The sequence below is a fragment of the Punica granatum genome, chromosome 7, assembly GCF_007655135.1.
Source record: "Punica granatum isolate Tunisia-2019 chromosome 7, ASM765513v2, whole genome shotgun sequence".
Taxonomy (NCBI): domain Eukaryota; kingdom Viridiplantae; phylum Streptophyta; class Magnoliopsida; order Myrtales; family Lythraceae; genus Punica; species Punica granatum.
The window spans coordinates 23,288,028-23,357,740 of record NC_045133.1 but is presented as its reverse complement, the minus strand read 5'-3'; the positions used below and the strand labels follow the sequence as shown (position 1 = coordinate 23,357,740).

At 37.5% G+C, this 69,713-nt stretch overlaps 7 protein-coding genes across 8 annotated transcripts; 6 read left to right on the top strand and 1 right to left on the bottom strand.

The window, feature by feature from the left end:
* The first annotated feature begins 3,719 nt into the window (after window positions 1-3,719).
* On the top strand, window positions 3,720-6,180 carry LOC116215748 (cytochrome P450 81Q32-like). Its single transcript, XM_031551588.1, has 2 exons — window positions 3,720-4,764; window positions 5,450-6,180. Exons 1-2 carry the CDS (start codon window positions 3,814-3,816, stop codon window positions 6,071-6,073), a joined length of 1,575 nt encoding a protein of 524 aa, XP_031407448.1. The 5' UTR covers window positions 3,720-3,813; the 3' UTR covers window positions 6,074-6,180.
* A 4,504-nt stretch (window positions 6,181-10,684) lies between these two features.
* LOC116214516 (cytochrome P450 81Q32-like) lies at window positions 10,685-12,055 on the top strand. The gene is made up of 2 exons (XM_031549914.1): window positions 10,685-11,734; window positions 11,789-12,055. The coding sequence occupies exons 1-2, from the start codon at window positions 10,772-10,774 to the stop codon at window positions 12,053-12,055; spliced, it is 1,230 nt and encodes a 409-aa protein (XP_031405774.1). The 5' UTR covers window positions 10,685-10,771.
* Window positions 12,056-16,249: 4,194 nt separating this feature from the next.
* Window positions 16,250-19,163, top strand: LOC116213194 (cytochrome P450 81Q32-like). Its single transcript, XM_031548042.1, has 2 exons — window positions 16,250-17,230; window positions 18,478-19,163. The coding sequence occupies exons 1-2, from the start codon at window positions 16,319-16,321 to the stop codon at window positions 19,099-19,101; spliced, it is 1,536 nt and encodes a 511-aa protein (XP_031403902.1). The 5' UTR covers window positions 16,250-16,318; the 3' UTR covers window positions 19,102-19,163.
* A 6,174-nt stretch (window positions 19,164-25,337) lies between these two features.
* On the top strand, window positions 25,338-28,079 carry LOC116214515 (putative pentatricopeptide repeat-containing protein At5g52630). Its single transcript, XM_031549912.1, has one exon. The coding sequence runs from the start codon at window positions 25,338-25,340 to the stop codon at window positions 28,077-28,079; it is 2,742 nt and encodes a 913-aa protein (XP_031405772.1).
* A 5,783-nt stretch (window positions 28,080-33,862) lies between these two features.
* Window positions 33,863-34,858, top strand: LOC116215573 (F-box protein GID2). The gene has a single exon (XM_031551332.1). It carries the CDS (start codon window positions 34,015-34,017, stop codon window positions 34,588-34,590), a length of 576 nt encoding a protein of 191 aa, XP_031407192.1. The 5' UTR covers window positions 33,863-34,014; the 3' UTR covers window positions 34,591-34,858.
* An 18,157-nt stretch (window positions 34,859-53,015) lies between these two features.
* On the top strand, window positions 53,016-56,415 carry LOC116213563 (protein MRG1-like). Of its 2 annotated transcripts, none has more exons than XM_031548571.1 (10): window positions 53,016-53,304; window positions 54,070-54,123; window positions 54,287-54,300; window positions 54,487-54,632; window positions 55,025-55,065; window positions 55,181-55,279; window positions 55,376-55,455; window positions 55,551-55,717; window positions 55,866-55,950; window positions 56,098-56,415. In XM_031548571.1, the coding sequence occupies exons 1-10, from the start codon at window positions 53,119-53,121 to the stop codon at window positions 56,186-56,188; spliced, it is 963 nt and encodes a 320-aa protein (XP_031404431.1). In that variant the 5' UTR covers window positions 53,016-53,118; the 3' UTR covers window positions 56,189-56,415. The 2 variants fall into 2 exon arrangements, with proteins under 2 accessions (XP_031404431.1, XP_031404430.1); XM_031548570.1 differs by having other exon boundaries at window positions 53,017-53,304; window positions 55,175-55,279.
* Window positions 56,416-57,393: 978 nt separating this feature from the next.
* On the bottom strand, window positions 57,394-58,974 carry LOC116213564 (transcription factor MYB44-like). Its single transcript, XM_031548572.1, has one exon. The coding sequence runs from the start codon at window positions 58,834-58,836 to the stop codon at window positions 57,877-57,879; it is 960 nt and encodes a 319-aa protein (XP_031404432.1). The 5' UTR covers window positions 58,837-58,974; the 3' UTR covers window positions 57,394-57,876.
* Between the last annotated feature and the right edge of the window lie 10,739 nt (window positions 58,975-69,713).

The window sequence follows — 69,713 nt, the reverse complement described above, 5'->3', positions numbered from 1 at the left end:
ACCCTTATTAGCTATGTTTGTTAAGCGGAATATCAAGAATTTTAAGTTAAAATTGCCATATTGTTTCTTTTATATTGACGTATTAGCAAAAGAATTTAAGAGCAGGTAAACTGCGAATATTCGTCATCCCAAACTTCTTTAAACAGGTATTGTTACTGCCTGCCCATGAGTGGTGTATGAGTTTTTTTCCCCCCAATTACAAATGAGATGCATAAGTCCATTACAATAAAATATAAATTCAAATAGCTGATAGAGGGGTACGAAACTTCTTAATTACCAGATAAAAGTGTGTCACTGAACCACTTCTCTTTAATGTGTATGAATGTTGTTTACCACCGCCATTTCAAGACGGGCGCAAATAAATAAAAAATCAATGCGAGTATTATAGATGATTGAATTATTTTACATAAATTTGAATTTCTATAAATTTTTTTTACATCCATTCAAACTTACTTTGGTGAAAGTTTAGCTTTGTTCTCTTTGTCCTCCTTTGAAAGTTCAAATTCAAACGAGGTGCAAAATTTGAGGAAAAATAAATGGGGTGCAAAATTTTCTCCTCTTCCCTCTCCCGCGTTCTTCCCTCAATCCAAACAGACTACAAGTAAGAGCAACGAGCTAACTTCCTACCATGTATATATCCTAATGCCATATCTCTAGAAGCTCTCCCAAACACAAGATAATTTGAAAACGCCAATCCATCAGATTAATATTTCTGTCTAATCCTGCACTCTGATTCCTTTCTATGTTGGCGAACAAACATAACCTAATTAAATAATGTTCGTATATACAAACATTCAGAGTGCGTTTGGATTGAGAGTAAAGTTGAGTTGAATTTTAGTTTTAATTAGTTTGTAATGATTGTATTGTTGAATTATGAGAAAAAGTGTGAAAAAGTAATAAATAATTGAGAGAAAATAATGATTAAGTAATGATTGTGTTGTTAAATTGTGAAAAAGTAATAAATAGTTGAGAGAATTTAATATTAAAAATTAAATTGAATGGTTAAAAATATTTAAAAAATAAAAAAAATAATGATTGTGATGTTAAATTGAAGATAAGTGGAGTTGAGTTGAGTTGAACATTGTTTATAAAACAAACACACCTTTTAAGGAAAGCCCATCGTTCAAGTCCTTGCACGGATGAATCCAGAAGAATAAGTAATCTGATTTGGAATTAACTAATTAAGCTGTGTGGCTGAATCCAAATTAAAGTCCCCCGTGGAAGCACGTCCTGGAGTCGATATATATGTTCCTGTCGACTTTTGTCTTTGCGTGCATAATTAACCGACTCTGAAGTATTTTGTGGCAAACATAAGTCATCGATTGTCTTTAGTTATAACAAATTATAAGCTGAGAATATTTCATTTTTTCACTTAAAAAACATAGTAGCGCCTTCATTATAAATTTTTTTACACTTTTTCAACCATTTTACAGCAACTTCCTAATAATTTTTTGAATTCAACGCGCACTCTGTATGAGCATATATATATATATCTGTCTGGACTATATAGTCCCACCATCCATATCCGCAGCCATAAGTTCGCTGCTCCATTAAACTATGCGGTCACGGATCAGGAAAGGAACATATACATTATATTATAATTATTAGACATTTCCAAAGATTTAAAAAGCTTATTGGATGGATGATTCCGCGCGTGCTTTGCCTCGAAGACCCCAGTGGGGCCGCTTTTGTGCTCGAGGCACCAGAGATCTTCTGGATTGTACTTAATAGCCTTTCGAAAACGCCGGGCACGTATACACAACTATTATTTTTCTTTTTTGGTGTGTGACTTCTATCTGGAGGTTACGATTAATTCAATTCAAATTAGTCGGCCACTAAAAAATAAAAGTAAAGCTCTCTTTAAGTATTATTTCTCCATTTACAAAATTTAAAGTCGAGACTTTGCTTAAAAAACTAAACGTCAAATCACTGAAATTAATTTCACATCAGTTAAATAATTAAATATAACCATTATTTTAAGAGAACTTAATGAAATGGGAGCTGAGAAGGGAAGTTGGGCCTTCGACGAGAGTAAATATTGAATGAGTATTACTAATTCACTTATATGTGTAATAGTCAATGAAAATGTTTAAAAGTAAGGCTCGACATTGAATCTCCATTAAGTTGATAGGAATAAAATGCTTAATTTATTTTTTCGACTTTTTAGTTGACTAATTTCCAATGGTAATGTGAAACCCAACTTTTTTTTTCGTTTTTTTCTTTTCACACCAAGTGGTGTCCGAAGGTTAATGAGCCTTGATTAATTCAGGTTCGTACAAGGTTGGCCTATTAAAGTGTACTCTACCAATCATGAATTTTGTTCATCTATAAAATTCGAACTGAGATCTCAATTAAGAAAAATAAGCGCCAAAACATTTCAATCAATCCAGTTTGATATATCAAACGACTTTCTTGCTTAGCATGTTTAAAGATATCGGTAAACATATTCAAACACCTATCTTTTCTCATTCAATTAATAAAGTCAGTCTGCCTACAAATATATATATATATATATATATATATATATAGCATTAATTGGATTACTGGGAGCTTAACGGGCAAGATAACAGATGGATTGATTAGGTGTAACATAGAAATTCATGCCGAAGAGAATCAAATTGAGAATCTATCTATTAATATGGATTTGTGGGAATAGTTTGACACTTGTTTTTCTTAAGCAAGTTATTATATTCTAGTCTTGTGATTGTAATTGGAGAAAATGCATAATTGAAAGTGTTTTATTAAGGTAGAATTGGATTAGTAAGGGATCAATGGGATTTCGTATCATGGTGCACATCGAAAAATTCAAGATTATTTTTTTCGGTTATAAAGAAGGCCATTAGCCTGGTACAATATAATAGAAATCATAATAGTTAATAAATTAGCACGAGTAGTCCCACTGAGTATCAAACTTGTAACTTCTTAGTTGCTAGCCGAGTGGGTATGTCATTGGACTACATCCTCTTTTGATAATTCAAGATTATTTTTAAAAAATAATTAACTACATAATTATGTTGAACAACCCTATACTTTTTTGGTTACATCTTGCACTTTTTTTCTGTTATAAATGAGATTCATGAATTTAGTACAATAAATAGTTATTTTATAGCTAATAAATGAGTGCAAGTAATTTCACAATAAATATCAAATCTAAAACATCTTAGTTATTAGACTAAAATATACGATGTTGTGCTGCACTTTCTTTTTTAGTACATCGTGCACTTTACTTCTAATGGAATTCACCAAAAAAGGAGAAAAAGAAAATATCCATACGCATTGTTACAACTATCGGGTTGGTGTAAGTGAATCACATTCCAATAGCAGGAAATAAGATTAGTATTTTTATGCGAAAACATTAAGAAAAGAGAAAAAAAGCCGATGTAATATAGCGCTACATATTATTGTCAGAAAATTTAGAGATATCAAGTTCAATTCTCATCAAATAGAATTGTTGTGCCCTTTAATTAGCTTTCTTTTAAATTTTTTATACTAAATTCAGGGGTTTTTGGTAATCGAGAAAAAAAATCAGAAAAGAGAGTCTAATAATTCAAAAAAAAAGGCTTTTAATATGCTAAGAGTTTGACCATTGATTACCAAAACGAGTTTGACCATTGATACTTGTGCCGCCCATACCATATCCAGACAGACAGCCACACGTTATGGAATAAGGACTATCGCCCGCCACCCACTTCGTTGTCAAATATCTTTCATATGAGCCTGAGGAAGTGGACGCCGATTCGATTATCAAAACTATACTACGAACAGAAAGGCAAATGTCTACCTTATTTTTATATAATAAAGACCCATCAATATATGAGCCTGTCTTCAATACGATTGACAAAATCAAAGCCCTCCATGGAAGAAAGCTTCCTCTACCTCTCCGCCCTATGCTTCATCCTCCTCCTCTTCCTACCGAAGTTCTTGAAATCAAGCCGTAAGCTGGCCAAGAACCCGGCCCCTGGGCCGCCTTCTTTGCCATTCTTCGGCCACCTTCACCTCATCAAGGAACCGGTACACCGATCCCTTGAGAGGATCTCCCGCCGCTACGGCCCCATAATCTCCCTCGCCTTTGGGTCTGTCCCCGTGGTGGTCGTCTCCTCGCCATCAGCAGTCGAGGAATGCTTTGGGAAGAACGACATCGTATTCGCGGACCGGCCCCGTCTTGAGGGCTGGAGGGAACTGAGCTACAACTTTACAACCATGGGGTCTGCCCCATACGGGCCCCACTGGCGTAACCTCCGCCGCATATCCACCCTCGAGATCTTCTCTGCTAGTCGACTGAACTCATTCCTTGGGATCCGACTGGAGGAGGTGAGGTTCCTGGTGAGGAACCTGCATCGGACGGTTACGGAACGTGGCGGTGTGGCGAGGGTGGAAATGAGGTCGAGGCTGGAGGAGCTGGCGTTCAACGTCATCATGAGGATGGTGTCGGGGAAGCGGTATTTTGGGGCCGACATCGACAACATGGATGAGGCGAAGAAGTTCAGGGAGATCATAAGGGATGTGTTCGAGCTGAGCGGAGCCTCGGACCCAGGGGATTTAGTGCCGATGCTGCGGTGGGTGGGCCTAGCGGGGCAGCAGAAGAGGAAGGTCGAGACGAAGAAGAGGGCAGACGTGTTCTTGCAGGGATTGATCGATGAGCATAGGAACAGGACGGGGGAAATTAAAAGGAACCATACGAAGACGATTATTGATTTGATGCTGGACTTGCAGTCTTCAGAGCCCGAAAATTACTCGGACGATATCATCAAGGGCATGATTCTGGTGCGCTTCTAATCTCGGTTTAACTGACGTGTACTGTTGATGAGTAAAATGGAATAAATTTCACATCGGAAAAGAAAAGAAAAATTCATGGGTTAATATATAGCTTGGGTACCACCACTTATCAGCTTGAGTTTTTAAGTGGATATGGGCATGAGTTCGTATAAGCCCAATGGAAATTTAATATGGTATCAAAGCGGGTTATGTTTCCGCATGCCTACGCGCGTATGCGCATGGACTCACATCACGCCAGGTCCAGTATGTCCGAGTGCGTCTCGTGTTAGTGTCCCTCCTCGCCCAAGCACGAAAGATGAGTCCGACTCGAGGTCAATTGTTGAGGGCGGGTATTTAAGGGCACGTGATAACGTGTAGGCAGAAATAGATCACACATTGCACATGAGGGCGGGTGTTGAGGAGTAAAATGGAATAAATCCTACATCGGAAAAGAAAAGGAAAATTCATGGGTTAATATATGACTTGGGTACCACCACTTATCAGCTTGAGCTTTTAAGTGGATATGGGCCCGAGCCCGTATAAGCCCAATAAAAATTTAATATGTATTTTTTTTATGTTGGGGGGTGTGGGTTTAGATAACTAACGCGTACTTTTACATTATACTTTACGGTAAAAGAATATTGCTGGCTGAATATATGTTAGATTTAATTCAAACATTTACATATTGTTGCAGACATTGCTAGCTGCGGGAACTGACACGTCTTCGGTGACTATAGAATGGGCCATGTCTCTGCTACTCAACAACCCCACCGCCCTCGAGAAGGCCAGGGCCGAATTGGATAACTGTGTTGGCCAAGAACGGTTGATTGACGAGCACGACATCCACCGCTTGCCCTACCTCCATAACGTCATCAACGAGACATTCCGGCTGTGCCCGCCCGCACCTCTCCTAGTGCCACACTACTCATCCAGTGACGCCAAGGTCCAAGGTTTCGATGTACCCCGGGGCACGATGTTGTTTGTCAATGCATGGGCCCTGCACAGGGATCCGACGGTGTGGGATGATCCCACGAGTTTTAGGCCCGAGAGGTTCGAGGGGCTAGACCAAGCTAGCTATGCGCATAAACTGTTGCCGTTTGGGCTCGGGCGGAGGGGTTGCCCTGGATCTGGGCTGGCTCACAAAGTGGTTGGCTTGGGCTTGGGAGCCTTAATTCAGTGTTTCGAGTGGGAAAGAGTTGAGGAAGAATTAGTTGACTTGAGTGAAGGGACTGGGCTTACTATGCCCAAAGCTCAACCCTTAGAAGCCCTTTGTAGAAGTAGAAACTCCAAGATGACTGACGTCATATCTCACCTCTAATTTTTTGCTTATAATTATATGTTTCATACTTCTTTAAAAATTGTCTGCATGTTGTTGTTTTTGCTTTATACTCAAATGAAAGAAAATTCCTCGTATTGTAACTGCAAGCTTTCCCAAGAATTAACTTTTTAATTTTCGGTGGAACCCTAGAATTAACTTTATAATACTATTTTGATTTTGGTATTGAATTGGACAAAGTTTGTAACTATATCAGTATTTGTTAAAAATTATCATGATATGATCAATTAGTTACTTCCAGCAAATCTCGATGCATAAAAATAATATGTATATGTATATCTATATCTATTTATCTCTATATATATATATATATATATAAAGCTGGACATCAATTCTCACGCCGTCGTATCATTAAAAATAAAAAACTGAACTCTCTCGTTTTACTGCGTCATCATTTATGTATTAAGAAATTTTTTTATTATTAATTATACAATAGAATATATATATATATATATATATATATATATATATATTAGAATTCAGGAGGGTGAAATATGGGAATGTATTTTCAATAGGGGCATATTAGCGGAATATAACTTGAGTTTTTTATCATTAATTATGCAGTAGAATATATATATATATATATATATATATATTAAAATTCATGAAAGTGAAATATGCGAATATATTTCAATAGGGGCATATTAGTGGAATATAACTAAATATATAGATTATATATAACCGAATATAAGGTATTGTAATTTGCATGTCATTTACGATATGTTATATCAATAGCGATTTCCAAATTCCATGAAATCTTGATATATATAACAATAAGATAATATTTCTTTTATGAATATATATGTATATATAGAGGAAGCAAAATGAATAGCGGGATCAAACACATATGTATCTCTATATATAATTCTAAACCTCCTTTTCTCCTTCTTCAAGTTTTTATTTTTCTTGGTTGAATTTTAATTTGTTGAATGAATTTTTTAAGGCAAATTTTAGGCTGATTATTTTGATAAGATCTTTGTTCCAGTTCAACTATGGACATCGCTTTAGTAATTGTAAGACTTTTTTTATTTATATACCTTAAATGTTTCTTTTTTTCCCCTTCTTCTCCAAGTTTTTTTTCTTGGTTGAATTTTGAATTTTTAGTGCCAGTTCAAAATTGATTGTTTTAATATTAATTATTTTGGCAGAATCTCTATTCTAGTTTCATTATGAGCGTCGCTTTAGTAGTTGTAAGACCTTTCCGATTTATATACTTTGAATTTTTCCTTTTTTATTTTTATTTCATGATTTAAAAGAAATATTTTCTCCGTGAACTTCAAGCTCAATAACTTTATTTATTTATTCTTATTCTTTGATTGAATTTTGATTTGTAAAATAAACTTTTTAATGCAAATTTCAAATTAATTGTTTCGATATTGATTGTTTTAATTCATGAAACCTTTATTTCAGTTTTACTATGGTATTGTTTTAGTAATTGAAGATCCTTCAATATTTTTTTTATTTTATAATAATTCAATTGAGATCTTTCATTCATCAATTTTAAGCTCGATATTATTATTTATTTATTTTTATTAAATTTAATTTGAGTAGTCATAACAATGATAACGTTAGTATTGATTTTTACAATCAATAATCAACTTCATTTATAAGTATATATTTTGAGTTTCACCTCCCTTTATTCAATACATGATCCAATAATTATCTTAGATTGCATAATATTGAGAAAAGATATTTAGTATATTTCTACTTTATATATTTTTGTATATGTATATTAGTAAAAGTGATAATTGTCTCATATTTTATACAGGCATTCTTACTTTATAAGGATTATAAATGAATGTTTTTTTATTTTTCTTATCATAAATCGTTTTTCATGCACATTCTACATATTATAATGAGGAAATACTAAATTAATTTCTATAATTTGATGTTCTTTTTTTTTATGAATTCCTAATTTTATATAAAATTCAATCATACATATATAATTTATATATATATTCATATAAAGATCAAATTTTACATTATTTAATAATACAAATAAATTTTGATATTTCAAGATTTCTATCTTCATCTCACGCAACACGTGGGTCTTCAACTAGTTTTAGATGAAATGGGCTTCGGCTCTCAATACACGTTGCCAGTCCTCTGATTGATCTCTCTCTCCCTCTATTGCTCGTGAAATTGTCGAAAACTAATCATACTAAATGCATGTTCTGTTCTGTATTATACTGATTGGTGAAGGGAGGAATATAAAATTGTATGTATTATAATATGGATCTACTTGGTTTACAATGTGAACCTGATGAGTTTCGGAAGTTAGGGAGGAGTCAGGGCTCGATATTCTGGGGGCCTATGTATATACGGAGCAAATAGCTCCGCTAGAAGATCGTTGCAGTGTATATATTCACAGCAGAATGCATACTTGGAGTAGCTTCTCGCGCATCTTTCCAATTCCATTATTGCATATGCTACCATCACACTTATGCTCGACTGAACAGCTTCAAGCCCACCGCCATGAGCGAGGAACCTGGTCTTTTGAAGGACTGAGCAGCTGTCCATGTACCCCGAGAATCGCCACTTGAGGGATCCGAATACGTGTGCATTCTCAATAACAAGATTTAATAAATATGCGAAACGTTTATCAACGAAACCATGACCCACTATCATCTCAATACACACGAAGGGATTGCAAAGTGGCTTGGGTCAGAATGAAAGGAAGCAATCCAGCTTGCTGATCAGCAATGGCAAGCGAAGTGTAGACAAGAAATGGTTTGAGTTTTCTGAACTATAAACTTGACCAACTAAGGATCTCGCGCATCACTAATTATTTAATCGCACTAATTCGCAACTATATGACCAAGAACTTACATAGATTCACTCGAATACTCGACTTCATGACCGAACAACATGCCATCAGCCACTTTTATTGGCAGAAAGCATGATTACATTGATGTACTGACAACCTGAACTTTTACGAGCTTCCATGGCAGGAGCTTGAAGCACTTTATTTATGTAGAAGAAAAGGAGAAACAACTGATCTCATTTTTCATGCATACGTGATAAGTTGTTGTATATTAACCATTGCGGATATGCAATCCTCAGGCTTCATAATGAGCTGGGAAGAAGCAAAGCACTTGGATTCACAGAAGCAAATGACCCGATCTCAGGATCCTCTTGCAAAAGTGCCATCTCCTCCTCACCCAAAGTATCCCGTGCCTCTATTCCATCAACGGACACCGTATCCAGCAAAAAAATAAAGTTTTTGAAATTGGCATGGAAGACCCGATGTTAGTAACCCACAAGGGCTTTCCCCACCCGAAGTTGACATCAGAATGCCAAGGCTGCACCAACTTGAACACCCAAAACAGTCCACTTCAAAGCAGCTACTTATCAAGTTCTTGTCATCGAAAAGACGAAAAACTACGTAATATATATACCATACCACACTGCTTTTTGACATCCCAATTTTATATACCCGGGTACCTTAGAAAAATTCATTTCATGTATAAAACCAATTATGACATTTCCTGCCAAAAATTAAGAAAGAAAAAAAAATCCTATAATGAACCGCAATAATTCTAATATATGCTTTGTTTTGCTTTCTTTTTCGGCAGAATATGCTTGGTTTATTAGGAGGGAACGATGTGGACGTAGGAAAAAACGATGTGGACATAGGAATTAATGGTCGTGCTGCCGTACCAGGATCATGCCCTTGATGATATCGTCGGAGAAACTCTTGGGCTCCGATGACTGCAACTCCAACATCAATAATTGCAATTGAATAATTTAAAAAGTGATTATACAAAAAAGTGATTGCATCATAGAGTTTGTCATAAAAATACATCTCCATTGACCCATATATATATATATATATATATATGAAATATATCACCATTCACCCATATATATATTTATTGCCAGCAATTCGGCATACAATCAATGCCGTGAGTGAGAAAACTATCACTTTTAAAAAAAATGGAAAAGGAAACAGTTTTTAAATGAGAAATAAATTTTAATTTTTTATCATTTTTGAATATGTTATATAAATTTGAAATCTATGCGGCAGTCGTGTATTTTATTTTATTTTATTAAAGAGTGAGGAAAGAGGCAGTGAACTTAGGTGATTTGGGAACCGGGCTAACCATGACTGTATACTAATAATTATTGAGAGTCTGAGACGCGAAACTCGTTGTCGGCCCCGCCTTGGTTATAATAACTTAATTTCTTTCGCATAGAGAAGCAACTTTTTTTCTTTTTTTTTGTGTTCGCTTTGATATTTGGAAATTAATGGATCTCGATTAATTCAGTTCGAACTGGATTAATCCACTAAGAAGTAAAATTCTTTTGATCGTGAATTTTTAACATTTACAAAGCTCGAATTCACAACCTTACAGGGAATAAGCGGTGAACCGAACTTGAAATAGGGAAGCAATTATGAGGGAAGAGAAGCTTCCCATTCCTCCAAACGGTCAGATAGTGGCAGGGTCATAAATATATGAAATATCAATGGCAACCAATGCAGGAAAATTTGCAGGAAGGAAGGATACTTCCTTAAAAATATTATCATCAGCATTGGATAAATTTGGCTCATCAATGTCATATTTTTAAATTTTTATCAAATCTTTCTTTTTTTCTTGAATTAGAGGTTCATCAGTAGTAAAATATCGTATATAAGAGTAATGTGTGCCATACAATACCACATCTCAGATCAAAATCTCCATGGAAGAAACCTTTCTCTATTACCTCTCTGCCCTAATCTTCATCACCCTCTTCTTATTATCGAAGTCGAAGCTCTTGAAATCAAGCCATAAGCGGGCCAGGAACCTGCCCCCACGCCCACCTTCTTTGCCGTTTGTCGGCCACCTCCACCTCATCAAGGAACCAGTACACCGCTCCCTCGAGAGGATCTCCCGCCGCTACGGCCCGGTAATCTCCCTCTCCTTTGGGTCTCTCCCTGTGGTGGTCTTCTCCTCTCAGTCAGCAGTTGAGGAATGCTTCGGGAAGAACGACGTCATTTTCACGAACAGGCCCCGCATTGAGGGCTGGAGGGAACTGAGCTACAACTTCACAACCATGGCGTCTGCCTCGTATGGGCCCCTCTGGCGAAACCTTCGCCGCATCTCCTTCCTTGAGATCTTCTCAGCCAGCCGACTGAACTCGTTTCTCGGGATCCGACTGAAGGAGGTGAGGTTCCTGGTGAAGAACCTGCATCAGACTGTTATGGAATGCGATGGTGTCGCAAGGGTGGACATGAGGCCCAGGCTAGAGGAGCTGACGTTCAACATCATTATGAGGATGGTGTTGGGGAAGCGGTACTTTGGGGCCGAGGTCGATGACATGGACGAGGCCGAGAAGTTCAGGGGCATCATAAGGGATGTGTTCGAGCTGAGCGTGACATCGGACCTCGGGGATCTTGTGCCGATGCTGCGGTGGTTGGGTCTCGGTCGGGGACAGGAGAAGAGGAAGATGGCGACGAAGAAAAGGGCCGACGTGTTCTTGCAGGGATTGATAGATGAGCATAGGAAGAGAACAGGGGAAGGAAGTGGTCATTCTAAGACAATTGTTGATCTGATGCTGGACTTTCAGTGGTCGGAGCCTGGTAATTACTCCGACGATGTCATCAAGGCCATGATCCTGGTAGGTCGGCACGATCAGTCCTTATATGTTCACATTGTTTCCTACTAATAAGCCAAGCATCTTATATTACGGCAGTTCATTGTCTATTAAATAATGGAGATCCTAACGAGTTTTAAGCCGGAGAGGTTCGAGGGAATGGACAAATTTGGATATACGCATAAATTGTTGCCATTTGGGCTGGGGAGGAGGGCCTGCCCTGGTTCTGGGCTGGCCCACAGGATGCTGGGCTTGGGCCTAGGAGCCCTAATTCAATGCTTTGAGTGGGATAGAGTCAGTGAAGAGTTAGTGGACTTGAGTGAAGTAACTGGACTGAGCATGCCTAAGGATCAGCCCTTAAAGGCTCTCGGCAGAAGTGGAAACTTCTAACTGCCCGTTTGGATTCCAATAAATTTGATTTTAACTTTAACTTTAACTTTAACTCAACACACTACACAACAAAAATACACATTTCCCAAGTTAAATTTATAATTACATCTCATTTTTCCTTTTTTACAATCAAAATCAAAGTAACTGACATACTCCTTCAGCTATAATTTGTTTATTTTTATTTATTTCATCTAAGAAATTGGTCATGTATTTATTGTTAGGATTGACAATACGTGTCGTGCCATATTTAAACAGATCGTGTCTAAACGGGTTCGTGTCAAAAACTACCCGAACACGACAAGTTTAATAAACATGTCGAGATTTTTAAATACGAACACGACACGTTTATTTACGGGTTGACACGGATACAACACGTCTCACCCGTTTAACTAAGCGTGTCTAAATGTGCATATATACTTACCTGCACAATATAACACTATTACCTGTAGGTACATATTATGCCTACATGATATGACACTATTAACTTTAATTACACGTTACTACACGATTGACATGATAAAAGCACCATAAATTTGTAATTTATATAAACAAATTTAGATTATTTTAGTATACTTTCTTCTATAAATTGATACAATATGTGAAACAAATTTATTAACACGATAACACATAATATAAACTGGTCCGTATCAAAACAAGTTACAAAGGTTGAATTCGTTTAAACATATTTATATATTGTGTCTAAAAGGGTTCTATTTAGACACGAAACACATTTAGCCTTAATCTAAATCCGCTTAACTCCGTGTCGTATTCATATCGTGTTATGGTATCATATCAAATAATGTCAGCCCTATTTATTGGAATGTTAAAAGACATTTCATTGTCCTATGCAGTCATAAATGGTTTCATTGCGATTCTAAACATATTATTAAGCATTGTTTAGTTTCACAAATCGATTTTAACGTTAGTTTTAATTCTACTCCACTTATCTTCAATTCAACAACACAATAATTACTTTCTCTCAACTATTCATTATTTTTTTCTCATAATTCAACAATACAATCATCACAATCTAATTAAAATTAAAACTTAACTTTACTTAACTCTAACACAAAATGTACCAGAATCTCTATCCCATGCTTCTGGTCAAACTAGTGTAAGATAAACGAATAGAGCTAGCTAACCGAAAAATACACATGATATATATATATATATATACACGCGCACCTAACTGAACTGGACCGGCCGGTTCGATCGGTTCGATTGGATATGAACATCCTCATCGGTCCGGTTCTCAATAAAACCGAATATGCAGAATTAAACCGTTAAACTCAAGAAATCGACTGACTTTTAAGCAAAATCCCTTTGAACCGACCGGTGACTTTTAAGCAAAATCCCTTTGAACCGACCGGTTTAATGGGTTCTGTGACTTTACTTTTTGCGTTTGAAAATGTTCAAAGGATGTTTGGGGCAGGAGTCGAACTCTTGACCTCCTACTACCCACCGTTAATGCACCACTCACTAACCACACAAGCCATGCTTCTTGTTTGGTCTACGTACTTGACCTTAAAAGCTTTATAGTCATTGAATAATTATGTTAAATATCAATTTTTTAATGATATAAATAAAATTTTAATTTTAATTAAACTTATGGTCCGACCCATCAAACTCCCAATTGAATCCGTAAACTCATAAACCTATACTCCTTGCGGTTCAACGTCCGGTCCGGTTCTGATAACCCTGGTTGAAAGCAATCGTTTTTGTGTTTATATAGAGAAATTTTTATTATTTGCATGTATTATTATATATATGAAAGCGAGTTTCTTGGTTTGATTCCTGTTTCAATTAATGAAAGTTAGGCCACTTATCCATATGTTTCTCCATAAAATTATTAAAACGTATATATACGGAAATGATAAGATATTTATGGACCTGCTAAAGCATAGATACTAATATATGCGTATATTACTATGGTCATAATAGTAGTACTGATTTAAGTTTATCTCCAACGATCGGTTGTTGTAATTTCTTAAATATTGTACATATTTATTTATGGCGTGAAGTGATATGACACTCGTTTAAAAAAAAAAGATGTTGAATCAGATCAAAATGAATAATCTTAAATACTGACTATGCACTTACACGAGAATCATAATATGCTTTCATCGAAAGTATGTTGACGATGAAATTGATGTGCAAGTGTACCCATTAATTAATTCGTTGGTTCTCCTTTTTCTAAATAAAGAGGAAAAAGGTTTGCAAGATAAAAAGCTTGACAAACAAAAGAAAAACGTATCCCGTGGGCTACGCACATCATTATTTTTGAATTAGATAATTAATATAATAATCTAATAATCGATTTAGTTTCTGATTGGGAACACGTACTGCCAAAAAAATGGGAAGATATACTTTTTCTCCTTTTCATTTTAATTTTCTTTTAAACATTGGAATTTTATTAGGTGACAGAAATTACTGAAAAATATATTAAAGAAATTCGTTCACATGTTGGCGTTTTTCTTAGATTTGTTCTAGGATATGGGTCGAAATCCAATTATGAAGAAGTTAATAGCAATGCAGAAGTCTTTTAACAACGTGAAGTCCAATTCATTTGGAATACCGAATATTGGGACACTATATAATGGACTCATAAGAGAAGGAGAAAAAAAACTCTGGTCGCTAGCAAATCTAAACACGAGTTTCCATCTATCACACTATAGGTATTTGACGAAAGCATGCTAGTCTCTCTGTACCTTAAAACCCTAAAAAACCTTAAGTATATAATAACATCAAGCTTCAATTCCGACAACTCTACCGCGAATCACCTCGGAGTCAACCTCGAGAACTCTATAGCTAACGTAAAAGCAGTTAACTCGGACTTTTGAGAAAATTGATGAGAACGAAATAATTGTAAAATAAAAATAAAAAGAGAGTATAGTGTAGGGGTGCATACTCTCGCTTATTGACCTAGAGGTCATAAGTTCGATATTTAATGGGACTACCCGCGTCCCTTTCTTAGTTATTTTGAATTTATTTTTCATTGTATTAAGTTTTGGGCTTTCTTTATAATCGAGAAATAATTGTAAAAAAGAGAGTAGAAAAATGGAAATTACCTAAAATGGAGAAACTGAGAAATGATCGAAATTCAAATATTACTCGTTTGTTTTCACATACATATTTTAACTTAAATTTTGATTTTGAAAACAGATAAAGTAAATGCGAGGTCACTCTTTTGACTTTTGAGAGTTGAAAGAATAGTGTAGAGAATTAATTATAATGAAATTGTATGTATGTTTATATATGGAGTCCACTCTTTTGACTTTTGAGAATTAATTTTTGTTGTGAGGTAAGTAGAGTTAAAGTTAGAGTTAAAATTGTAAAATTAGATCCGAAATCAAATGAGGTGTTACTCGAAAAGTTACGAAAGAGGAGTGCTATAACAAAAAGGAGCCTCTGAATCCTCCGAGTTGTCAAACAGCGTGACAGAATCATAAATATATGAGACGTCAATATGCAACCAATGTAGGAAAATGATTCGCATTAAAAATATACAAAGTGATTGCACAGCAAAATTGATTTGCCTTTTGACGAAGGATGGTTAATAAATTATTTGTTTATTCATCAATAATTGCAATTAAATAGTTAAAAAAGTGATTATAAAAAAAAGTGACATAATAGAGTTTCTCGTAAAAATATATCACCGGTCACCCGTATATATATATATATATATATATCGCCAGCAATTCGGCATGCCAAAAAATTTACTAAAACTAGATATTGTTCGTCTACCAAAAAGAAAAGGTCTATCGAAAAATAAAAGGAAAAGAAATCGTCTCATTAATATCCTATATCATATTTCTTCCTTTTCTTTTCTTTTTTCTTTCTTTCTTATTACAAGTAAATCTCGTGAATTTAATACAATAAAATATAAATTATAATAACTAATAAATGAGCACGAATAATTCTACTGAATATCAAACCTAAAATTTATAGGTCAGTAAGTAATGACACGCGTCACTGCATTATATCCTTTTTAATTTTTTTAAGAAGAATTCACGAATTTAGTATAATAAAATAAAAAATTTTATAATTAATAAAAGGCATGGTAGTCACAACTACGAGTATTGTTCTCATCGACATCTTATATCATATTTCTTCCCGCCTTTTTTTTAGGAAGAAATATTGCTTCTCTCTCTTTAAAAAGAGGTTTCATGAGTAGTATAAAATTGTTTATATATATATGAGTAATGTGTTTCATAACTTTCATACCACACCACACCACATCTCAAATTAAAACCTGCAGCCTCCATGGAAGAAACCTTCCTCTACTGCCTCTCTGCCCTATCCTTCATCGCCCTCTTCTTCTTATCGAAGCTCTTGATATCAAAACGTGGGAAGGCCAAGAAGTTGCCCCCGTGCCCTCCTTCTTTACCGATCCTCGGCCACCTCCACCTCATCGGGGCACCAGTACACCGAACCCTTGAGAGGATCTCCCAACGCTACGGCCCCGTATTCTCCCTCTCCTTTGGGTCTCTCCCGGTGGTAGTCATATCCTCTCCATCAGCAGTCGAGGAATGTTTCGGGAAGAATGATATCATTTTCGCGAACAGGCCCCGCATTGAGGGCTGGAGGGAACTGAGCTACAACTTCACGACCGTGGGGACATCCTCCTACGGGCCCCTCTGGCGTAACCTCCGTCGCATCTCCGTCTTAGAGATCTTCTCCAGCACCCGACTCAACTCTTTCCTTGGGATCCGACTCGAGGAGCTGAGGTTCCTAGTGAAGAACTTGCACAAGACCGTTACCGAACATGGAGGTGTATCGAGGGTGGAGATGAGGCCGAGGCTGCAGGAGCTGACTTTCAACGTCATCATGAGGATGCTGTCGGGGAAGCGGTACTTCGGGGACGAGGTCGACAACTCGGACGAGGCCAAGAATTTCAGGGAGATCACAAGCACATTCTTCGAGGTGAGCGGCATCTCCGACCTCGGAGATTTCATACCGATGCTGCGATGGTTGGGTCTTGGCCGGGGAAAGCAGAAGAAGATTGTTGAGACAAAGAGGAAGGCAGACATGTTCTTGCAGGGACTAATAGAGGAGCACCGGAACAGGACAGGCGAAAGAACTAATCGCACTAAGACAATCATCGACGTGATGCTGGAGTTGCAGTCGTCGGAGGCTGAGAGTTTCTCCGATGATGTCATCAAGGGCATGATCCTGGTACGGCCGGCACAACCATTAATTCCTATGTCCACATCGTTTTTTCCTATGTCCATATCATTCCCTCCTAATAAACCAAGCATATTCTGCCGAAAAAGAAAGCAAAACAAAGCATATATTATAATTATGGCGGTTCATTTTATGTCTTTTCCCCCCCTTAATTTTTGGCAGGAAATGTCATAATTGGTTTATGTATGAAATGAATTTTTCTAAGGTACCTGGGTATATAAAATTGGGATGTCAAAAAGCAGTGTGGCATGGCATATATAGTATATAGTTTTTTGTTTTTTCGATTACAATGGAACGGAACTAGTACAATGAAATATAAATCTCAATAGCTAATAAAGGGACATGGTTAGTGCCACTAATTATCGGACATATAATCTCTTACTTGTCAGGTAAGGGTGTGCGCCATTGCGTTACATTCTTTTTATTATTATTTTTTTATTGAGAAACAACAAAAGTAAGTAGTTTTGTATGTTTACAGAAATAGGGCTCTGCCTTTTAAATGGTTCGGCAACCGCCTTGAATGGGGTGGGTCTGGTAGTAATGTGACGCCAACGACCAGTGCAACATTATTGAATTCGTGGGCGTGTGCGACAGATAAAGGATGCATTAAATTGACCTGTCCATCTTTTAGGCTATGGTTTCAGGATAATTGGCAACTTCTGTTGGTGTACCATGTACAAAGATTTCAAAAACATACACTTATCGAAAGAAGGTGTGGCGCACGCTCTCGCTTGTGGACCTAAATGTCGCATGTTTGATACTTAGTAGGACTATCCGTGCACCTATATTAGTTATTTAGGGTGTGTTTGTTTTTTGAAAATTTTTTAACTCAACTCAACTCAACTCTACTTATCTTCAATTCAATATCACAATAATTACTTTTTTTTTTCATTTTTTAAATTTTTTTTACCATTCAATTTAATTTTTAATATTAAATTATCTCAACTATTCATTATTTTTTCACAATTCAACAATACAATCATTACTTAATCATTACTTTCTCTCAATTATTTATTATTTTTTCACACTTTTTCTCATAATTCAACAATACAATCATTACAAATCAATTAAAACCAAAACTCAACTCTAAATCCAAACGCACTCTTAAAATTTCTCTTTCATTATAATAGATCTTGAGTATCCTTTATAACCGAAGAAAAAAAAAACTCTAACATACGCTCTAACGAATATTACTTACTGAAATTACACTTAATTCAATTGTTTACATATCGCTACAGTTATTGCTATCCGCTGGAACCGACACATCCACCGTGACTATGGAGTGGGCTATGTCTCTCATGCTCAACAACCCCGCCTCCCTGGACAAGGCGAGGGTTGAACTGGACAACTATGTGGGCCAGGATCGCTTGATCGATGAGCAGGACCTCCCTCACCTGCCTTACCTCCAGAGCGTTATCAACGAGACCCTTCGACTGTTCCCACCCGGACCACTCTTGGTGCCCCACTACTCATCGAGTGATGCCACGATCCAAGGTTTCGATGTGCCCCAGGGAACGATGCTCTTTGTGAATGCATGGGCCCTCCATCGGGACCCAACGGTGTGGGACGACCCGACAAGTTTTAGGCCGGAGAGGTTCGAGGGATTGGACCAAGCTAGTTACACGCATACACTGTTGCCGTTTGGGCTGGGAAGGAGGGCTTGCCCTGGTGCTGGACTAGCCCACAGAATGTTGGGCCTGGGCCTGGGGGCCCTAATTCAATGCTTTGATTGGGAGAGAGTAGGCGAAGAGTTAGTGGATTTGAGTGAAGGAACTGGGCTGACTATGCCCAAGGCTCAGCCTCTAAAGGGTCTCTGCAGAAGTAGAAACTCCATCATCACTAATGTCCTCTCTCAACTCTAATCTATTTATATTATGTACTCAATTACTTAGAAATCGGTTACGTACCGGATTGTCCGTCGGATTGCCTACTATTCTATGCAGAAACATATTATTAATCTTATGGACAAATATACTACTGAATTTTACTATCCACGTGAAAAACATAATACCTAGAAGTTCCACTAATTACTGTTGACATTCTATAAAAGTGAAAACTAGTATGAATTAGTGTTAGAAATAGCATTGAAATACTTAATCTTTTTAAAGGCTATATTTATGCATTGGTAAAGAAAATGCTTCTCTTTTGGTTAGGAAACAAACATTATTTTTAGTCCTTGTATACTCATCAAATATTTCTATTTAAAACTATGAGCCAATGAATAAGTTAATTCGAAGATAAAAATTTAATAAAGCTACAAAAATTAGTAATATATAATTAAAGAGAAATTTCAAAAAATAATTAGTAATATACATATTTGAAGTAGAAATTGTAAGAATGGGCTAATATGTTGATCATTTGTATTAGGCTGTTACCCTTTTTTAGTGTCTTGACAATATCGCGGAAGTCCTGTCCCAGCACTAATATGTTCTTATATATTTAATTTGGTTTAACCATTATTGCTCGCATATTATAATTTCTAACATCCTCACTGCTTCAAATCAGAAGCAGGATGGGTATCATTGCAGTTCCAAAAGCTAGAGTAATTCTCAGACGATCATAATCGACCAGTGAAGCAGAGCGTCAGCTAGCCAATCAAGAACTGAGACTTTACCGTTAAGTAAACATTTTTTCACCATCGTGTACGTACGTAGGTCCAATTATACGGGTGGGCTTGCATACATATAGTGCATCTAATATATAAATATGTATTCATGGGGTTTTATTTCCAACTTATGCGGGTTAATCATCTTCCTCGCGAGGCATGAGGGGGTTGACTATGAGGACTGCAACATCAAAGCTTAAGCCATATGCTGTCACTGCTGATTTCATCAAACTAATGTGTTGTGAGTATCGTACCTTCATTCACATGCTTTGCTTCCAGAAAATTAGGGGAAGTAATTTTCTATCTTGTTGAACTAAAAGCTCCATCAAAGTTCTACAAAAGAGAATCAAAGAGGGTTAATTTAACGCAATGGCACACGTTTTCGCTTGATAATCAATAAATTTCATATTCGGTACTCGTTGTGTGACTACTCGTGCCCCTTTATTAGCTATTAGGATTTTTAAATCATTGTACTAAGTGCATATGCCTACTTTATAATCAAAAAAAGAAGTTGTACAAAAAGAAAATCTATCAAATATTTATTTTTCTTTTTCTATTCCAAACTCTTTCAGATAATAGTCTTTTTTTGGGTGAATTTAATAGCCTGAAATTTTGATAGTTGCATCAAAAAGAAGTGTTCAATATATGAAGTTTTTTTATATAATTTTCGGTGAGAATACGAGTCACAATTCACGGGGATAAAAAATTATTTCTTCAATAATTCGTTTGAATTTTGAAAAGAATTGAAATGTGGACCGTTTTGCACAACCAAATAAACTTGTTTTATTTTGGAGTAGTCATTTAACAAATGAAGCGAATCGTACATAAAACCTAAGAAGCTATTTTCTTGACGGTATTTTCATTGTAAACAAATACTTTGAAGTTTGAACTATACCTTTCATCACTTTTAATTACTCCATGTATTTTACCTTTTTGAACAATATTAATTGAAAATCACGAGAATGTGGATTAAAAGTGAATCAAACTCTCAATAGGCTAACTTTTTCTACTTTTTTAGGATAAGATGTGTTCGGAATTCACCCTATTAATGTCCATAATTCATGTGACCACTCTCTAGCCATCGGGATATGTCATTATTTCCGGTTATACAGGTCTTATAGGTCGCCTGACAGGCATATTCTCTTGCATGGTAGTGGATGGACTATACTTTCAATGTTGGAATTCGAAACCTATTCGAAACACCCCTTGACCAAATGCCAAACTGGCAACTGTATATTAGTTTCAACTAATAAATTAAAATTATCCATGACCTCACTCAAAAAGAAAATTGATTGAAATAAGTTCAATTTCTTATGAATGGTTTCTAATACCGTAATCTTCTGAATAGAAGCTGCATAATAGTTAGGAAGCTAGCTAGTCTATTTTCTCGCCCGTATTTTATGCTGGGACGAAATTCTCTCTGTGTCACGAGGACAAAAGTGCAGGCTGCCATCCCAAATTGTAAGGTTATTAAACCATTATTATACGAGGAAATATCTCCTAGGTTGTCCTTTTCTGCGTTCAACACCTCCCACAATTTGTGGGTCGGTAGAAGATTTCCTTATAACAATTTTGTCCTTCCGACTACGAGAGATGGCATGGTTGATTACTCTACTCCATATTAGGGTTCAAAATTTATTAGAAGCACCTTATTGTGAGGATTACATCGAAAACGTAAAAAATGATTATTCTTTTTGGTGCTAGAAGATAGAATGAATTTATTAAAAGGTTGAGGTAATCTCGCGGTTTCGTTAAAAAAAAAAAATTGGCGGTGCTCTTCACGAACCTGATTAATACTGTTTGGTCAGGTGAGAAAAATTAGGAAATCATGATTATTAAATTAAGAAGGCTTCACCTAATCAAGGCAAATATGTAATAGGAAGATTTTCTGGAGAAATGAAGGCATCCGATTTCGAATGTTATCACGAGTTGCTGTATCACATAGCTGGAATTCTCTCGCTCACAACATGCAAAATTTTATATTGTGGGATAACTTCCCCAATATGATGATATTATGCAAGCATTATCGATCCTAGAAAAACGAAACATTTCTTCTTAAGATATAGCATTAGCATTTATACGCAAAAATTATTTGAGGTGAATTAGTACATAAGTGATCTATGGAAAAAAAACGGAAGAAATGAAATAGAGAAATGGAAACTCCAAAGAGTTTGGCCTAATGGTAAAGAGGAGTTTGCTCGATCTCGGATTGGAAACCCCTTGGAGCCATCGGAGCTCCTTTGGCGTGATTACCCATTCCGTGCGCTGTCGAGGGTTCACGAAACCTCGAGGATTAGTCAAGCGAAACCCGGACACCTCGAGTTAGCAAAAAAAAAAAAGAAAAATGGGTTGAATACAATAGCACAAGGCTATTGCATGAAGTTAAAAGATTTTATGTCGATTTTCAAACATTTTATACCCTCCATTATCTATTCTTCTATCTCTCTACTGGGCTCATGCGCCGTGTAACTGGGGAAAAAAAATCATGGCGCCCAATAAGAGTCAAAAGTACATGGATATTCCATTTACTGAAAAAAAAAGTATATGTATATTCCTCCTAAGGATATCATATCCAAGTATAGCTAAATCTCTAGAAGAAATGTTTAAGGATACCATTTTTGGTCAAACTCTGCAATTTTTGTCCGTTTCCGATGTTTGTCTCTCTCTTCTCTATAAATACCAAGACAGCAACATTCTCAAGCTGAAGAAGCTGCAAGCAATCAAAAGATCAAACAATGAGGAATAGCACTCTCAGTTACAGCTTTGTCTTCTTCATCATCATCTCCTTTCTCATCCTTTCTTATTGCTCTCATGGAGTCGAATGCAGCTCGAGGCCATTCGTTGGTGATCGAGTCCTTTATGCTTCATCGATCAAGAGCATGCTCAAGACGGCTCAAGCTTATTCAGGACCCAGCAACCGAGGAACAGGCCACTGATCGAGAGTGTTGAGTGTTTCTTTTCAGATTTTATGGATAAACAATTTTTGAAGCTTTTTTCTTGGATGAATACAATTTTTGAAGCTTGGATAAAGCATCTCTTGTCGCCGCTTCTGAATCATTAAATTTTGTCCAAAACTCCTATTGTTTGTGGTTTTGAGCTCTTTAGTTTTATGATGCAAGTTACAAGTGCATAGTTGTAATCAAAGTCAAAACCCTCCAATAACGCGATGGATACACATCGGAGGCTAAGAGAAAGGAAAAGCTGATGGTGATGGTGAGCCTGAGGGTACCTTCTTTCTGCCGATTCAATTGGCTTTCATGCGAATTAAATTATTTATGTGTGGTAATTAGATCTAAATTTTCATTCTCATTTTTTTGGGTGACATACCGAGCTATAACCGCAAATATCATCAAAGAAAAGTTATATATATGATACAAAATTAGACATGGGAAGTACATTATAGGGTGGGGAAGTGAAGGGAGGCTAACTATTGAGGCAGAAGGGTGAAGGGGATGGCGGAGTTGAGTTCGTCGTCGTCTTTGGAAGGGCGAGGTTGGAGGGGGCTAGCGAGATAGAGGCCGGGGGAGGGGGGCAGATTTGCGAAGATGAAAAGTATCAAGAGGGAAATTTCTAATGATAAAAATATACCAAGGGCTTTCTGAAAATATATTAATCGCACAACTATACGAAAGTCATGAATTTTGTGACCTAAAACTAAAACCACTTATTTTTGGGTCAAAATTCAAAGTTATAAGACAAAACAGAAAATTTCGAAAAATAGGCGTTTAGGGGTGTAAACAAGATGAGCAACTCGTGAGTTCCTCCGTCTCGTCTCAGTAAATACTCGAAAAAGATCTTAATTAGTACTACGCGACTCGATACATTCGTGAGCTTACTTAAAATTGCAAATATACCATTCCTAATTAAGAAAATTATATTTTTTACTAGTATTTTTCCCGTACATTGCCCTAATTTATTTTCATCTATTTCTTTTCAATGCTAGCTAATAGTCATAGATGCAATTGTAGACGTTAATACGAGTATGATAATAAAAAAAGAAAAAAAAATCAAACCTGATAGAATTGGCTTGTTGTTTGTAGGGCTGTTCAAAAAAATCAGAAGACCCGAAAAACCGATCTGCCCCAAGCTGAACCAATCTGAACCTTCGGGTTTTTTAGAACCCGGGTCAGTTTATTTTTATTTTTTTTGTAGTTGGGGTTCAAATACGGTTTCGGGTTTCATAATTGAAAACCCGTTTGTTTCTAACCGACCCGAATTTATGTTGTTTGTATGATTTTGTATTTTATGGTACTTTGACCCCTACGATCCCTTTTGTTTTATCTAAGTGACAGCGATGTTATTGTGATATATTGAGTTATAATTTTCTCAATGAAGCATTGTCGTTAAAGTTTTGTGTGATGAATTGAAATTATATCTGATTTGTATTTTTTATTGAGTTTTCTTTTAAACCTTTGTTGCATTTGAGTTACCTGAGAATCGATCCGAAAAAACCTAATCCGTGGATGATCAGTCCTTTTCTTGATTTTGGATTCGGTTCTTAGGGATGATTTTTAGAAGAGAAAACTCGACCAACTCGGATCCTCGAAAATTTTCCCCATATCTGGACCGAATCGCCCCACGCACGGCCCTAGTTGATTGAGAGGCTTGACTTCCTTATGTGTTGTTTCGTGGGCTTGAAAAATAATCAAATATATACAGGTCTCAACTGAAAAAAGAAAAAAGAAAAAAGCATTATCTTGGAGTGAGACATTAATTTACAACCCTAAAGTTTATTTCAAATGATAAAGAAAAAGTTTGACTTCCTATATGTTTTGTTTCACGCCGAATTTTAAACTCCTCATATAATTTTTGCAAATGTCCATTTGTGTTTTAATTACTTTGCTTAATTGCCTTTTCTCTTATAGTTTTCACCTTTTACTGGGAATTTGAGTTAATAAATAGTAGTAAATTTTATTTGTTGAAATTGTAGCCTATTTATGCCATATCTTCAATGACATTTAATTAATTTGTCTGTTGGGGAACGCCACATGAAATTGGAATTGAAGTCACGTATTCTCTTTATCTTCCTCCTAATGATTGTCAAATAATTTATTTTCATGAATCTCGTTGCTTCCATATTCTCATTTATTTATTTTGAAGATAGTGGGGACGTAGCCCAAACCGTATTCTCAAATTTTCAGTTCTAACTTTTTTTAATACCTTGTAATTGAGATTGTAAGCTGAATATCCATGCTATATTTAGTATTCGAGTAAACTTGTGAGTAAACTCGAACTCGATCCTCTTAAAGGTGAACCGAAATTGAGATTCTCAGTATTCGACTCGACTCGACTGGTATACAACTCGGCAAGTGTTGTTTTAGGTAAAACCTATCTTTGTCCTTTCCCATCGATCCAACAGACGAAAGGTGTCGAGTGAAAAAATGAAAAAAGAAAATATTATTAAATCTAAGAATTGGAAGGAGACCGTCAAAAGACAGTTTATCCTCTTCCTTTGCACAACAGACAACCAAGAAGAATCGGGTCTTCTTGTTCATGGCACTTGTGCTGCCCATTGCTGCCTCAGCCTCTCCGGCCACTCTTCGCCTGCCCAGAGAGCCCTCTCAGCCTTCATTCTTCAACACCATCTCCTCTAATTGTGAACGGAAGAGCCGGAGCTCGAAGATTTTGGCCCCAGGGCTCCGCCGTGGTGGATCGAATGCTACCGTCCAATTGTTCGATGAATTGCCTGATAAATACGACTGGTCTTCTTCCTCCGGTGTTTCTTCTTCCCCTCACAGTGGCGGCTTCGACAGAGCTCTCATTTCATTTCAGAGGATGCTTATTGAAGGATCGAGGCCGGATGGACACTTGCTGCGGACCTTGCTCGAGGAAAGTAAAGCGATGGAGGACATCGGGCTCGGAAAGCAGCTCCATAGTTTTGCTATACGAGGTGGTTTTGGGGTTGATATTGGAGTAAGGGTAGCTCTGATAAATATGTATGCCGATCTTGGGATGTTGGGTGACTCTAGGAGGATTTTTTATGAGATCTCGAGGACTTCTCTTAACGACAGGCAATTATGGCACGCCATAATATCTGCATACATCTCGCATAATTACTTACTTGGAGCTTTTTCGTTATATCACGAAATGCTCTCTCTCGGATTCGACAGGCCAACAGCGTCCACCCATGTCAGCATTGTCAAGGCTTGCGGGTCATCAGGAGAAGAGAGATTCGGTATGATGATTCATGGGAGGATCATTAAAGATGAGGAGTTAGTCAAAGAGACAAACTTGCAGAACTGTCTTGTCACATTCTACGCAAAGGGCGGGAGGTTAGGATATGCAAATCGGTTGTTTCAAGGTATCCATAGGAAAGATATTGTTTCATGGAATGCGATTATTTCAGCGAATGAACTGAACAGGAGGGATGATGAGGCAATACATCTGTTTTATCTAATGATTAGAGATGATCCTTTTGTTGTTCAACCGAACCGTGTAACGTTTCTTAGCATTCTTGCTTCTGTCTCTAGACTGGGAGCTCTCAGGCTTGGTAAGGAAATCCATGGCTACATCATTAGATCAGGAACTGCAATCGATACGACAGTAGTTAATGCTCTCATCACTATGTACTCGAGGTGCAAGGAAATCGGGAAAGCAGAAGTGACTTTTGAGAGGACGCTATGTAAGGACATAATAACGTGGAATTCGATGCTTGCTGCTTATGAAAAGTACAAGCTGCAAGAGAAATGTTTCAACTTGTTCAACAGGATGCAAGCTTCAGGCCAGAAGCCCGATTATCACAGCTTTACCATTTTATGCAGTGCTGCTGCTTTAGAGTCGCCTGCTAAAAGATTGCCTACTATGAGAGCTCGGGAGATACATGGGCATATACTGAGGAGATGTTCGTTGGAGGTAGCGGAAAGTGCTCCTGTTTGTAACTCTGTACTTAAAATGTATTCCAAGTGCGGTTGCATCGAATATTCCAAGAAGGTTTTTGATGGTATGAGGCATAGGGATTCATATTCCTGGAATGCAATTATTGATGGGTATTCCCACAATAAACAATTCGAGGATGCTTTCCTCATCTATATAAGGATGCTTGAACTGGATTTGGAAATAGATCATTTTACCTACTCGATTCTTCTTACCTCCTGTGGTTCATCAGTCTCTCTTCACTTAGGGAAGCAACTTCACTCGATCATACTAAAGACTGCCGGAGGGCAAGAAACTGACTCTGTAAATGAGAATGCTCTGTTGTCGATTACAAATTCTCTAATATCTATGTACTCGAAATGTGGAAGCATCGAAGATGCCTCTAAAATATTCTTGAAGATGGAGAGAAGGGATTTGATTTCTTGGACAGCCATGATTACGGGCTACGGAGAGCATGGGATGGTGCTTGAGTCCTTCCAGCTGTTTGAGAGAATGAAGGAAAGTGGAGTCGATCCTAATGAAGTAACATTCCTTGGGCTTCTCATGGCTTGTTCTCATGGTGGTCTAGTCGAGATGGGAACCCATTATTTCCGTTCAATGACTGAGGATTATGGGCTATGCCCGAGCCTCGAACACTACGCTTCCATGGTAGACTTATATGGCCGAGCTGGTGAGCTAAATCGGGCGAGAGAATTTCTCGAATCAGCCATTTCCAATACCAGACCCGACACTGATGACGAGGTTAAGCTATGGAAGGCTTTGCTTAGCTCATGCCACTCACATAAGGAGTTGGATCTCGGAGTTAAAGCTGCAATAAGAGTTCTCGAGCTTGCCCCAGAGGAAGAATCAACTCGCGTTCAGCTCTCGAATCTTTATGCAATATCAGGTTTGTGGGAAGATGCAATAAAAGTTAGGAGGATCACGCAGGAGAAAGAATTAAAGAAGGAAGTGGGCTGTAGCTGGATAGACGTTAAGAACACAAGGCACACCTTTGTGGCGGGTGATATGCATCACGAAGAGAGGAGAGAGATTTACGAGAAGCTCGGTGAATTGGAGATGAAAGTTCGGGAGCTGGGATATTGTCCAATAACAGACTTCGTGGTTCATGATGTGGAGGAGATTGAGAAGGAAGCAATCGTGCAGAGTCACAGCGAGAGACTGGCTGTGGCATTCGGACTTCTGAAGAGAAGGACGGGGATTACGGGTGCAGTTCAGGTGATCAAGAACTTGAGAGTTTGCAGAGACTGCCACAACTGGATGAAGTTCACATCTCTGGTGGAGAAGGCGGAGATCGTGCTGAGAGATTCTCGGAGATTCCATTGCTTCAGGGACGGGAAGTGCACTTGTGGCGATTTCTGGTGAGCTATAGTTCGAACATCTTGCCACAACGATATAGCTAGCAGTACAACATGCAAATTATGAAGTTCGAGATCGCCAATCATTCATGAAGGTCCTGTACAGCTTCGACGATAGACAAACACATGAAATTTATTATTCACATGGAGAGAAGGGAGTTAGGGGGAGAGATTAGATACTCATTGTTTTCTCCTGATTCTATACATAATAGCCAGAGTCCTCTGCTGTGAATATTATCAGGTATTGCTCAAGAGCTAGCTGTTGGCATGAAACTCGGGTATTGTAATTCACCTATGTATCGACTAGGGCCGAAAGATTGTCAGAACACACGTTTCTAAAAGTTGAAGGCTAGAACCTCCGGTTAAACTCGAAACTATACTAGGTACGAAACAGTCGAGATTTTAACTTTCGCTGTTTGTTGAGTCGAGTCGAGTGACACCCTAAATCGACGGGGTTTGTCCAATACAATGGACTTAAAGTTAACCCCAATCAGCTGAAATTTCATGTTGGTTTATCCGTTGGATTTGGAGGCCCATTGTCCAAGAAATCCCAATGCCTCTTTTCATGGAAAGAGAGTTGGGTAGGAAAAGGATCCGACAAGGTGGGTGAAAGCGGGTCGGATAATGCCAAGCACGTCATTGTCGGCTCCGATCCTCAAATATATACGGCTTGGAATCTTCCTAACAAAAGTATTACATTTTGGATAATTATCAAGGCATATAAACCTCAACATGGATTATTCCCTAACCCCTCGATTTTTCTTTTCGTGGATTCTCTTTTTCAAAAGGTTTTCTCCCCTTGTCCTCACATTAGGGCAATGATCTCATATCGGTGCCCAAACCATTGTTCATATCGATTTTGTAAAAATTTCACGATAAATCTAAGTGTGCGTAGCAATTTTGCTCCTGTTGAGACTCTTGAGAATTCAATGAGGTCTGCAGTGGAAATCTTCGAAAGAATTCTCTCATTACGGCAGCGGAACTTCATGGAGTTATTATTCAAAACATAATGCAGATACAATAATAAACCACTATATAAATGATCGGCGCTACGCAAGATACTTTTTGACGGAACTGATAATACGCCAAAGTGTTAAGCGTGCGACTAACGCCAGAAAACTTATCTCAAAATTAGCAAGGACAATGTTCATGACCATGTGAGAGAGAGATTATTAGGTTGAGATTATGACCAACTTCTAGTTTTAAGCTTTAACTACCGGTCTTGAACTACTTGATCTTAAAAGAGTTATCATTCCAAAAGTAATTGATTGCAAAGTGGAAAGGCCATTGCAGAATAGTTTATATTATTAATTACAAATTTACAATAACACTCCAGATGAGATAGAGGTCTTTGTGTCCAAATATTATGTTTTGGTTGGTAGTAATGGGAACTCCATTTCGAAATCTCTTTTTGACGATAATTATATATATATATATATATATATATATATCTTTAGTTTGGCCGCATGTTTAAGCATTTGAATGACGTACATGTGATCCTCCATTACGATTTTTTACTCAAGATGAGGTTATAGAGGAAGTTACTACCCGGCGAATACCCGAGCTTATATGAAAGCTTCACCGTTATTGATCAACAACTCAAATGTGGAATAGTTTTACTGATTCTAGCAGCTGGATAACAATAAACGAACCGTCAACCAAATTTACTGAACCGAGTATCTGTGACATAGTAAATTTCCATTAAAATAACTGATTATTTTGAATAAAAACCATAATAAAATTTTACAGACGCAGTGCACTTATTTTTATTTTTTTTACTGAAAAACGGTATTGCATTAATTAATCTTGTCGGCACATCATATAAGTTAGCCAAAATTCCAAATCGTGGACAATGAAGAAAAGCCAAAATTAGCAGGTCCGTCCGACCCCTTGGGATGATGTTTTGTTTTTCCAAGAGGAGATAATACATCTCACATTAATTAATTAATTAATTCGAAGCACTTAAATAAAATCATAAAAGAAAAAAAGTAAAAAGAAGACCAACTCCGCAAGGTCTTTAGCGTGAAATAATTATTACAAAAAAAAGAGAGAGAGAAGAAAAAAGGCAAGATGCAAACACTGCATAAGCCAGTACTTCTGACTTTTATTCCAAAAACAAATAAGAGGAAAATTATCCAGTCCTCGACACGTGATTCGTTCACGGAGAGTTAAATGAATATAGTTAACTGAAAATTTTATGGCCTGTTTGGATTTCTAAATAATTAATTTTAACTTTAACTTTAACTCAACACACTATATAACAAAAACACACATTTTTCAATTCAAAAATTTTAACTTTTAACTTTAATTTAACACACTACACAACAAAAACACACGTTTCCCGAGTCAAATTTATATTCACATTTCATTTGTCCTTTTTCACAATCAAAATTAAAATTAAAATTAAAGTTACTTTAACTCTGAATCCAAACGCACCATAATATAGTCGACTAGATCTAAGGTGCACTTGACTATGTTGCACTTTCCAGTAGGCTGGACCGGTCCGATCGGCTAGACCCATGCAGGACCGAATAAGCTCCCCAAACGGCACCGTAATGGCAAATAATTAAGCGACTATCATAAATAGATAAATAATGCAAAGAATGTCTACCAGAAAAAGATAAATAAAGCAAAAAGTAACACAACTTTGGCAGTTTCAAGGGTTTCCAACATATGAAAAGGTAATGCACCAACGTGGCATGCACAGTGATTTCGATTCATGTCTCACCCGTGGATTTCCCCTGTCCTTTAGTCATCTTTTTATTTAGGGTTGATTTTAGAAAACAATTATATTTTACTTTTTTTTTTCTAAATATGGACAAAAATGACAATCTTAGAAATTAAAGCACGTATACAAAATTATTTTGTTTATAATCCTCTCAATTTTCGTAAATATTTCCATTAGGAAAATTATTTTTTTAAGAATCACACAATTGAGAAAATTGAAAATAAAAAATAAACAATATTGGGGACGCTCGAAGAAAAATCCGGGATACTGGTGGGCCCTCATTTGTCACCACCACATTAGGATTTAGTAATTTGTTCTAAGAGATAGATATATTGATAATAAAATTTCAGTCGTCGATCCCAAAATCGGCCACCACCGTCTAAGTAAAATTGTGACGTTCTCAATATTGTACCCCACTTACCTCTACTTGCCGCTTTCGTGGTAGGGGTGTAAGGGAAAAATCTTAAACCCGAGAAACCGAAAAATAAGAAAAGGACCTTACCTAACCCTAGAAACCCGAAATTTTTCACCTCTAAATGAATTTTGGGCTGTTTTTCATTTCCAATAAACTGAGCCGAAAAATTCGGTCCCCACCAGAAAGAACCTGACAGTCCCTGACCAAACCGAAATAAGTCATTTTATATTTTATTTATTATATAAAAAATTTATTTACGACAACGTTTGAAAAGGGAAAAGTAAAATCCTAATTTTATAGTTTTAAGTTTGACGTTGCTTTCTTTTATATTTATGGACTTAAAATGATTTTAGACATTGTTTTTTCCCATGATCGTTATATTTGTTACTGGATGGTAATTGCCATGAATTTTATTATTTTATTTTATGTTTTATAATTTATCTTTTTTTAATTCGGGACCAAAAAATCCAAAACCATTAGTGGTTGGTTTTTCTTCATTCCAAATGGTTTATGGGTGGTTCTTTAGATTTAAAAAAACCACCCAAAAAATTCGAATCTAAAAAATTTAACTAATAACCTACCCACCCACCAATTTTCACCACAACTTGGTTGTCATGTATGTTTTCCTTTTTTATGATCTTATTTTTCTAATATTATTTAATTTTTTAAGGAAATCAATGAAAATTTATTATACTAGACTAATGAGCCTCCTTTATAACGGAAAAAAAAATCAATGAAAACCTAATGGAAAAATATATAGAAAACATAAAATTTAATAAAAAACGAAAAAATTAACCGTAAATACACAATAAGCGAAAGTAAAATAATTTTGAAACTATGTACTTTAATGCCATTTTGGACTGTATTTAAGAAATAGAGAAAAATATAGACGTTTCTTTTTTTTATTTCTTTGAAAATTAACCATTTTTATTTACTTAGCTCTACATAACTTTCTCATAATTGGAAAAAAAAAAGTGTTCCTAGAAAAAGAGAAATAAAAGTGAATCCTTCAATGGAGAAATTTCATGAATCAAGCATAATTTTTTTTTAATATAAGAGCTCATTCATAATTAATACCAAAATAAATCAAAAAGGATTTATTGCACCAGGTCAATCACCAGTTCACCATGTTGGGGTAGAGATTCTGAAGCGTTATGAAAATCCTCTTTAGTGCATTCAGGCTCTACCCCATTTAGTATCTCGATAATAGGGGTGTGCACGGATACCGGGTATGCCCGAAACCGATCAGAACCTACCCGTTGGGTATGATTTGGGTATTAAAATAATGAATCGATTTTCACCGGTTCCGGTTCCTGTACATAGAGTATTCAGAACCAAAATCGAAATCAGTCTCCGAACCTGATAATAATTTCCCTTAATTATATTCATATATACTTCTTCATTTTACTTTACCATCTTCCTCTCTTTCTCTCTCTCTCCCTCACTCTTGGTAGAAGTTTCGCATTCCTTATTGTCAGCAGTTTTAGTTCGACGACCTCGGTGTGTCCTTGGTAAAGCTTGGTCGTATCACTTTTGTGGATGGATTGATGAGACATTTGTTGTAGATGTATTGTAAATTAATCTAAATCTATGTCTGTTTTGCGTGATTATTAATTATCGATGAGACATTTTCGTTTTTATTTAGCGAGACAAAAAAAAAATTACGGGTTTTAATCCGATATCCAGAACCTGTGGTATAATACAAGTTCTATGTAGGTTCTAGTTCCATGACTCAACATGGTAGGATCCGGTTCTAAAATCTTGAAATTTATTCCTTATAAGGTAAGGTTCGAGTATCATGAAAAAAAATATTATATTCGAACCCGAATACCCCTACTCGATAAGGTCCTCTTTGTTTTTATAAGTAAATTGAAAAATAGGATGTCATCACAATAAATTTTCCTTTTTCTTTGTTTTTTTGGGGGAAAAACAATTTGTCTCCTAATCTTTATGGTAAATTAGGTTGCCCCTTGATCTTTAAAAATTTGCAGGTTGCCTCCCAGCTTATATGAAAAATAGGCACGTTGCCCCATCCGATCAAAATTCCAACCAAAATCATTTTACACGTTAAAAAATATTAATATATAATAATATATAAGAAAGAAAAAGAAAATCAACATACTGATTGGAGAAGGGGTGGAGAGCCACCTCATTGTTTTTTTTTTTTTTATAAGTGTCGAGAAACGATCGACATAGCAATTTCACGGGGCGTAATCATGTTAACTAGAATCCTACCGCGGAATGTCCGATTAGAGTCATAATTACCCCAAGATCCGGGAGCTTGGGCTCGTCATCGCGACCTCAATGAGGTACTCGAGGAACGTCTCTCCATAAGTCTATAGTCGGAATATTATTATCGCAAGCGGGTTCGACAACAAATAGGAGGACATTCCCCCTTATTTACTCCAAAATCTCCTGAGTCCCCCAACTTAGTGCTTGGAACACTAACGCATTATCAACTAAACTACACCAGGTGTTAATTAATCGGATCGTCTAAGCTGCTCAGTCGTAACAAAAGTGTAAAATATGGGTAAAATAAATAATTTAAAAAACAAAAAGGGCAGAAAACATTATTAGAAATTAAGGCCGACGAAGCAGGACAAAATCGTCAATTAGAGAAAGAATCGAAGCGCATTCATTTCAGCTCTTGTCGTGTTCGAAGCCTTTCCTTCCTCTCCATCAAATCATGTGCTTCATCTTCGTCTTCCCCTATTCCTCCTTTTCTTCCTTAATCCTTCCCTAATTCCCCCCCAGTCCCTTCTTCACATCAGAAACCTCCTCCACAGAACCTGACTCGAGATGAAGCGCCCGATCGAAGTGGAAGAAGACTCCAAGAGGAAGAAGACAGGGGAAGACTTGAAGATGAAGAAGAAGATAAGGATCGACGAGGAAGAAGAAGAGGAAGGGGTAGGAGGAGGAGGAGGAGGAGAAGGAGCTGGGGTGATGCAGAACCTGGACGAAAACCTGCTGTTCGAGGTGCTGAAGCACGTGGATGCCCGGACGCTCGCGGCGGCGTCCTGCGTGAGCAAGCTCTGGCACCGGACCGCCCAGGACGAGCGGCTCTGGGAGCTGATCTGCACCCGCCACTGGGCCAACATCGGCTGCGGCAATCAGCAGCTGAGATCTGTAGTCCTCGCCCTCGGCGGCTTCCGCCGCCTCCACTCCCTGTATCTCTTGCCCCTCACCAAGCCCCAGTCCGTCTCCGCCTCCTCATCCACCTCAGCCTGGCCTGCCGCCGCCCCGCCGCGTCCCTTCCCCCCGATGATCAGCGCCAAACCGCCGGCGAGGTGGGGCAAGGACGAGGTCCACCTCTCCCTCTCCCTGCTTTCGATTAGGTACTACGAGAAGATGAATTTCAACAGCCGAGGCAGATAGCCGATTAGGGTTTTCCGTCAAATCAATGTATTGAGTAAACACTCCAATTTTCGATCTTTCAAGCTACGGTGCTGTTTTCTTCTTCTGGGTCTCGATTTTTCCTCCATCTCTGCTCAAAGCTCTCATCTTTTTCTTCTGGGTATGTCAGTAAAGTAAAAGCTCTGGTATTTCTTCCCATTCCTTGTAATATAATTTGGGAGTATGATATGAATGATGATGATGATGATTGAGCCTTTCTCGTGTATAGAATGTGATGATGTTAACTTAATCTCATCCTCTTGTCGGCAAAATTCAGAGGTTTGCAGTGTTGCTGCTGTAATGGCATGGCCTTGGTTTTGTTGCTGTGGAATAATGAATGCCGGTTTGTTCTTAATGATAACCACAAAGAGACAGAAACAGAACTCGTGACAGGGTGGAATTAATGTCTGGATCTGCTCGCATTGTTGCTGTTGTTGTTGTTGTTGTTGTCGGGGGGGTGTGGCTCTTTGTTTTCGTTTGGAGCTACAGGACAGTGAATCGAGTTGTGCGTAGGGGTATTTAATTGATTGAGGTCTGCAAGAGCCCTGTTGTCGTATTGACGGCCCTGGCATTGGCTGGTTTTTCCTCTGCAGCAGAGGGTAGGGCTTGGCTTGACTTACATGGGGAGGTACATACAGTTGGTAGCTCATCCCATTCCATTTCCTATGCCGGTTTTATCTTTCCCCTGCCCTCCATGGGAGTAAAGAAAGGTTTTCTTCTTATGGGGTGTCTGTCTTTGGGCCTAACTAATCGGTGATTAGGCTGCCCTTATTGCCAATTTCAGCTCTTAAGTTGCTGGTCAGGAGGACTCTGCTGCTGTTCTTTCATCAACTATGCTAGTACCCCAGATGTCCTGCCAATTTCGGTTCAACCGCATGTTTGAGTCCCTTTCTTCTTCTTAGGATCGGTCGGTGTCTAGGTATGTTTATTTTTAGTGAAAATATAATATTCGTGTTAAGTCAGCAGCATCTTGGCAGCTAGTTTCTTGCGGGCAGAGTTGGATGCATATCCGGAATGGGCATATTAGAGGAAAAGGTTGATCACATTTGATTATTCGCGCATGCCTAGTCCACTGAAATCGATACCAGTGGAGCTTGGGTTACTCCTCAACTGGAATATAACTGGTGCATTTGATTTCGGAGTTAAAAGTAACTTTGATTTTGATTGTGAAAAATGACTAATGAGATGAGATTATAAATTTGACATGGAAAATGTGTGTTTTTGTTATATAGTGTGTTGAGTGAAAGTTAAAGTTAAAATTTTTGACTTGAGAAATATGTATTTTTATTGTGTAGTATATTAAGCTCAAATTAAAAGTTAAAATTTTTGTGATTTTAACTCTGAAATCAAACAGAGAGAACAAATCTTCATCCCATGATTGAGGGAGTCATGAAAATTCGAGTCCATCTGATAAACACATTTGACGGACGCATATCCAGAATGGACCTTAATCCTCTAGCCCGATAAGCACATTAGAAAGATGTCTGATTGATCGTGATAGTGTGTGTCATATGATAACAAACTTGAGCATATTCTCGTTATCGAATCATTTGGCCTTTTTAGTGATATGGATAAACAATATGAGACGTTGGTCCATCTTGTCAAGGAAAAAGAATAGGGACATCATACTACTGATCATACATCGATTAAGTGGACGTATAGATAGACATCCATTATCGAACGCGAACATGAATTTTTGCTGTCACGGATAATGCTACAAATATCGTCGGCTCCGATTATCTCTAAGGCCCTAATATACAGTCATTGTTGATCTCATGCTGCGAGACTAAAGGAGCCCAAGTTAACATAACGCCCACTTCCTAAGGTCCAGCTCAATCAGATTCAGACAGAAATTTTTTTTTGGATAAGCAATCATCTACGAATGGCCTTATATAACCAAGCCTTTCCATGCATTAATTAGTAAGGTATCCAATACATCTTACATTTTTTTTTATAACTCATCAAAAATTTCAACTATGAAAATGTTTAGAGACAACATAAAATTCAGAGAGATCAACGGTTACATGCCGCAGTAAAACAATTGGAAAGCAAGTGCAATAAAAAGATAAAGAGTAGTGCTACGTCCAAGAAATGAAATCTGAGACTCTACTAACCTTCGAGTAAGCTAATCAGTGCGCAAATGTGTTCGATTCCCTGGATGAGTACTAGTAGCAAACCTGAACAAAGAGAAGGGAAAAGAGATGGATGTCTTTGAATAAGATTCGATATCTCCATGGGAAAACAGCTAACTTGTTAATCTAAGAGATCATGTTCTTGGAGTCTGCCCAAATGATGAGAGAAGAGCCAAAAGGTGAAGAATTCGAAGAAATTTGAAAGAGCGTTCCCTACGACTAGCAATTCCGCATGACTCAAATTAGTTATGCCCAAAGAGGATGAGAACATACATATTAAAACTAGAGGTTGTATTATCGAAAGTTAGAAGTTTTAGAACTCTTCCATGTCAAACCAGATCCTGAAGTTTTCGTCATGTCTCAGTTTGGCCCCCTATAACTTTGAACTTTCATGGTAAGTTCCACAAGAAAAAAAATTTCCCTTCGCACATTGTCAAACAAAACCCATAGTTTCTGCTGACCTTTTGGCTTATGATACTTTACCATACGAATTAGAGTTGTTAAAATTTATATATAATCTATATGTTCACATTATGATAAGTGAATTGGTCTCCCCACGTGAGAGCGCATTATGGCTCATGCCCGAGAAAAGGCAGATAATTTTCAAATTACGCATATTTCCTTGCCACGTTCGGCATACGTTGTCATTTTTTTTACAAGCTTATTGGGAATTATAATCCCACGTGAAAAAAATAAAAAAATAATAATGAGTTTATATGAGATTTGGATATCAATATTTATCTGCTTAAGCTTTTAAGTAAATATGAACTCATGTCCGTATAAGCTCAATGGAAATTTAATATGGTATTAGAGCGGGTTACGCTTTCGCGTGCCCACGTGGACTCACACTACGCCGACCCAATAATGAGAGTAGCCAAAAGAGCGTCTCGTGTTAGTCTCCCATTGCCTGAGCATGAAAGATGAGTCCAGTTCGAGGTCAGTTACTGTCAGTTGTTGATGGCGTCTGTTTAAGAGCACGTGAGGACGGGTGTTGGGAATTATAATTCCACGTGGAAAAAATAAAAGAATAACCATGAATTTATATAAGACTTGGGTACAAATACTTATTAGCTTGAATTTTTAAGTGAATATGAGTTCAAGGTTCGTATAAATCCAATAAAAATTTAATAAAGCTCGTAGATTAATACAATAAAATAAAAATCTTAATATCTAATAAAAAATACGGATAATCTCATTAAATATCGAATGTAAAATTTTTTATTATCAGATAATAGCATGCATTATTGCGGCTACACCCCTTTTAATGAGCATAATTCCCATTAAGAATGGACTCTTAAGCCTCGTCTTTTCTGGGGAAAAAAATTACTCGTCATCATGGACTCCGAAGTATATATGTATATGTATGCAGATACATTCTTCTTTGTCTAGGGTGACATATATATTCTGAGACGCCAACAGGCCATTCTTTATAATTTCTGAATGTGTCTTAAATTTTAATCATATTTAAAAGAAAATTCAAATTTCTATTTTTCGGTAAGACTCTATCTTGAGAATATTGTACTGAATGATATTAGATATGTAGATGAAACAAGGAATTTATGAAGAGAGAGAATCGAGATTACATATACACAGAGACTGCATAATTTTGATGTATGCAAGCTGGAAAAAAGAAAAAGTACAATAGCATACGGTAATAGTTCACTATCTACATGTACATATAAAAGAGAAATTGGGTTTGCTTTTTCTGTTTGGGAGTACTTCGAGTAATGTACTTTCTAGATGAGTCGAAGGTTGCAATCTGTGCACGAATTAGAATTTACTCTGATAGGTTCATGTGACTTGATTCTAAGGGGATTTAGACATCTGTGACTGCCATGGATAAATTGCTCATTCGATCACAAGAAAGATTGGAATAATTGGAAATATATATTTATCTATTCCTGTGACAAAAATGGGGAAAAAGGAGACGACTGCTGACTACTCTAGCTATTCCTCAGCCAAAAGAAATACCTTACTCTAGGGAGCTATTATCATGTTAAGAGAAATAAGATATGGTGTGATGTGGTGACACGTGATTAGGAATATATAGATTTTGAATATGACTTTTCCTTGTAAGACTATTTGTATTTTTTATTTAGCTTTTAGTTTTTTTATTAGGTCCATGGACATTTTAATAATTGAATATATATATATATATAATATTGTTAAGAGCGTCTGTTTTTTCTCCAACCCTAGAAAGTTCAAGGAATTTTCCCTCGTCCACTTGTTCATGGAAGCTTAAATTTTTCCTGTTAGCATGGTCTATTTGACATTTTTATTTCTAAATTTTCAAAGGAAAATTGATTCAGTGCTCTTGTTTTTCTTCCAAGTCAATCAGAGAATATTGTGTATATTTGCCCATCTCAGACTTTAACTTTCATATGGCAAAGTCATACAAGACCAAATCAAATGGAAATACAAGCAATATCTCTTTGTGTAAGTTGAACATTCTAAGGCATTTAAATGAAATATTGAACATCTATAGATGCCTCACCCTTTTGTCCTAGGCAAATAGTGATCACACACAAGATACGAGCAAATCGTATCAGGGATTAGAAAAGTTTCCTTTATAAGGGGTGTGTGTCTTTTCCTTTTTCTTTTTTTTTAATGATAATAAGGGGTGGTCTAACTTCACTCAACAAAATCTCACAGTTCACGTGAACATCCTATAAGTTCACGAGACAGGACAATCCGGCCAGACTATACCTCGCAGTCCGTGCAAATGGTACAGTAGAAAGTATTTTTTCTGCATCATTTCAGTGATTCTATTTTATTTTCTGGTGAATAAAAATACAGAGTTTTGGATTAGCGAGCGGTCACACTGCCAAAGAATCTTTGCAGCTCGATAGTTGTAGCTCTATGCACAAGCAACTCCAAACTACCAAAGTGTTGAAGGTCGTTCATAAATAACGTCATATATCCCAACATTTATATATTTTCTTAGTTTTATCCTAACGTCGATTTTTTTTCTGAGGTATCCTAACATTAATAGTTTATTTCAAATTTGTCTCGCCGTAAAAGTTCCATTCATTTTTTACGGAAAATGCTGACATGATGCATTAAGTGCTTAACGGAGCTAACGTGAAGAGTGTGTGGGTCATGATATAATAGAAAAATTACACCATCTATCACAATGATTTTGTTGTTTCTCAGTTTTTATGTTTTCTTAATTTTATCCCAACACTTTGATAGTTTCTCAGTTTTATCCCAATCTTTTACTGTTGTCGTAATATTATCCCAAAAATTGGGATAAATTTGAGAAATTATGAAATTATTGGGATAAAATTGGGAAAAAATAAAAAAGTTGGGATAAAATTGATAAAATATTAAAATATTTGGATACATAGTGTTATTTTTCCCTTGTATTAGGATCCACGCACTCTCCACGTCAGTGCTGTCAAGCAATTAACGTGTTACATCAGCATTTTAGTTAAAAATGGATGGAATATTTACGGCATGATAGATTTGACACCAAACCATTAACGTTAGGATATATAAAAAAAATCAATATTGAGATAAAACTAAAATAACATGTAGATATTTGGATATATGGTGCAATTTTCCCTTCATATATCTAATATAAAAAAAAGTGCTGAAGGTCAACAGAAGTTAGTTTACATAAACTGTCTCGAGTCAAGCTTACTCTCCCGATCATATGTGACTGCACTCAAACTAAGAATGCCAATCGCAACTGACCCAACTCATAAACTCTAAGCCCCTAGGCTTGGGTGGTATTATAGTTTACAACATCCTCACAGTTTGATCAACAATGCATTCCATGATCAGTAATTTGAAAGAAGAGAAAGCAAATTATATGGAACCCATGATCTTATCTGGGACCAATTTAATTACTTATTAGTTATTACAAGAAGGCATTGAGATTATACCATAAGATTTTTCCCACACAAGTTTGCAATTATTATTTTTTTTGGTTACAAGTGCGCACATGTGGATCTAATAAGGAAAAAATAATAAGAGGAAATTAAAAAGGCACATAATATTCTTAGGAGAAAACCTAATATACATCCTAATTTTTTTTTCAGAAAAATGAATGTCTTAAATTCTAATTGAATTTATTAAAAAAATCAAAATTTTATCTTTTGGGAATACTTTAAATTGAGATATTACTTAGTGAATGATAATTTTTTTTTTGGGTGAATGTATGTGAATGATATTATATATTGATACAAGATGGAATATGTTGAAAGAGAATTGGAAAATATATATAGAGAGAGAGACTGCGGAGTTTTGACGTCTACTTTGGGAAAAAAACTATAATATTATGATATGATAGTTTAATATATATAAGTACTTGAGGTTCCAAGTTTAATATTCGTGGGACTACTAGTGTCATTTTATTAAGTATTAAAATTTTTATTTCATTGTAAAAGTTCCATATATCTCATTTATAACCGAAAAAAAAAATGGATTTGTTTTTCTCTGTTAGGGTCATATGGTAATCCAGTTCAGCTTGCGTGCACTTTGGGTAATGCTACTCCTAGATGAGTCAAAGACTGCATTCTACGCACAAGTTAGAATTCACAGTGATGAATTCATGCGACTATTGGATTTCCAAGGGAATTTAGACACCGATGACTTCCGTGGAATTGTTCATTCAATCATAATTGAAATTGGAATATCTGGAAGGCATGTATTTTTCCTTCTCTTCTTGTAGTTATGACCTTTTTTATACCTGTGCCAACAATGGGGGAAAAGGAGACGATTACTAACTAGTCTAACTCTTCCTCAGCCGGAAGAAACATCTTACTCTAGGAAAATATTGTCATGTTATGATAAAGAGGATATCGTGCAGTGTGACACAGTGATCCACGGTTTTACTTAGAAATATAGAGGTTCTGAATTTAACTTTTGGTTATGGAACTATTTGTATTTTTATTTAATTTTTTATTAGGCCAATGTCCACTTGCTCATGGAAGCCTTTTTCACCCCCAACATAACCCCCCCCCCCCCCCCCCCCCCCCCCCCCCCCTCTCTTTTTTCCAGTTGATCAGAGAATGTTCTGCATATTTGACTAGCTAAGACTTTAAATTCCATGTGGCAAAGTCATACTAGACCAAGATCAAATGGAAATAGAAGAAATCTCTTTGGTCTAAGTTTGAACATTCTAACCTAATCAATTTTGAAATATTGAACATCTGTAGATGCCTCATCCCAACAATTGCATCTCTTGAGATATTAGAGATATTATTTTCGTAATTTTAGACAATGGAACACTTAAGATTCTTTCTTCCCGACAGTTGTATCTCTTGAGATTCGAACTTGTATTCTTGTCCTTACAACCGTTGATGTTGTTGAGCAAATATTAGTTGAGTAACATCCAGTAAAAATAAATGTAGTGGTAAATAGGGTCTCCAATGACTACACAAACTCTCACTTGTATGCATTTTCATCCGCTATGGACCCTATTTGCCACTTATATTCATTTTAATTGGATGTTACTCCGCTACTTGGTTAAGTTATACTCACTGAGTATTTACTCGGCAACATCAACCCCTATAAGGATGAGAGTACAAGTTCGAATCCCAAGATATACAATTGTTGGATATTCAATGGCGGCATTTACTCATTGAATATTGTCCAATGTTGCTTCCTATTCAACCAAAATCTTATTGATTAAATTTCACGCGTTATCCTAGGCATATAGTGATCATAAGCGTAACTCAAATTGCACACAAAATTTTCGCAAATTGTGTCAAATATTAGAAAAGATTACAAATCATAACTGATCCTAACCACTAACCCTGGGTGGTATATAGTTTACAACAACCTAACATAAAAATATATTCCATGATCAGTAATTTGAAAGAAGAAAAAGCAAATATGGGACCCTCTTATTCCGGACCAATTCATATATATATATATATATATATATATATCCATCCAGTAATTTGAGATTATACCATTATTTCCCACAGAAGTATTAATTTTTTCCTCCTCTTTTTTTTTTTAACAAGTAGTGCGGCATATAGACCTAGAAACGGATAAAATAAGAGTAAATTATAAAGGCACTGATATCTACAAGTGAAAACCTAGTATATACGTCTAGGTTTTTTTTTTTTTTAGACAAGTGAATGCCACTGCAATAACTTTCCATTCTCAAGTCGCAAGAAGCGAGTCTTAAATTACATGGGCTTTGGCACCCATTTTCAAAGATATATATAAAGCTATTTCGATTGTATTGTATGCTTAAATAAAGAAAATATAAAAGTAAAAATCTTGCTTGGCTCTCACAAAAAGAAAAAAACGAAATTCATCCCAAAAAAGAAGAAGAAGGAAAAAGGTGAAATCCCTTGCTACGGAATCACTGACCTCATAGGAATGACTGTGGCGCATGCCATTACGCAGGCCACCAGAAAAGCAAAGCAAAGCCAAGCCACAGCAAAGAGACGAGAGGAAACAAAGAGGCCCCTTCAGCAAAATTTTAAAATCTACCCCCCAAAGTTGATTTAGTTTAGTGCAATCGCATTAGCCCCCGACTCAGCAGTAACCAACAGATCCCACTTCAATTACCGTCTATAAAACTTTCTCATACCTCTTTATTTCTATTTTTCTACCGGCCGGTAAATTCTTATGTGCATTTCAAACCCAACGGACCATGACCTTGATACAGTTCGAGCCGGTTCGGCCACTAAGGCAATCATGCATTTTCTTCATTCATAAAATTCGAACTCGAAATATTACCTAAGGGGAACAAGCGTCAAATCGATTGAACTAACTCGTAGTGGTTTCCTATCGGCTTGTATTAGATCTAAAGCCTCATCTTATAACCAAAAAACGTATTAGATCTAAGCAATTTTTGGGATTCGAATTTTGTAGTACATCGAGCTGGCTCGAGCGAATTAATCAGGAGACACTAGACTTTCGGATACTATGATGCAAATAGAAAAAACCGAATTATGCCTTACTTTTGGTCTTTTTTTTGGTAATAAAATGAGGCACATAAGCCTAGTACAATAAAAGAAAATAAAGCTAAATAAAAGAGCACATAAGTCCCGCTGGTGAGAATCAAATCCATAACTTCTTGATTTCGGGCAGCACCTTATGCCATTACACCAAGACCATTTCCTCATCTTTTTATTTTTATTTTTTTGTTACATAGCAACCAACGAGCTTAGTACATTGAAATAGAAATCTTCGGTTACAAAGGAGGTCAAAAGCCTAATACAATAAAAGAGAAATCTTAAATAACTAATAAATGGATACATGTAGTCCCCTAAGTATTGAACTTGCCGCCACTACGCTACACTCTCTTTTGATATTGAAATAGAAATCTTAATATCTAATAAAGATGCACAGGTGGTCCCGACAAGTATCGAACTTAGAAACTCTTACGCTCCGTTTGGTTTCAGAGTCGCGGTTTAAAATTTTAACTTTAACTTTAACTTTAACTCAATACACTACACAACAAAACATACTTTTTCAAAATCAAACTGATGGGCCCCATATATTATTCAATATACAATCACATACACTACCCAATACACTACACAACAAAACTGGTGGGGTCCACAGGCATGCGTCGCTGTATTATATTCACTTTGATGATTTTTCATTTTGGTCCTTCATTAGCTGATGACGTAACTCTTCAAAGTGGTGGGCGCTTATATTATTCCAATTGTTCGTCTTCCTCCTCCAGAGGAGGAGCTTCCATGAGCTTTCTTCTGAACTAAAACTTTCTGCCCTTCCGGTCTTCCCTCAGTCCACCTTCACATGCAACAGTCACGGCCGTCGCCCGTATAGGGGCGGCCCCTTCCTTTTATCCTCTCCCCCAGTCCGCCACCACCACGTGTTCCTTTGAACACACACACTCAGATTTTCCTTGTCAGATACGAACCCCATTCATCGCCAGACCGTACCCTCCCCCCTATAAATACATCCACTCCCCCCTTCTGAAGATTCCATCGACTCACAAAAACAATTCATTTCCAATCCATTAACTTTCCCTCCAAGGAATCACTGATCATCGAATCTCTATATTGTGTATCGATCCCTTATTGCATGAGAATGGCAAGGACTGGAATCTCCAAGCTCGGTCTCTGCGTTGTCGTCGCTCTGTTCATCGCGAGCTACATGGTGTTCAGTGCGTCCGGGGCTCGGCCCCTCGGTTTGGGTGGCAGCGGCAGCCCGCTTACAAGAGGCATCGAGGCCCTTCTCGATGGGCTCTACGTGGAGGCAATTAAGAGCGGCGGTCCGAGCTCCGGAGGGAAGGGCCACGCGTCCACAACCTACTTCACCAACTCTGGTCCCAGCCAGGGCGGCGAAGGGCATTAGTCGATTGGCTGTTACTGTCCGTGCTGTGCGGGCCGGGGCAGCTCCACACATTTTGCTTGATCACGTTAGTCGCAGCGGGTCTTTTCGTACCGGATTTTGTTTATGAATCTGTTATGGCTGATATATTGTTTCATTTGTTTATTGGATTTTCTAGAGAAGGTTCATAGGAAGAGAGGTTGATTAATAATCACTATTCTTACGCGATATTCTTTATGTAAGGGGCTTCTCAATAATTGGATTTTTGTATTGTTTGAATAAGATTTTTCTTTGAAATAAAGTGAATTATTTAGAATTGGATAATAATGTTTTACAAGTAATGTTCATCTGCGATGTGACAGGACCACAGGTTGCTTAGAAACATCTTATTTATGTTCTTAATAGTCTCGTGAAACACAATGCAAGTCTTATGTTTCCTGTCATCTTACTGCAATAATTTGATAAATCAAGACGTCAACATTCACTAAGACAGATTATATATATATATATATCGCAAATCAGTATGTTATCGAGAAGTCGATGAAGCAAATTCACTTGCGCAATTGATTCCTATCGCTTGCATTCTCAAGAAAAAAATTGTATGTTTCGACTGGGTTACTTATAATTATAAAGAAGCTTACCCATTCATCCAAGAGATGATGGAGATTCTTATTAACTAGATTACGTGCTATTGATTAGATCATATATATATATATATAGATATGATTTATGTCAATTCTAAAGATGCAAATGGCTGAATTGACTTGAAAATAAGGTAATCATAGTGCACGCATATACGTATCAAAACCGGATAATCTTGAAAGGGTAATGTTCCAATTGCATGCCTAGACGGTCCCATTATGGTCGATCTAGCTATTTATATGGTTTGACAGATCGCACAAAGCCCCTGACAAAGTGAATATCTCGAGTATGATTTGAAGCAATAAGGCCAGGGCCCAAGAAGAAGTATAACTTATGATACAAATAATGGAGCTTGGATACTCCAAAGATGCCCCCGAAGATTAACATGGTAATGGAGCCCGTCGAGGCCTTGGTTGAGAGGACCAAGTCCCATCTGAAGCCGGAACGTTTATGTTCACTTACCAATCTTTTATGGAAACCATCCATGATATGTGCATTAAACCATAGTCAGGAAGAACCCAATATGATTAATGACGTGAGTTGTGAGATCAGTCGACTCTAATCGGTCCCATCTTCATTATCCTTTATTACCCAACCACACTGTGCTAGTCCAACTCAAAGTACCAAGCCTCGAACCCCCTACCGCTCCGAGTCTTGGCCGTGTTACTGGACCATCCAGCAAGCTCAAGAAGTTACCCCAATCCATAACCTCAACAGGTTTCAAGTCTAATGAGATCTAGCTGCGTAGAGCATGTAGGTGGCGATTCCAATGACATTGCTCGATACTCATCACTCCGGCACTAGGTGAAGGGTAGTTCAACCGAGGGGTTGGAGTTATGGATCAACCCTCCGACGCCCGAGTCAGAGAGAGAACATAATGACTAGAAAATGAGAAGTGTTCGAATGAGATTGAGTTACCTGGAAAGCAGCGGGGGCTCGGGTTTTTGTAGACTTACTAGAAAGTGTAGACTAGTGGGTTAGTCCAACTTTAATAGCCTAGTCGTTATGTGCTATTTGGAAGTAAGTTTAGTCATTCCTGGTAAGTGGAATAGTTAAGCAAGCCAGCGCCAAGAGTAACTCCAAGGGATTTGGTCTAAAAATTCATGTGCGTGTAAACTTGCACCCGATCCCGGGTTCGAATTCTCTTGAGGCCACCGGGGCACTTTTGACGTGATTATCCGCTCTGTGCCCCGCCGGGGGTTCACAGAGTTCCGGAGATTAATCTGGCGAAACCTGAACACCCCGGTTTAGCAAAAAAAAATCGGCGCCTAGAGTAATCATCCTTTAATAACCTTAGGTACGCCCTCTACAGAAAAATCGATCGAGATGATTTCTTTTATTTTTTCGGGTAGGAGTCCCGATTTTTTTTCTTTAATCTTAATTCATTTACACCATGTAAATTGTAACAATAACTTGATAATAACAAGAAGACAAAGGAGTCTCCCCTGTATTGGGCAGGGCAAGAGCAAAGCTGTCGGGGACGTTTTATAAAGAGTTGAGTGTGATTTTGGTCCCTAAAAGATTCCAAAGCCTTGGGTTCAGTCCCTAAAAAATATTTGCCATTGTTTTCGTCCCTCAATATCCATTCCGTCTTATGTTTTAGTCTTGCCGTCATCTTTCGCGAGCCAACCGTGACGGAAATCTCACGTGGCGGATGAGCTGGACGTAACGCCATTAAACACCCCCCAAATTGCCAAAAAACGGTGTCGTTGTCTTCCTCAGTCGAAGGTCGCCCAAAAACCCAAGCCGATGCTTCCATTCCCGCCAAAATCACTCTCTGATGTTGTCGTTCGAACTTCTAGGTCAAACTGAGGGCCCCAAATGCTATAATCATTGTACAAATCAATTTGGGTGAGTTGAAATTGGGCGGAAGATTTGCTATTTGCACATTGAAGAGGCGAAGGTTTCAATAGCAGTATACTCGATCAAAGCAATTTCCGTTTGTTGGCATCGGTTGGTCAGTGAAAATTCCCTTCCCTTTTCACTTTTTGTTGTTGAATGGCAGTTGGAATATTTGGGAATGGCAAAAAAGCCGACTTTGGTTGTTGTCCATAAGGTTGTGAAGCAAATGTTGTCGAATGCCAGTGGGAAACTTCCAATTTGTTGTCTGCTGTTGTTCCTCCCATCACAATCTTTTACCCATTTTTCTTTGCTTTGTGGTCCCTTCTTGTCGTCCCATTTGTGTTCACTGCTCTTTGTTATTATCCCTTTCTTGGTTCTTGTCGTCACTTTTTATCTGTGGTCCCTTCTTCTTGTCCACCGTTATGTGGTTCACTGCTTTTAGTTCTGAGCAATAGTGATGTTCTTTTTTTTTTTTTAATACATGTACAGATAATGGATAAGGACTTGTACACGTTGATTTTTTACCATGGGGGTGAGTTAGTCTCTGAACCCCGTGTGCAATATGTTGGTGGAGAAATTGATGTATGGGGGGATGTAGATATTGACCTAGTATCAAAACCCACCATTGAGAACTTATATGTTGAGCATGGATATAGAAAACCAAAGAAGATCTTGTGGTTGGTTCCCGATTTAGAAGTGCATGAAGGGCCGAGGGATTTTGAGACAGACCAAGATGCTCATACACTATATGCATCAGTTAGAAATGTCAGAGAAATCGAGTTTTTCTTCATCCAAAATGAAAAAGAGATTGTTTCAGTAGAACTTGCAAATCAAGTTATGCAATTTGTAGTATCTGATGAAGATGACAGTGAAGATGAAGAACGAGATGAAGATGCACTGGAGCTTGAGTCTGATGGTTTAGATGATTCAGATGATGCATGGGTACCAGGGCAAGATGGGGATGAACATGATGACTGTACTGGCGATGATCGTGATACAGGGGAAGGTGGAGGGGGTGCAGCAGTGGACAAAACAGTGAAAGCTGCAGTGGAAGTTGAAGCTGCAGGGGAAGTTCCAGTTCAAGAAGCAGGGGAAGAAGCAAGGGAAAAGGGTGGGGAAGGAACCAACAGGGCTGAATCTTCTCGTGTGAGAAGACCTAAATGGAGACCTTGCAATGCACTGCGCAGAACAGCAAGGGAAGAACCATCTGATCATTAAGGTACTGATGAATTTGTAGAGGAAACCGAGTATCACTCTGAAGACTTGCAAAACTTGAAGGGAAGCGATGATGAATCTGATGAGAGGCCTGCTTTCTTTCACGAGAATGCAGAATATGGTCAAGTACAGCTTGAACTAGATATGTTATTTCCTAGCTTGCAAGTTTTCAAAGAGGCTATGAAAGATTATACAATTTCAATTGGGAGGGAAGTGGTTATGAAGAAGAATGATAAGGTCAGGTGTAGATTCAAGTGTCAACCTGGCTGTGAGTGGAAGGCCTTCTGTTCTTGGTCAGAACCATATGGTGCCTTTCAGCTGAAGAAGTTGATTCCCAATCACAGTTGCTCCAGGAAGTTGAAGAATAAGCAAGCAGACAACAAATGGATTGCTAAGAAACTGGTAAACCAACTGAGAAGGATGCCTAATATGACTACAGGAGATGCATATAAATATTTATTTGATGTATTCTCCATTAAAGTTGGTGAATGGAAGATATACAATGCCTTACGGATTGCAAAAAAACAAGTTGAAGGAAGTGAAAAGAAGCAATATGATAGATTAAGGGACTACTGTAGAGAGATTATAGCAAGCAACCCAAGTTCCAGTGCAATAATTGGGGTAGAGAGACCAGACTTGAGCTTCCCTCCCATTTTTGATAGGATGTACATATGCTTTGATGCCAGTAAAAGGGGGTTACTAGCTAGGTGCAGACCACTGATAGGGTTAGATTGATGCTTCTTGAATGGCTATTATGGAGGCACCTTGCTAGCTGCTGTCACACAGGATCCGAACCACGCATTTTATGTAATAGCATATGGAGTTGTGGAACAGGAGACTAAAGACAGTTGGAGTTGGTTCTTGAGAAGGCTACTTGAAGACATTGGAGATCCAAAGGAACATGGTTGGGAGTTTATATCAGACATGCAAAAGGTAATTGTATTTTGTTTTATATTGCATTTTCATTTTCCATATCTTCATGTATGGATCTAAATATTTTTCTCCAAATTTTCTTTCACAGGGCCTTAGGGAGACAATTAAGGAATTATGCCCAGACATAATTCACAGGTTTTGTGTCAAACATCTAGAAGCAAATGTATGGAAAAATTAGCACAATGTAGATCTTAGGAAAAAGCTATGGCAGTGTGCTAGATCAAACACCATGGGAGAGTTTAAAAGGTATTTTGAGGAGCTTAGATGTATCAGTGAGGAAGCCTATGAATATCTCGGGTTGTTAGACAAGTATAGCTGGACCAGGGCAGCCTTCAAAGTACATACCAAGAACCAAAACCTGTGCAATAACATGTCTGAGCAGTTCAATATTGTTATAGTAAAGTATCGAGCAAGACCTATCATCAACATGTTTGAAGAGATCAGGTTATATTTGATGAGGAAGATGAACTATAGTAGGAATCAAATTGCAAGATACAAAGGTCCAATCACACCAACTGCACAGTCTAAGTTAGAAATAACAAAGAGGGATAGTCACAAATGGCATGCTCTTTGGGCTGGAGACCCTGAGCTTGCAAGGTTTCAGGTGCAACATATATACAGTAGCAACCATCAGCATGTTGTTGACTTGAAGATGTCGACTTGTTCATGTAGAGAGTGGGATTTGTGTGAGATCCCTTGTAAGCATGCAGTAGCATGTATGCACTCGGTTGGCATTGATGCAGAGAAGTATGTCAATCCATGTTATTCTAAGGAAACATGGGAGATGATTTATGCTCCGTATATAGCTCCACTGAAAGGTGAAGATCAATGGATTAAGTCAGGTGCAGAACCTGTTGAGGCTCCAAGATTTGCCAAGGGTGGTGGTCGTCCAAAAAAGAAAAGGTCCAAGGCTAATGATGTGTCTCAAAACCCATATAAGTCTAAAAGGAAGTACAAGAAAATACAATGTGGAAGGTGTGGTGAGAAAGGACACAATGTGAAGAGATGCAAGGGTACAGTATCGAATGATAAGCAAAGGAAGAAGGTTAGGACTGATACCAGCCCCCAAAATGCCTCAGCTTTACCCTCTGAGACTTGACTTACAAGAGAAGAATTGCAGGTATACTGACTTTCAACTGCATATTTTCCCCATTTGTATTATTGATATGTGAAATTGATAAACTATTGCCTTTAGGGAGTGGCATCAAGTGTGGTCCAGCAGCCAGAGATGATGTCTCAAGAAGTAGACAACATTTCTCAGCCTAGCAAAGACAGTTGACAATGGTGCACCAACGTCAATTTCACCAAATCAGACTCAGCATTCAATTGTAGAGGTGGGTTATTGTTCTTATGTGCCTGTGCTTGTGCTGGTGTGTTTTAGTGTGCTCATCTGCTTGTGCTGGTGTGTTTTAGTGTGCTCATCTGCCTGTGCTGGTGTGTTTTTATGTGCTCAGTGATGGTTCTTCCCTTGATGTTCTGTTTAGTGTGCTCATCTGCCTGTGCTGGTGTGTTTTCATGTGCTCATTGATGTGCTTGTGCTTTTAGTGCTTGTGTAAGTTCAAGCTACTGATCTTTGTTGTGCTTGTGCTACTGAACTTTGCAGGGAATGTCACCATCGATGTGTCAGCATTTGGCTAGTGGCCCCTCCAATGCTCATGTTATCTCAGGACCCAGCGAATCTAAGAAGCAAGCAAACAAGCCAAAAAAGGATTCAAGGAAGCGAAAGAAGTAGTCCATTTTGTATAGAGAATACTGTGGTTTGTGAATACTTTTGATAATGTTAGGTGGCATTGTGGCCATTGGCTTTTGACACCTTTTGTACAGAGAAGAATTTGATACATTTTTGTATAGACAAGAATGTTAATGAATGGCCACTCGATAATGTCGGTTTTTATGGTATATATGGTTTACATCTTGTAAGTTAGTATATTGATTGCAAGTTTCACATGGTATAGAGACTTCTGTGGAAATTGTATTGTGCTTGCATTTGCTATACAATCAGGTAAAATCCAAATGCAAATTCCAGAGCAGTGTGCACGTTCCAGAGCAGTGAAATCAAATTGCATATACTAAACGGATGAAAGATGCAAATGAAGATGGACAAATGGACAAGAACTGATGGCAAACGAATTTCATTAACCAACATCAATATAGACCAAGTCATACACAGGGCTGAGTTGGATAGCAACTTGCAAAAACTTCCAACTCATTGCTTTAACAGTACCATATCAATCCAACATATCCTAGCTAACTAAAACTACCACAATCCATCCATAATCAAGCTCAAGACCACCCACAGCAATCCTCACAACCAACAAGCTCAGCTGACTGAAAGGAAGCTCAGAAAATTGCTATCCTCACAACCAACACACATACTACAATCGTCAAAATCCACCACAGTACAGCTTCTTCAATTGACTCTCACACTCCACAATCCTACTTTTTAACAACACCACATTCCTCTGAAGTTGGACTTCAACTGAAGAAGTGTCAAACTAGTCTTCCCACTGAAAATAACTGCAGATATGAGCTTCATCCTTCCATAAAGGACACCTATAAAATGGTTGATCAGGATTTGCAATGGTCTTCGAGATCATCCGACGTGCTCTTTGTCCACAATAACAAAGAATCGACCCAGCTCCGGAGATGCTGGAACTGCAATTGGAATGACAGTTCACACTCGATTTCTGATCTTTGTTCATCTCTTTCCTCTGCAATTGAATTGTAATTGGAGTGGCAAATGATTAAGGCTTCTTTCCCTCACCTGAATTTCTTCCTTCCTCTTCGATTGAGCTGTGATTTCGAGTGAACAGTCTCCAATTTCTTACTCCAAAGCCTCGTACTTCTTCCGATTGTTGGGTAATTCTAGGTGCTCCAAAGTCTCGTACTTATTCCAGTCTCCTTCATTTGCGATTGAACCTTAAATCGATTGCCCAGCCTCGAATTTCTTCCTTCAAAGCCTTGAACCTCTTCATTCCTCTGCATTAGATTTGCATTGCGGTTAGGGTTTCAAATTTGGGGGAGCAAAATCGCAATTAGGGATTCTGGGTTCAAGGGGCATTCAACACACCATTTATGTTGTTGAGTAAGAGGGGGGAACGACGTCGTTTAGGGCATCTTTCGATCGACGAAGACGACGACGCCGTTTTTGTCAATTTTGCAGGGTGGTTAACGACGTTAAATCCAGCTCATCCGCCACGTGAGATTTTCGTTACAGTTAGCACGCGAAAGATGACGGCAGGATTAAAACATAAGACGGAATGGATATTGAGGGACGAAAATAATGACAAACTTTTTTTTAGGGACTGAACCAAGGCTTTGGAATCTGACCAAAACCCCACTCTAACTCTTTTATAAAAGATGAACTGCTCCCATGTGTCGTGGTCTCCTCCTTCGAGCCTGTTCATCTCATCATCATAACCCACTCAAAAACCTCTCCACATTTCATTTTCCTCGCTGCTCCATACCAAGAGAACCCATGGCGGGCAGCTCGAGAACCGGGGCGGATGACGATTCCGCCAACGAATCCAACGGCACTGCCACCACCATGTCCGGCAGCGACACCGAGAGGGATGACGAGTCCCCTCCCGACCTCGCTTCGAGCCCTTTCAAAGAAGGGGAGAAGGTTCTCGCTTTTCACAGCTGCCACATCTACGAGGCTAAGGTATTCCACTCCCCATACCCCGCTTCCTCAACTTCTCCGCCTTTCTTGCTTACGGCTTAGTGTCTATTGAGCTCAAGGTCGGAGATTTGGTTGTACGAGGTTAATTTAATGGACAGTTTCGGTTAGTTGGTTAGGGGAAAGAAGGAATTAGCTCTTGGCATGCGCAAATTATGCCCAGCTTTTGTAGTTCGAGGTGTAGATGAATGATTTTCGGAGCATTAGGGGTGGGATTGGCCCGAAGCAGGATCAGACCCACTTTGAATTTTGGGGCAAGGGGGGTGTTTTTCCTCATAATTTTTCCAATGAAACAAGCCGGGTGGTGTTTTCTTTTGAATGGCATGTTCGATAGAGTTTCATGATGAAACTGTGATTGGAAAGTTGCCATACCAAACCTCGTTCCCAGAGGCTCGACATTTACGATTTCTTTCGAATTAGCAGCCTGGGGTACTTGTCTAAAACGTGGATCGCTTTTTCCATGTGAGCAACCCAAGAAACAGACTTTGAGCAGACACTGACTTCCCCTAAAGAACGCAGTGGGTTGCATTGGGACCTTCTTTGATGATCAAGTTCAGCAAGTCAATGTAGTAACTCACGAGAGCATGAGCATTTTCTATTATTTCTCAGAAGTGTTGTGATCTTGAAGGGAAATATGTGCATTGCTCTTGCATTTGCTGCTTGCATCGACTGTTTTATGGATTCTCTGTATTTTCTACTTGGTTTAGTTTGTGCCGTTCGGTGCTAACATTTTACTTGCTCTTCTTTCAGGTGAAGAAAGTTGATTACCAACGGAAACAATGGAGATATAACATTCATTACCTCGTAAGTACTTGCTTCCTAATATTTCTTGTTCAGATACCAGGGCACACTCTAAAACGTGCTAGCACTTTGACTTTGGATCTCAAACGAACACCCAGTAGTGATGAATTTGTGCAATTTGATTTTTAATAGCGTGATTATTAAAATGTGTCGCTCTCCTTTGCAGGGATGGAACAAAAGGTGAGTATGTATTCCTATGTGTGACTATTACTTGTCTGTTGGATGCTGAACTTCTTGATCGAGTCTTCCATAGATTTTCTTCTACCTGTCCTCATTTTGCCGATGCGGACGAGTTTTGTGCTCTTTTGGGACAGAATACTAGGAATTTTGTCTAAAAAACTTTCTGTTCTGCATTTCACTCAATAGCTGGGACGAATGGGTTGGTGTGGATCGTTTATTGAAGTATACTGAAGAGAATATTGAGCGACAGGAAGCCAACAACAAAAAACAGGGCCTAGAAAAGAATATTAAAGCAGGGCGTGGTTCACAGGTTAAGCCGAAAAGTTCTAATGGTGAGCATGTTGCAAAAATTTAATTTGCGGTTCATAGTCCTTATACTGGATGTTCTAGTTTGCACTTAAAAGATTAGATAATGTTTGAAAGACTGTTTCTCAGTGTTGATTACCACTTATAGTTTTCCTTGGTCTTATTATTAGTATATTGTTTTCTTTATGTTGTAGTAAAGGGCAGTTGTAATCCCCAGTGCAATAATCTCTTATGGTCACTTTGACAAATGACTTTGAGGCTTTACGAAGTCAATGTAGTATTCTGAGAATCATAAATGATCGTAGTAATTATATGAGCTGTCTCTGGACTGTGTAGGTGCGAGTACTTATATTTGAAAATTTTTGTAAAGTTTATTGTTTTGAGTCTTATTAAGCTAGTAATTCACATGTGTGTGCAGCACCAAGAGGTAAGAAACGGAAGAGCGATTCTGCCATTAAGGTATAACCCTGCTCTTTCTTCTTAGAATGAATTGCCTATCTCTCAATTTCGGTTGGAGGAAGATTTTTAAGGAAAATCCACTGATACTCTTCCATCTGTCAATTACAAGGAAAAGGACGCATTACCAACAGAAAAACTTGTTAGCATTCATATTCCTACAACATTGAAGAAACAGCTGATTCATGACTGCGAATATATCACTCATCTTGGGAAGGTAATGATAACCGACTCCCATTCTGAGTTTCCTTTTTCTCATTGCATGGAAAGTATCTTACTCTGAGGTAATCAGTACGACTTATCTATTCTGCAGCTTGTAAAACTTCCACGTAGTCCAACTGTGGAAGAGATATTGCAGAAGTACTTTGATCACAGGTTAAAGAAAGATGGATCGTAAGTAAAGAATGTAAAGCTAACTTTATTTACTTGAAGATTTTTCTTTTCATAAATGTTTACGATCCTTTACTTGAGTTCTCTTATTTGTGTAGAGCTGAGCCGGTCAAAGAAATCATGCAAGGGTTGCGCAGTTACTTTGATAAGGCTTTGCCTCTCATGCTTCTGTACAAAAGCGAGCGTCCACAGTATGAGGAAGCTGTTGGAGACAAAGTACTTCCTGCTTGTGTATATGGTGCTGAACATCTCTTGCGTCTCTTTGGTACGTCTATTCTTGAATGAATTTTGATTATAAAGAAAACATTCCTCAGTGTTGCCTATTGTAATCATATTCCATATTAGTTCTTTATGACTGCCGGGTGTTTACGTTTTGTAGTGCCAACTTTCATTTCATTTGCTTGCTTCTGCAGTTAAATTGCCCGAGCTATTGTTCCATGTGAATATTGAAGAAGAAACGCTCACGGAGCTGCAGCATAACCTGGTTGACTTTCTTAGGTATCAAAAGTTCTTCCTCTCAGTTTAAATTTTGATGTGCCTTGCTCCTTTCTTCCTCTCATCGGGGTAATTGTTTTTTCTCCTTCCGGGATTCCATTACTTAGCAGTTAGCTGTTTGAAGCAAGCATAAAATCTCTGCTCTTGCAGGTTTCTGCAGAAAAATCAGAACACCTTCTTCCTGTCCGCTTATCAAGTGCCTGAAGAGATCGAGACGAGCACAAACAAGAAAGCCAACTGATCACAGCTACCGCTGTCTTTATAGCAACAGCAGAATTATATGTAGATAGTTCCCTGACTGATTGTCTGTACTTATTTCTTCTTGTCTCAGCAGAATTTGTAGTGGGGTGATTTTTGGGTGTGACTAATATTAACTAAAAACAAGATGCTTTCGGACTGATGAGTTGCGATCAAATGCCATTGGAGTGACTTTCCTTCGAGATAATGGAGGTTGCTTTACTTTAGATACCTCTCTTTTGACATAAAGAACTGTTACAAACTCAGTTTAAATATCTATTGTACCTTAAAAAGCCTGCATTTCTGTCTTGAAATCACTTGCATGTCTTGGCCCACGCAACAGATTGGATCTGTCCATTAGGGAAGCCCAGCTTCGGATTTTTATTGCCTGCACAGCTTCCCGGCGTGCTCATTTCAAGAGTTAGGTCCTGCCAAAGAGATTTTCCTAATGCCGATCCCACCTTCATACCTGAAGCGATCGACGAACCCATCCATGCAACTTCTACGGCTTGGAAGACCAGAATGGCCATTCTAGTAAAACCGGATATGGAACAAGCATGGTACATACTCATAAGATACCCACATCATTCATTAACTAACCGTAGAGGTCAACGGTGTGGATGGACGATAGTTTTTCCTTTTCCTACGATAGTTTTTCCTTTTCCTTTCAATCTTAAATTTCACGGTATCAAATCAGTCAATGCTGAGTTCGACGTAGTCTTCATTGCATAGCGTGAGGTTGCTATCGGGTGGGGCTTCAATGCTAATACCACTCAATAACCAAGACAATTAACTACCCGCCCACATAATCATCCCCCACTCCCAAACAAAGAAACTCCCCTCCTCCCCAACCTTATCTCATTCTCCACCTCTCTCTCTCTCTCTCTCTCTCTCTCTCTCTACCGGTCTCTCTCTGTCTTTCTGTTCGAAGTGATGAATACCAACAGAAACGGTTGCGTCCCTTCTTGTTCCCATTTGCCTTTTTTCTTCCCCCAGCACCGATATGATTGATCCGAACCAACAATGCCTCCGTGGTCCATATTCAATGCATTTCGCAAAAGCCATTCACAACTTTCAAGTAATATCCTCGACCTTTTAACTGATACTAATCTAAGACTCACTCGGACATCCCGACAATGCAGTAAGATCAGTTTGACAACTGCACTACATCCACCAACTGGTTCGAGATATTCACAATTACTTCATATCTTCAGTCGGCCATGAGAATGCCAGAGAAAGAAATATATATATATAAGGAAGAAGAAGATTTTCTGATTGGAAATTATTCTAATTTTTTTCTGAGTCTCCGCTGATAGTTCCTCCGATCCGGTCTGGTCCCGTCTGCCTCTCACCCTCACAAAACAAAACCTTCCCATTTTTGTTTTGGCCCTCCGTTATGTACACTACCAAAATTATTGCCACCATTTTCTTGAAATTATATAAAATTAAAAAAAAAAAAACAACAGAGGACTAAACAGGGCATTCCATTTTTCTCCATTTTTATGTTTTTTTTTTTTTTTAGGGTTCCTTTGCTTCCATTGTTCTTCCCCTGAGCTCTCTCTCTCGCACTTGCGGATTTCTCTCATTCCAGTGAGTCAAGTCAACTCAGCTTGGCTCAGCTCAACCTCGGTCGGTGTTCTCCGCGATCATATGGGGCTGATGATCTCTCCGACATGGTGCCTAAATTAAACCCTAATCGATCCTGCTAATCCCAATCCGCTTCACTGCAGCGTTCCTGACAGAGTCGTTCTGGAAGCAGAGCCCGCCGCCGGCGCCGGCTCCGATCTGCTGCTGGACCCCACTCATGTAGCTCCTAACCTCCTTCCTTATCATCTCCTGCATCACGGCCATGAACTCCGCGCTGAAGAACTGCTTCTCGAACCCGTCTGCTGACTCGCTGTACCTATGCCCCGCCCGCTCCGGCGCGGCCCGGGTCGGCTCTGCACCCGGGTCGGATCCCGTCCCGGATGACGTGCGCGCCAAGCCTTCGCTGGGCTCGGATCCGGGCAGGGAGAGGCTGAGGGAGGTTGGTGGGTCGACGACCACAGACGGCGCGGAGACCTCCATGGGGTGGGTCGGGGCGGGACCGTGCGGGATGATCGACCCGTTTCTGGCCACGGGGCGGAAGACATGGTTCGAGGAGGAGATACCCAGACCCGAGTCGCTGAGGTCGGATCCGGAAGGGCTGCTCGGGTTGGGGAACAGATCCGAGACGACAGTGCCGGCGCCGAGGCTGGCGGAGCGCTTCAGGGGCTGCTGGGGCAGGTCCCCGTCGTAGCCACCATTAGAGTCCTCGCCAAGGGAGGACGCGCACTTCCTCTTGAGGGTGGAGTTCCAGTGGTTCTTGACGGCGTTGTCGGTGCGGCCGTTGAGGAGGCGGGCGATGGTAGCCCACTTGTTACCAAACTTAGCGTGGGCGCGGATAATGGTATCATCCTCCTCCGCCGTGAAGGGGCGGTGCTCCACCTGGGGGGAGAGCTGGTTGCACCACCGGAGTCGGCAGGACTTCCCCGACCGCCCGGGGATCGACTTGCTAATGAGAGACCAGTTCCTCGGGCCGTAGGTCTGCACCAGCCGCTGCAGGGCCTCGTCCTCCTCCGGGCTCCACGGCCCCTTGATCCGATCCACATCCCTGGAAGAAGAAGAAGCCATAGCCACCGGAAAACACAGAATCTGACGATCTGATCGGCCGGCTGGGGAGGCCGTTAGGGTTTTGGTAGGGGGGCCGAGGTGGTGGTGGTGGTGGGGAGGCAGTGGAGGGCCTCGCCTTGTGGTTATGAAGAAGAGAGAGAGGGGTGGGGAAAGGTATATATATGAGAGAAGGGGGAGATAGGGATGAGGAGACCGGTGATAGCCGGTTCGGTTGAAGTGGGATTCTTCCAAGCAAAGGGGCAGGGGGGCAGTTACTAGCAATACAGCTGTCAATGGACACGCGTCGCCTCCTCGTGCCACTCAGCCTACACGTATTACTTTGCGTACTGCATTCAAAAAACCTCTTCTTTTTTTTTTCCTTGTCAGGTCCACAATTATGTCATGCCCCCTTCCCCACCGGTTAATTTTCCCTCCATTATAAACGGCCAACATATTTTCTAAAATGAATACATGAATTTATTATTATTATTATTAAGAAAATTCATATCTTCATCACACTTATGGAAATTGTTTTATTTTTTTGTTTATATTTTGGGAAGGGAGCTGTAATAATTCCTTCAAGGGATGTATGCGTAATTCAGGTCCCAATATATAAGGCAGGTCGAGGTTAGTTTCTGTTATTAAGAAAAAGGAAAAAAAAAATGCTTGATTTCTAGAATCATCCTAAAAACTTATTTACAATTACTTATTCACTTAAAAACATGTTCCAAACTCGTAATTCTTATTACGTTCATATATAGTTCGAGACTTCTTTTTGAATCAGCAACCGGTCGTTTAGCGAGATATATTTTATTATTGACATATTTGCATTAGAAATATGAAAGAACGCATCCAAAAAGAAGACGATGCATCAATTATCAATCTTTCTCATAATTATCTATTCATATTAAATTTTCAATTGAAACTGCAAAAATAAAACTAAAAATAAAGCTTGCCGAACAAGATTTTAGAAAACCGAATTTCTAATGTCAATTATTATCCTTAAAATCACTTTTATTAGCAAAAAATTCTTAACCTATTAAGAATATTGCACAAAAACTCTCGTACATACTCGCTGCGAAAACGAAATAACATGAATAAATTAGGCTAATTTCTTTTTTCCCAAAATTCAAGGATCGTAATATTTTTCCCCACTGAGTGGGCCGGTAAATGAAATTGGAAAGTGGTCCTTGACATGACAATAACGTTAAAAAATAAAATAAAATCATATCAAAGTGAATAAATTAAATTAAAGTGAATTAACCTAACGACCGTTATGGACGTTAGAGAGGGAGATGGGGGGTTAAATTCAAAATTCAACGAGAGAGAGAGAGGGGGGGGGAGGTGTCGTACGGTTTTGGAGGTTGGATCATATGGATAGATCACACTTTGACCAAGCCAGCCTGTACCCCATTCTCCCTTCTCAATTCCCTATTTATCTTTTCCTTTTTTTCTTTTTTCTATTCATTATTTCCTTTTAAAGCCAAATTATATCAAAAGTTCGACTGATATTTTTTATTCCTACTAAATAATGAAATGAAATTTTTTCATTGATTGATTTTGTCTTGGGTAAATTATTCATACTTTTATCTTTTTTTTTGGTAGTTGTTATTTCCATTCCATCGATAACATATGGAAAATAACAAATCTTCGTATTAGATGCATGTTAGATTTGAGAATGTTGTTGTTTTTATAAAAATTCTGAAATATAATTATTGAAAAAATTACGACTTCAGAATAGCTTAATGTATTTAAAAGGTAAAAATTTAAAAATTGTTGAAATTAAAATTATAACGTTTGAGATTAAAAAAAAAAAAGCAAAAGCAATTTCAATAAGCATAGATGATAGTATCAAGAGAAATATTATGTTTTCAACCACCAAAAATTAATCAAATTACAATTTCGAAATAACTCATCACCAAATACTGCTTGTTTAAAAATCACAAAAAAAGCATTATGCAATCGTTACTGCACTCTTAAACGAATACTTTACATAAAATTGATTTTTGTCTTCTCATAGAAATGGGGAATACTTAGCATAAACAATAGATAGGGATCCTTTGTCGGAGAAACGCGTCGATTAACATCGCAACATATAAGGATGCTCATTTTATTATTTGATTGGTTCTTCGGAAAGTAGTAGGAAAATAACAAAGGTCAAAACATCAAGAGCAACGACATGCGTCGATTCAAAACTTGAAAACCAATACTTCGTTAACTTCTATACAAAATTATTTTCTGATTTCTTATTGAATATCAGACATTTAGGAATTTTACATATTCAAAGGCACATTTCATATATCAGTTGAGAATTTTTTTACATATGATCCGATGACATGCCTTTCACGACAAAAGATTTATAACTCCCTCAATTTTTATTAGATATGGGATGCCTGGTGACGTCCGCAATACTAGACTCGATGAGGGTCGGATTGTCACTAACAACATGAGCTTTTCTTGATATCCCATGTAATGCCCCATTATTTTTTCATGAAAATTTGTATAGAATCATTCATTCATTGAGACATCAACATTGGAAACCAAAATGGGAAGTAAATTCCAATAAGTGCGATATATCTAATCTAATAATAAATGTAAATATTAAAGGGAGGGCAATGTCATATTATATGTTTGCAATAAAGAATTATTATAGAGGGAGGGAGGGAAGGGTGGGAAAAGGACGCACGGAAGTTGCTCGCAAAACGACAAAGAAGAGGGGCAGAATCGGAGGACGAACGGTACTATTTCCGTTTCTATCTCTATCTAATCTCTGCTATTTTGTCAGTCCAGCCTGTCACCCCACCCTCAACTTTCTAACGGCCATCCCGTTACCGCCACGTGTCAGTCAAGCCACTGCCGACCTCCACCGTCTTCAGCCCCCCCACAGCCCCCTTTTCAATTATTATTATTATTATTTTGCCTTATCGAGAAAGGGAATTGATAAAGACTGGCCGTTTTTGTTTTCCCCCCGGCCTTTTCCTTTTTCAGAACCAGAACTGTCGAGAAAATTTGGAAATTTCTGTTTCCGTTTGGCCCCTTAGTTATAAAAACAACCGGAAAACTGTTTTCCCCTTTTTCCCTTTGAATCTGGAGGTCCGCAGTTTCCGTTTTCTTACTTTCATAAAATACGTTCTTGGGAGTTTTTGCTGTGGCAAAGATTGTTCCTATAACCGAAAAGAAAAAAAAAGGATACATTTGTTTCGGATTCTTTTCAACATTTCCTAGACGCTTTCGGGACCAAATTTGTTGATTCTAACACATTTCAAAAGTTTGTGTTAAACTTTTCAATTAATTTTCAATAATTTTATCTGTCATAAAATTATCTACTGGATTATGCTCTTTAAATTATTACTAGATGTCATCGCTCTGAGCTAAGAACTACTGAAGAAGACGACAGCCCTTTCTCAATTACTAAATCTCGAGACGCTTTTGCGAAATATAAACTACTAACATGAGTTTGAGTATGTTTGATTCATAATTTTAAAAAAAAAAGAAAAAAAAAAGAGTTGGTTGGAGAGTAATGAATAGGATAGTAAGATTTTTTATATGTAAACTAGACTGTCTCCAAAAAAACACTTTTCTAAGAATTCATGAACAGTGGGAAGAGATGTCTAAAGAGTAAAGAGATATTTTTCATTGTCAAAAAAAATAGCACAAGATAATTGTTTTCTCAATGGTCATGCGAAGGCCTACTGTACTAATGGGGATTGTCTTCTATCCAGCAAAAAAAAAGGGGATCGTCTTCTACAATCTCTCAATAAGATTTTCAACCGAAAACCTTAAAATAAAATAATAAACTCTTTTTATATTATTTGATCCGCGTGACGAAATGGATTTTAAATTTGGTGTTAAAATCCCCTATTCCTTCTTCCTATCATACCCTTCCAAAATTCTCCATAATAAGTAGCTTCTCAGGTAATCTCCTTAACCTAGTTTTTTTATAAAAAAAAATTTGGTGTGCACTTGGTATCCAAAAACTCAATGGGTAAAGCTTTCTTCCAATGTGAATTTTTTCCATTTAGAAGACTCAAACTCTATACCTTATTTAAAAATAATAAACGTCAAATCATTTGAATCAATTCATATTAATTTTTTATTCTAATTTTGAATGATGTCAAATTGCACAGTAATTAATGATAAGCTGTTCCATGTTAATTGACAGGCATTTGCTAATACAGTATTTTGGATGATACATGTCGCAACAGGGAGTGGACTGAAACATAGGCCACTCAATTCCATTATTTCCATAAAGACTTGTCCTTGCATTTTATTGATTAGAAATCGCAATTGACATTTAACCAATTCTGTCAGCTCTCCCTACACTTTTTAGGGAGCGAGGGACCATTTAGGGGCCAAATTTAGCAGAACCCTAGCCATGATTTACTTCTTTCCGTTTAACCAGATCCTCTCTTTTTTTCCAATTTATGAACACATCTTTTTTAGTTAATTCACGAAGTTATGACAGGATGATACCGTAAATCGACGCTATAATAATAATTAGTCTCAATCAATAAATTAATTCAATCTTAAAAAAAAAGATTACAAGAGGGGAAAATGTAAAAACTAAAAGAAACTAGTCATTATTAAAGTGAATTGATTTAAGCGGTTCGATATCTATTCCGCTTAAGAAAAGTCTAGAGTTTGAATCATTGTGAATGCAGAAAATTTACGCTGAGAGAACTTTAACTCTTAGTAGGCAAACCGGCTCAATTAAATTAGTCGAGTCTAAATTGAATTTTTAGATATCATGATTCACATCGAAAAAAAAAAAAAAAGAAATTAGTCTTTGTATCTAGCGTCAATCATGTGATCCAATGACTATCACTCCTAGGGAGCCGTCCTTAAGCGATAGAACAATAGCCTATATGTAGTATCTAATTTGACTCATTAACTATCAATACCGCGTATGGACATTTTAGTTTCCGTGAATTTCTTCAGGAATTGATTGATTGGGCTCATGGGAAGGATAGGTATTGGGAGACATATCAGAAAATATTCAATCACTGTTCATGATAGTAACGCAGCCAGCAGTAGCTAATCACGTAATCGTAACACTCTTTCACTGAACAAATCGATATCACAACTATTAATTTTTCATTGACTTATATGAACTTCGACCCATATTCACTTAAAAGTTTAAGTTGATAAATGATGGTACACAAGTCTCATATAAACCAATGGTTGTTCTTTCATATTTTCTATGTGGGATTTGGTAATTCTCAACATTCGCCCTCACGTGCAACGTGTGGTCTATTTCTGCCTACACGTTGTCACGTGTCCTTAAACACCTGCCATCAACAACTGATCTCGAATTGGGCTCATCTTCCGTACTCTGGTGAGGGGGGACTAACATGCGGCGCTCTTTTTGGTTGCTCTGCACGTGAGAGCGATCTATTTCTGCCTACACGTTGTCACGTGCCCTTAAACACCCGCCCTCAACAACTGATCTCGAGTCAGGCTCATCTTCCGTACTCGGGTGAGGGGGGACTAACAAGCGGCGCTCTTTTTTGCTGCTCTCGATATTGAGTCGGCATAATGTGAGCCCACGTGGACACGCAGAAGCATAATCCACTATGATACTATATTAAATTTTCATTGAGTTTATACGGACTTGAATCCATATCCACTTAAAAACTTAAGCCGATAAGTGATGATATCCAAGTTTCATATAAATCAATGATTGTTCTTTCATATTTTCTATGTGAGATTTGGTAATTCTCAACAACTGTTCAAATCTATATACAATATATAAAAGTTGGAACGAATCTCTAGATCGTACTATATAGGATGAAGAAGGCCTTATACTGAGTGACTTTTCCTATCCTAGCTAATTAACGAGTAACATTAAATTTATTATAGCTACAACACGTTACAGATCATTAAAGAAAAAGGTTGTAAGGTTTAATCAATTTAGTTGAGACGACCTTTCGGTTTTCTTTTTTTTTTCTTTTAATCTTTATAAACATCAATCCCATAGAAACTCCGACGAAATTCGATAAAAAAAATGCAATAAGTATGCAACTAGCTCTCTTGAGATAAGAAGAGTTGATCAACAAGGAAGGGAAAAAATTGAAAAATTAAGAATTGATAAATATTTTTAACTAATAATTTTTAATTAACTATGCACAGGCCATCGACTAGTATTAGTAAGTTCATTCAGCTGCTTGGTTGGTAACTCTATCGGTGCCTTATTATACTAGTCGACTGTGTGTCAGATCATCAAAGAATTTTTCAGCATATATCGTAGAATTTTATCGTGATTAGGACTCTTATACGTGCGTGCTATCAGATTTTTCGATTTGGGGAATTAGAACTTTTCTTTTAAGTAGCCAGAGGGTAAAAATCAAATCAAATTTGGCGAATCTTTTGAGAAGCTCACTTAGATTAGAGCGAAACCGCGATCCAGATCTATTTAAGCATCATGTGGTGCATCAACATCATTCATCGGCAGTACTTTGACAATGTTTCCTAAGCAAAATTAATATTCGGTGAACCAATTGGAGTCATTAATTTTTACGAAATAGGGTGTGAACGAATTGGAGTCATTAATTATCTATAACTATGTTCCTTCGTTTTTAAGTTTGACTGTCCTCACATACGCCATGTGTATCTCTGTATCTCGTTCCGTTCAGACTTTGATGTCCAATGAACCTTTGAATGAATGAAAGTTATCTACTATTACCAAAAAAAATTTAATGTTCGGTGAAGAAATATGCACATCAATTTCTTATTTGTATACCATCGTAATTTTCTTAAGCTATTTCATAGGTGATCTTTAGATATTATTTCTGTTACACTATATCTTATATAAATCAATCAATTTCTGATCGTATTAATTTTTTATAGCTCTGAATCAACTACTTATATCCTAAATATCTGAATAAATTGGGAAAAAACAACACCGGAGGCGGCACTGGAGGTCACTGGTAAAAACCTCACCGGAGGCACATGTGGTCGGCGGTGACCTTCACCGTTCCCCATATCTCCCCCAATTAGTCTTCTTATCTTTTAAAAAAAAATTGAATTAGTTTATTTGTTCAAAATTTTAGAAATGGAAAATTTTAACGGAAACAAAAAAATTATGAAAAATACAAAATTTACCACAAACAATAAAATCTTAACAGTTCTTATTTTTCTTTTGTATTGAAAGTTTGTTCTTAAATCTCTTAGAATCTTTCAATTTTATCTACAAACAAAAAGGTGGCGAAATTCATACTGTAAAAAAAATTATAAAAATTGTCAATGGCTTTGGCCCCGCATTTCATTAAAAAAGAGTACTCCTTTTCTTTTGGTATAACAAAAAGTTATTTAATAATCCTTATTTACTATGGGTGAGAAATATCAATAAAATTAAATATAAAAATAAATTTATTAGAATGCGAATAATAGTTGATATGTATACAATAACAAAATTTACTTGTTTTTTGGTCGTGCGATTAAAGGGCTATTTAAAATTTTCTAGAACTTAATAATCAGGTTTATATAATTATCCGGATTTCAAGCATACTATATATATATTACTACATCGTTTCTAATGTTTTGACAGAGTTTATTGAATTTTAACGTAATTTGCTGATCAAGTCCAAAATGAGGAATATATACGGATTATCCGAATCTCTCTCAATATAAAAACTGAAATCCCAATTAGTATTGCATTTTCATGATTTTACCTGTTAATTAACAGTTGCTTTGTAGATTGCATTACAACTTGAATCCGAACCGATACAATTCGACCTTTTCACTGTTATTAGTTTATCAAATGATTACGCGTGCGAGGAATATCATCGGGTATTTGTGATATGCATTTATAGATATAGATGAGTGTGTGTGCGTCATTGCATGTCTTATAAGTTTAGAGTTGCGTACATGCATACATGTAGAGACGAAGATCGGGGCCTTATTACAAATTTATAAAATAAAAAAATAAAAAACCAAAAAAAAAAAATTGGGGTTACGCGGAGGAGCAGGAACAACTGCACGAACACCTGGGAATGGTGATGGGAGGTCGCACGTGCCGCGGCCGCACCCAACGCTGTCCTTTAGCCGTACCGGCACGTTTTGTTCATTGGGCTGTCACGTGACCCCCAGGTTCACCGCACGTGTTCCTCGTTTCCCTTCCCCTCCTTTTTACCTGCCCAACTGCTTTATTTTTATTGATTTTATTTATATTAATTCATAATTTTCTCTTCTTCTTTTTTTTGTCGTTTTGGATTATAATTGTGAATTGTGATAAACAAAACGCACATTTCGACATCCTTTTTTTACCTCTCTTTGAGGAAAATGCCAACTTTTTTTTTTCATAAACTGAATGTGTGAGATAAAGACAGTACGGTATACACCGAATCACGAGAATGTACTTGTTGGTAAATTGAATTCTTACTGAAATAATTTTATCTACTCTACAAATTAATAATTCTCTGAAAGTATTTAGTAAAGGATAATCTCGGTCAATAAATTAAAAATATCTTATAATCTTATCGAGGAAAATTTTATTTAAAAAAAAAAGACAATAGAGGCACACCGTCTTTAATTACCTTGCGGCTATTGAGAGAATACAATACAAGGGAAATCGGACTGTATTTTGTTTCTAGATTAAATTAAAAAATTATGGGAAAATTGAAATATAAATGTACCCTAAAAACAAGAGAAATTTTGAATAAATTATTTGAAAAATACTGAATAAAGCTGACGTATACTTATACTTTGCTCATAGTAGTATATACATTATATATAATTATAATTAGTGAGTAATTAGTCTTGATAATTTGATCTTTCATAAAAAAGCAAAATTCATATTGAAAATTATTAATTAGAATTGCGCTGATGAAATGAAATCATGATAAAAAAAAATTGATCAGGTTATGCATGGTTCCAATTTCATATTTTTATCATACTAAGCATGACCTTAGTGCATCGCTGAATGACATCTTAAAATTTCCGTGGATGATTAGATGCAATTATTTGTCTTACTCTATTGTGAAATTACTCTGACAAATCAGGACAAACACCCCTTAGGTGGAGCATTATTTAGCGATTTGCTTCATATACAAGCCCCATTAATAATAATAATAATTTGCGAATTTCTTGGGGTAATAAAAATAATAATTCAATTACAATATAATCTATATAATAAGAAATTAATTTTTTAAAACAAAGGACATAAAACGGCTCCAACTGGGGGCATGCTTGTGGATTGCAAAGCCTTTATGCAGCAAATTTAGGCATAGGATTCTCACAATTATGCCTTCCCCAATTTGTGCTTATTTAATGGGACATTTGAGTACCTTAGTTTCAGTCTTTTGTAAAAGTGTACCTTTTTTAGTACACTGACTACGGAAAACATAAAATAATAACACTGATTATTAATCCTTAATTAATTAATTAATTAATTAACTGTATTTAAATATGATTTATGTTCATCAGTATTTGATGTATGTGATTCTCCAATCCAGCCGAGGGGTAAGTCACATGGGGGTGGAAGGATGAAGGATGTTTCCCCTCACATTGGAGACCACAATATATTAATTTACGTAATAATTGTATTATATAAAATGTTTCATTATGTGATAAATTAAACTATGTAAAGTATTTTCTGAAGAGGGAACCAAAAAAAAAAAAGATTGAAAGTTGTCATGATAGTTAAACAAATCCCATTTACAAGTCCCAATGAGCTTTGCAGTAACCAACTTTGCCAAGTTGTCCTCCAGAAAGAAACTGCATCTCGTTGAATTTCCAGGCAATTGGCCAATGTTATCATTAATAAAGCCAGAAAATTTGCAACAAAAAAAATATCAAAAAATCGTAGTCAGGACATATGATACAGTTGACAAACCAAATTATTAATAAATGGACTTTATGTGCAATACAATGATTAAAAATTTATTAGACATATTTTGTGATTTGGACAATCGATACTTGAGAGAAAATTATGCTCCAGTAATAAATTGAGTATATCTTGTGATTTTATTAGGAAAAGTATTTGAACTTAGTGTAGAAATCATAATTGTGAGGTCACCATTTAGTTAATTTTTTTCCCTACTCGTTATCAGAGGGCAGGAGATCTTGAGAAAGTAAAAACTACCAAGAGATACGCTTTTGGTCTTTTATATGATAATTGTTTTGAAATGCTGTCATTTTCTTTATATGTGCCAACTCGAATTTTATAGATAAGTGTATGCAACAATCCTGAATATCTTGTACTCTTCGGTAACTATTTGATAGATTTGAAGAAAGAAACAGCAAGATATCGATCGTCCAATGCAACGGTAGTTCATAACATAAAAACTGAGCAAAATTTTCTTTTCCTTTGCATTATTAATCAAAATGACATGCAAAATTTTTATGGGATTGATCCTATGTTGTTAGAAAGGAAGAACACAAATTCTCGAAAAAGGACATATTATCTGTGGAAAGAGACCTTATGACCAAAAACGACAAATAGCAAGGAGATAATACAAAATCTTGTAGTTGTTGGGGCCTTAAATCATTGAACTTACAAACATCATAATCGGGCTTTGGCCTTAAAGCACCGAGCAATCAATTGAAAAGAAATTTGGGGCACTCATTGGTGTTGAATTCAATACAAAGGGTAGGCCCATCGTATAATTATGCTAATTAAATATGTACGACGACCGAATGATGTCGAACAATCCTATCTAGAAAGATTAGGGGAGCTAGTGTTGGGTTGGACCCCGTTAATATAACGTTATTAGGCTTATATTGTTCTTCATAATCATTGTGTTAAAATTAATATTCTTCTAAGGGTCATTGATTAACGGGGTACATCTAAGCCACTACATTTTCAAGATACTCGGGACCATTTATATCAAAAAAAAAAATAGAGAGATCAAAAGAGGTATAGTGTGGTGGTGCACGCCCTCACTTGTTAACTTAGAGGT

What these genes read in the sequence shown, in the direction of transcription:
- LOC116215748 (XM_031551588.1), top strand. Translation starts at nt 3,814, where the DNA reads ATGAGCCTGTCTTCAATACGATTGACAAAATCAAAGCCCTCCATGGAA. An exon ending in TCATCAAGGGCATGATTCTG is followed by an intron (nt 4,765 to 5,449) that starts GTGCGCTTCTAA and finishes ATATTGTTGCAG; the next exon opens with ACATTGCTAGCTGCGGGAAC.
- LOC116214516 (XM_031549914.1), top strand. Translation starts at nt 10,772, where the DNA reads ATGGAAGAAACCTTTCTCTATTACCTCTCTGCCCTAATCTTCATCACC. An exon ending in ATGTTCACATTGTTTCCTAC is followed by an intron (nt 11,735 to 11,788) that starts TAATAAGCCAAG and finishes TAAATAATGGAG; the next exon opens with ATCCTAACGAGTTTTAAGCC.
- LOC116213194 (XM_031548042.1), top strand. Translation starts at nt 16,319, where the DNA reads ATGGAAGAAACCTTCCTCTACTGCCTCTCTGCCCTATCCTTCATCGCC. An exon ending in TCATCAAGGGCATGATCCTG is followed by an intron (nt 17,231 to 18,477) that starts GTACGGCCGGCA and finishes ATATCGCTACAG; the next exon opens with TTATTGCTATCCGCTGGAAC.
- LOC116214515 (XM_031549912.1), top strand. Translation starts at nt 25,338, where the DNA reads ATGGCACTTGTGCTGCCCATTGCTGCCTCAGCCTCTCCGGCCACTCTT.
- LOC116215573 (XM_031551332.1), top strand. Translation starts at nt 34,015, where the DNA reads ATGAAGCGCCCGATCGAAGTGGAAGAAGACTCCAAGAGGAAGAAGACA.
- LOC116213563 (XM_031548570.1), top strand. Translation starts at nt 53,119, where the DNA reads ATGGCGGGCAGCTCGAGAACCGGGGCGGATGACGATTCCGCCAACGAA. An exon ending in ATATCACTCATCTTGGGAAG is followed by an intron (nt 55,280 to 55,375) that starts GTAATGATAACC and finishes TCTATTCTGCAG; the next exon opens with CTTGTAAAACTTCCACGTAG. An exon ending in AACCTGGTTGACTTTCTTAG is followed by an intron (nt 55,951 to 56,097) that starts GTATCAAAAGTT and finishes CTGCTCTTGCAG; the next exon opens with GTTTCTGCAGAAAAATCAGA.
- LOC116213564 (XM_031548572.1), bottom strand. Translation starts at nt 58,836, where the DNA reads ATGGCTTCTTCTTCTTCCAGGGATGTGGATCGGATCAAGGGGCCGTGG.